Raw genomic sequence first — 72,089 nt, 5'->3', positions numbered from 1 at the left:
CTGGGAGTGTACTTGATGGGGGGGTGCGGTATTTGGACATGAGGGACGCCTCCACTACAATGTTAACATACTGTCTCTGTTCACTGCTGGGGGGTATGTCTGTCTTTTCTGCTGCACGGGGGTGGGATCCGTATGTTCAGTTCACGTTCTGTTGGTCGTTCACCCATGTTGTTACAATGGGCTTGGGGGGGGACTGGGGGGAGCACTCCTGCCTGGTTAGTCTCGCTCTCACCGGGATCCGTGCCCTCTGGGTACACGAGTAGTTTGGTCCCACTCTACCTTCCCCCTCTGTGGAGCCTACCCTTTTCTTTACTTGGGTTTTTCCACTTGTTCTCTTCTATCTCTTTCCCTCCTCTTTTGTCTACTTTTTCTACTCCCCATCCCCTCTCAGCCCCCTTTCCCTATCGTTTTATCCTTCCCAGTCTGTACTGTCCTCTTACCCTGACCAGGGATGTCGACCCTAAACATCTGTTCGCTGAATGTCCGTGGTTTTAATGTACCCCAGAAACGGTCGCAAATTCTGTATCACATGCACAAGAAGAAAATTCAGGTAGTGTTGTTACAGGAAACACACTTTAAGAGTCAACACGTCCCTAACATTAGAGATAAGTATTATACCCGGTGGTACCATAGTCCGAACCCAGATGCTAGGGCCAGGGGGGTCTCTGTTGCACTTCATAAGTCTCTACCGGGTACCGTCTTGGACTCCTGCATAGACGAGAAGGGTAGATTCCTGATCCTAAAATTGAAAATAGGCTCTATTACATACACCATTGCTAACTGGTACTCTCCTAATCAGAATCAGACTGTTGCATGTCGCTCTTTTTTGACTACTCTTTCTCAATTTACAGAGGGGATTCTGCTCATTGGAGGAGACTTCAACCTTCCCTTGGATCCGATTATGGACACATCGGCAGGTAGGAGCGCTGTCCCCCCACGACGGCTACGCGCGCTTAAGCGCGATCTGCATGGGCTCCAGCTGGTGGATGTCTGGCGCGCATTGCATCCTCAGGGTAGAGATTACACATACTATTCCCCCTCCCACACGTCCTATAGTCGCATTGATTATTTCCTGATCAGCCAATACGCCCTTACGTGGCAGCCGTCCGCCTCTGTGGGCGACATATTGTTCTCCGATCATGCCCCTATTTATCTCTCTATTTCTCTTCCCAACCACCTTAACCCCTCCTGGTCATGGAAGCTTAACGACCATCTTCTGAAGGATGTGGCGTGTGTGGCTGATATTGAGAAGACGATTACTTCTTTTATCCACACCCACGCCTCAGACCCCACCCCATTACCCACGCAGTGGGAGGCCATGAAATGCATCCTTCGGGGCACCTTTATAAAGCATGGCGTGCGCCTTAAGCGTGACAAGGCCTCTAAAATCACGTCCCTCCTGAACCACATCCACATACTAGAAACCGCGCATAAACGTACACTCGCTTCCGTTACTTATGCGGAATTGGTCAGATTGAAAGATGACTTGAGAACGCTGCTTGATCAGACCTATACCTCTCAACGCTTGCAATATCGTCGCTTCCTTTATGACCATTCTGATAAGTGCGGACGTCCTTTGGCCCGTCTCATCCACCCCCGGCAGGGGCGAGCATATATCCCGCGCATAACACAGCCCGATGGTACAGACTCACAAAACCCCGCTGATATCCTGAATGTTTTCCGTACCTATTACTCCCAGCTCTATAACATCCACCCCAATGACACATCTAACACCTCGGCCTCCTCTGACGTCCAGGAATACATTTCTGACACAGCCCTGCCTACGCTGAGCACGGAGGATGTTGAGATGTTGGAGGATGATATTTCTGAACAAGAAATTAGGTTCACCATTAAACACACCCCAGCCGGTAAATGCCCGGGTCCTGATGGGTTCACCCCTTCTTTCTACAAATCCTTTAGCGGCCTTCTCTCCCCCTTTATGGTGAAGGTGTTTAACTCTGTCTCGGATGGCTCTTGCTGGGTGCCCCAATCTTTGGAGGCACACATTAGTGTCTTGCCTAAACCGGGCAAAGACCATACTCAGGTTGCCAACTATAGGCCCATTTCCCTTATTAATGTGGATATTAAATTGTTCTCCAAAATACTTGCCACCCGTCTGACGCCGCTCCTTCCTGGGATCACGCACTTAGACCAGGTTGGGTTTGTACAGGGGCGGGAGGCGAGGGACAACACCAACAAAACTCTGGCTCTCATATCTGGGGCCAAGGCTCGCGCACTACCGTTTTGCCTTCTTTCGGTTGATGCGGAGAAGGCCTTTGATCGTGTCGACTGGGGTTTTCTCCAGGCTGCTCTGCGGCAGGTTGGTGTTGGTCCTCGCTTCCTCAGCAGAATATTGTCGTTATATACTGGTCCCACGGCGAGGGTGCGGGTCAACGGGGCGCTGTCAGACCCCATTCCCATTTCCAATGGCACGCGGCAGGGGTGCCCCCTTTCTCCCCTTCTGTATGTCCTGGTAATGGAGCATCTAGCGACAGCCATACGAGACAACCCTAATATTCATGGCCTGTCGTTGCAGGGGACGGAATATAAGGCCGCTCTGTACGCGGATGATCTTCTCCTGTACGTTACACAACCCCACATCTCTTTCCCATCTATTATATCTGAATTTCAGCGTTTTGGCCGGGTATCTAACTTTAAGGTGAATTACACGAAATCTGAAGTGCTTAACATCTCTCTTCCCACTGACGATGCCGCCTCCATTGCCCATAATTTCCCTTTTAGATGGCAACGAGATCACCTCACATATCTTGGGATAAATGTCTCTGCCGACCTCACCCGCCTATATTCCCTGAACTACCAACCCCTCTTGGATCGCACACTGAAAGACCTCCAGGCATATAATAAGAAACCTCTGTCCTGGTTCGGCCGCATTAATGTTATAAAAATGGACATCCTCCCCCGGTTCCTATATCTCTTTCAGACTACCCCTATCATGCCCCCCCCCATTTTTTTCCGCAGGCTGCGTACAGCATTTCTGAAATTCATTTGGAATAGTTCCCGCCCTAGGATTAAATACTCCACGCTTTCCCGACATAAGTTGGATGGGGGCACGGGCTTACCCGATCTGCGCCTGTACCATCGGGCATCCATTCTCATGCGCCTATTAGATTGGCGGTATGGCGCCAGCTTAAAACACTGGGTTAGGCTTGAACAAATGGAGACACAATACCCTATATCTAATGTTCCCTGGCTCCCCTTGACGGTCGCTCCTTCTTTCTCATTGGACTTCCCCTTACCCAGAGTTGCTTTGCAACTGTGGCGTCGCCTAGTGCGAGGTAACGTACTCTCCAGACCTTATAGCCCACTCACCCCAATCTTCCATAACCCTGACTTCCCTCCAGCGTGTGGGAAAGACACGCTTTTGCTTTGGCAGGCCCAGGATAATCCCTGCTTTCAGACTGTGTTGGGCGACAAACCCCTTCCCTCCCTTGAGGATCTGCAGATGCGCGCTGGCTCCACCATGCTCTCTTGGCTCGAATACTCACAGCTCAGCTCCTACCTTAGCCCTCGTGGGGGCCGCAGCTCTCTGATGTCTACCCCTACCTCCTTTGAATCCCTATTTCTTTTGGACTCTCCTCCTGAGCACTGTATCTCTGTGATATATCGCCTTCTTCAGCAAGATGGGGTGGAAGACCCCCCCGGGTTCTGGTCTGCTTGGGAGAGAGACCTAGCTGCTACGATCTCACCAGAGGATAGACAGAAAGCACACATTTTCACCCACAAATTGTCCACGGCCTGCTCTGCACAGGAACGAAACTATAAGGTACTGTCCCGATGGTATCGGGTCCCGACGAAGGTGCACTCTATGTTCCCGTCGGTATCTGATGTCTGCTGGCGGTGTAATAGTGAAAGGGGCACCATGCTCCACATGTGGTGGGGGTGCGACAAGCTGACTCCGTTCTGGTCGGGTGTTTTTGACACCTATCAGTTAATCTCAGGGCGGACGGCGCCCAAGACTCCCCAGGTAGCGCTTTTATCTATTCTCCCTGGCGCTATAGGCCGACAGAAGAAGAGTATTTTGCGTTTCTGTCTGTCTGCGGCTAGGACGGTTATTCCCCGTCACTGGCGCTCTACGCAGATCCCCACTATGGCGGAGTGGCAGGCCGAAATGTCGCACCTACACCGCATGGAGGAGCTCTCAGCTGAGGCTATGGGGTCTACTAAGAGATATAAGATGGTCTGGATGCCTTGGTTGCTCTTTAAAGGTACTCCTGCCTTCCAAACGTTGTTTGACGGGGGGGTGACTCGATGAGTTTCTTGGATCCACGATGTCCTTTCTTACCCCTATAGGGGGGTGGCCCCCATGGTCAGGGTAGTTTTTCCCCTCCTCTCCCCCTCCCCCTCCGTTTCCCTCTTGTTGTGCCCCATCCCCTGTCTGTCTGTTTTTCTGCCTTCCTTGCTTTTCTCTTTCTTTTCTTTTTTTACCCTCTACCTGAGGTTTTCCGTTTCTTGAATGTTAAGGTACTGATTGTTCCGCTGCATGTTTTCTTACATTGATAGTGGCTCTTTGGGCCCGGTGAGACTTTTGATTATCAAACCATTAATGGTCTTGGGGGGCGTTTTTTCCATGCCATTGTGCCAGTCGGTGGGAACACTTTGGGGTCCCAGACTCTTGGGCCCCCTGTTGACTCAGCAGGTTGCGCCCGCCTCCAGGCTTAATGACATGTCCTCTCACCAGGGGCTTCTAAAAGGGCCCTCTCCATTTCATTTGCAGTTCGCAGTGGATTTTTGATTATGCTGTGTTATGTGTTCTCCTTTGTGTTATGTTTCTGGTCCTACATGTGTATTATGGACCCCCTATATGTACTGTTTTGTGTTTTGTTTTTGGTCTTCCATTGAAAATAATAAACATTGATTACATAAAGAAAACCAATCACTTAAAAAACGCATGTAAAGCTATGGGAATGTGCTGTAGCAGCACCCAGCACACTTCCCAAACATGCTTTTATACCCCCCGTCCCTGCAATGTACAAGCCAAAAACGTACTTTATAAACTCGGCGCCCTGTATGTAAATTACTACAGCACATTCCCATAGCTTTACATGCGTTTTTTAAGTGATTGGTTCCCTTTAAGAGCGACTTGGGTACCGTCCCTTTAAGAGCGACTTGGGTACCGTCCCTTTAAGAGCAAATTGGGTACCGTCCCTTTTAGGGCGATTTCTGTACCGTCCCTTTAAGAGCGACTTATGTAATTCCTCTTACACAGCGGCTTGGGTACTGTCTCTTTAAGAGCGGATTGGGTACCGTCCCTTTAAGAGCGCCTTGGGTACCGTCCCTGTAAAAGCGGCTTGGGTACCGTCCCTTTAAGAGCGGCTTGGGTACCGTCCCTTTAAGAGCAACTTGGGTACGTCCCTTTAAGAGCTACTTGGTACCGTCCCTTTAAGAGTGGCTTGGGTACCGTCCCTTTAAGAGTTGCTTGGGTACCGTCCCTTTAACCCCTTAACGACATCGGGCGTAAACTTACGCCCTCGCGCCCTGGTACTTAGCGCATCAGGGCGTAAATTTACGCCCGATGTTTCCCCCGATCGCTGCGTGTTCACACACAGCGGTCGGGGAAGATGACCTGCTATAAATCGTAGCAGGCCATCATAGCTTCTCGGCACGGGGGGTGGTTAACACCCCCCGTGCTTACGATCGCCGCTATAGGCTGATCAATTCAGATCAGCCAATAGCGGCGATCGGAACCTTTCCGGGTCATCGGGTCACCGAGGACGGCACCGACCGCCATTACTGTAAAAAGTAATGGTGGTCACCGTGCCACCGGCCCGATCGCCGTGAACGGCCGGCCGGCCGTTCACGGCGATCGGGCCGGTGGCACGGCGATCAGAGTCCAGCAAAATAATAAATACCTGCCCTGGACCCCTCAGCTAGGTAGCGGAGGGGTCCAGAGCAGGTATTTGTACATTACTCACCTGTCCCGGGCTCCTGATCGGCGTCTTCCGGGTTCGCGGCGTCCTCCGTCATTCCGTTCGGTCTTCGGGTCTTTCCGCCGTTCCCCGTCGTCTTCTTTCGGCTATTTTCGGCTCCAGCCTTGTCATTTTCCGGATTTTGCGCTCTGCTGCCCCCTAGCGGCTGATATGTGTAATACACTTATCAGCAGCTACAGGGATATTCAGAATATAGAATGTTTTTTTTTCCCAATTTTTTTTTTTTCTATTTTCCGCACCCTATCGCCGCTGAGTGCTGATCAGCATCGCACGAAAGTGCGCTGCTAATCAGCAACTCCTCCTTTTTGGCGTAGGGTGTTTTTTTTCTATATTCTACTGCCACGGTCTGCTGATATGTGCCGCACATAAGTGCGGCATTTATCAGCAACTCCTTTGTTGGCGTAGGTTTTTTTTTTTATACTTACTGTAAAAAAAACACGTAAAAAACACTACATTACACCACACTACATTGAATAAAGTTTGACACTACACCACTACATACCCCATATACTAGTCCCCGTATAAAGATGGCCCCCAGGGTGTTTTCGGTGTCAGAGGGATACGTTATTATTGCCTCCGACACCGAAACAGCCAGTGAGGATGAATGGGGGGATCCTTCTTTCCTCCATTCATCCTCATCATCCTCATCATCTGGTGACGTATCTGGGGGTAGCGTAGCGTACGCTGCCCCCCAGACACGTCTTTTCCGCCAGTACCGTCCCAATAAGAGATGACGGTATGGTGTGAAATTCTACAAACTGTGTGAGCGTACCTCAGGGTACACTTACAGATTTAGGGTACGTGCACACTGCGGAATGGAGAAGGATAACCCTTTGTGCATTCCGCAGCTTGCACCCGCCGGCGGACTGAGGCGGAATCCGTCGTCCGTCCAAAGAATGAACACGTTGGACGGAGAGCGGAATCCGCCCGTGCATAGAATGGAGTCTATGAAACGGACGGAGACGTGCGCCTGCATCACTCCGCCAGCAGGTGCCAACTGTGGAATGCACGAAGGGTTATCTGTCGCGATTCCGCAGTGTGCACGTACCTTTAGAGTGTATGTAGGAAGGGACACCCGAATCCAGCCCCCAGATGCCCCCAGATGCCCCCTCCCCCCCCCATCCTCGGAACAAGTGGGAAGATCGTCCGAGAACTGATCTTCCCACTGCTGGATAAAGGTTACCACCTGTACGGGGATAACTTTTATACCAGCACCCCCTCTTCCGGTCCCTCGCTGCCTGAGCTACTGTAGCTTGCGGCACGATCCGAACATATCAGAAGTAGTAATAGAGCCCTAATATTTAGCAGCCATGGAGCGTACCCAGCGCTTCTAGATATGTGGGACCCCGTATCGCACCAGGACAACATTTTCCAGGTGACGTCCCCCACACTGGAGAAAGGGAGACCCCAGAAGAAGTGCAGACTGTGGCGTAACAGGGGGATCAGGAAGGACACCATTTTCCAGTGTGACGCCTGTCCTGATCACCCCGACCTCTGCATACTGGATCGCTCCAAGGCGCACCACACGTCATTGGGGTTCCACATTATCTAAATTCTGTCCCTTATTCCTATTTCAGGGGTCACGTTGATCCGGAGATTATTCTGATCGCCATTATGGAGTCAGGAAGGAATTTTTTCCCAGTGATGAGGCTACTGCCTTCCTCTGGATCAACACAGATTGAATTTGATGGACACCTGTCATTTTCAACCTTATAAACTAATAATTGGCCTAATACCCCCAAATAAATTAGAATTGTCCCTTTTCCCCAGCTAGTAGGTATGGCCGCCATTCCCATTAGAGGATGCCATGATGCAATTATAAACCCTCTGTGCTGCCAGGGCAGTAGAAACCCCCCACAAGTGACCCCATTCTGGAAATTACACCCCATAAGGAATCTAACAAGGGGGGCAGCGGGTATATGGCCCCCTGGTGACGGCCACATTTGGGACGTGAAAATGAAAAAAAATTGTATTTTTTATTTTCACGGCACATGTTCTACACATGTGCCCGTCACCAGTGGGGTCCATATGCTCACTGCACCCCTCGTTAGATTCCTTATGGGGTGTAATTTCCAGAATGGGGTCACTTGTCGGGGGTTTCTACTGTCCTGGCAGCACAGGAGCTTTGTAATTGCGACATGGCCTCCATCCTCCATTCCAGCCTCTAAATGGCGCTCTGTCCCTTTGGTGGCTTGCCCTGTGCCCATATGGCACATTATGTCCACATGTGGGGTATTTTCGTACTCACGGGAAATTACCCTACACGTTTTGTGTTCATTTCCACCCCTTGTGGAAATGGAAAAAATCAAGGCTAGACCAACATTTAGTGTAATTTTTTTAAAATTTTTACTTTAAATCATTAAACTTGTCATGATTTTTTCATTTTCACAAGGGGCTAAAAGGTAAAAAAAAACACTAAGGGGGACATGTATCAAGCAGTGTACCTTGTGCTCTTTAGTATTTTTTGGCGTAAGTGTGATGTGCACAGCCCTTCGTCAGATTTACTAAACAGTGTAGCTCGGTGTATGTGTGAATATGACAGCTTACTCCAGTTTTTTGCCTTCTTGACGTTTGTGGGCGTGGTTATCCGTAAGAATATTCTCAGCCGGGATTTATCATGTGAGAATTTTGAAATTTTCGCATTTTCGTTCGCATCTGTACTCCAGTCCCAGGGTAGCGGAACTTTTTTAACCAGGGTCAATTCATGAATACCTGCAGTAAAATGCACAGCGCCAGGGAAGCTATAGCAGGTGATTTATGAACCAACATGTGAATGTTCATAAATACCTTACTAGGCTGCAAACATATAAGCCAGTGCACAGTGCTAAAAATATTCGCAAAAAAAGGTGCAAATGATAAATGTCACCCTAAGTGTGTAGCGCAATTTCCCCTGAGTACGGAAATACCCCACATGTGGACATAAAGCGCCATGCGGGCGCAGGGTAAGCCTCCAAAGGGAAGGAGCGCCATTTGGTTTTTTGAGGCTGGATTTGGCTGGATTGGATTTCGAGGGGCCATGTTGCATTTTAAAGGCAATTGTGTTGCCAAGACAGTTGAAACCCCCCACAAGTGACCCCATTATGGAAACTACACCCCTCAAGGAATGTAACAAGGGGTGTAGTGAGCATATGGACCCCACTGGTGACGGGCACAAATGTGTAACAATGTGGCGTGAAAATGAAATATTACATTTTTTACACTATAATGTTGGTCTAGCCTTGAATTTATCATTTTCACAAGGGGTTAAAAGAGAAAAAAAAACACAATGTGTAGAGCAATTTCCCCCGAGTCCGTAAATACCCCACATGTGGACATAAAGCGCCATGTGGGCGCAGGGCAAGCCTCCGAAGGGAAGGAGCGCTATTTGGATTTTGGAGGTTGGATTTGGCTAGAATGGATTATGAACGCCATGTTGCATTTACAGAGCCCTTGTGCTGCCAAGACAGTGGAAACCCCCCACAAGTGACCCCATTATGGAAACTACACCCCTCAAGGAATCTAACAAGGGGTGCAATGAGGATATGGACCCCTTGATGACGGGCACATTTGTGCCGTGAAAGTGAAAAAATGAAATTTTTCACTTTCACGTCACATTGTTCCACATTTGTGCCCGTCACCAGTGGGGTCCATATGCTCACTGCACCCCGTGTTAGATTCCTTGAGGGGTGTAGTTTCCAGAATGGGGTCACTTGTGGGGGGTTTCCAGTGTTTTGGCAGCACGAGGGCTCTGTAAATGCGATGTGGCCCTTGAAATCCATTCCAGTGAAATCCAGCTTCCAAACGCTCCTTCCCTTTGGAGGCTCGTCCTGCGCCCGCTTGGCACTTTATGTCCACATGTGGGGTATTTCTGTACTCGGGAGAAACTGCGCTACACTTTTTGTGTCTTTTTTTTCCTTTTATCCCTTTGTGAAAATGAAAAATTGAAGGCTAGAACAACGTTTTAGTGTAAAAAATACTTTTGTCTTTTTTCACGCCACATTGTTCGGAAAATCTGTGAAGCACCTGTGGGGTCCAAATGCTCACCGCACCCCTTGTTACATTCCTTGAGGGGTTTAGTTTTCTAAATGGTGTCCCTTTAGGGGTGTTTCTTATGTTTTGGCACCCCAGAGCCTCTGCAAACCTGAAGTGGTACAGTCAGAAATGACCAAATATAATGGAGCAATTGAAATTCACTAGGCGCTCCTTTGTATCTGAGGCTTGTGGTTGCGTCAAATAGCGCAATAGGGCCACATATGGGGTATTTCTATAAACTGCAGAAACGGGGCAATAATTATTGGGGTGCATTTCTCTGGTAATAGGTTCATAATTATGAAAAATATTGGATTACAATAAAATCTCTGCACAGAAAATTAAAATTTTCAAATTTCTTACACACTTAGCTTTTATTTCTGTGACTCCCCTAAAGGATTAAAAAACTTTCTGGATTTGCTTTTGCAGAGTTTGGGGGGTGCAGTTTCTGAAATGGGGTGCTTCGTGGGGCTTTCTAACACAAAGTCCCCTCAAATACACTTGTACTACACCTGAACAGGTCCCTAAAAATATCTGATTTTGAAATTTTACCGAAAATTTGGAAATTTGCTGCTAATGTTTTACGCTTTCTATTGTTTAAAAAAAATGAAAGATAGTTTAATAAATGCCGCCAACATAAAATAGACATGTTGCTGATGCTATTTAATATATAATTTATGTGATATAACCATTTTCTGTATAAGCAGAAAAGTTTTAAAGTTGGAAAAATTCATTTTTTCACAATTTTTCACGCTATTTTGTTTTTTTTCATAAAGATTTGTTATAAGTATCGACTCCAATTTACTAGAAATGTGAAGTACAATATGTCACGAGAAAACAATCTCAGAATCAGCCGGATAGGTAAAAGCATCCCGAAGTTATTAATGAATAAAGTGACACTGGTCATATTCATAAAATTTACTCCGGTCCTTAAGGCCATTTCAGGCCCGGTCCTTAAGGGGTTAAAGGGACCGAGGACGCTCTTAAAGGGACCCAGGTCGCTCTTAAAGGGACCCAGTTCACTCTTAAAGGGACCCGGGTCGCTATTAAAAGGACCCAGGTCGCTCTACAGACCCATTTTGCTCTTAAAGGGACATATTTCGCTCTTAAAGGGACCCAGGTCGCTCTTAAAGGGACCTATTTCACGCTTAAAGGGACATATTTTGCTCTTAAAGGGACCAATTTCACTCATAAAGGGACTAATTTCACGCTTTAAGGGACATATTTTGCTCTTAAAGGGACCCAGGACGCTTTAAAGGGACCCAGGACGCTCTTAAAGGTACCCAGGTCGCTCTTAAAGGTACCCAGGTCGCTCTTAAAGGTACCCAGGTCGCTCTTAAAGGGACCCAGTTCACTCTTAATGGGACCCGGGTCGCTATTAATAGGACCCAGGTCGCTCTAGCGACCCATTTTGTTCTTAAAGGGACATATTTCGCTCTTAAAGGGACCAATTTCACGCTTAAAGGGACATATTTTGCTCCTAAAGGGACCCAGGACGCTTTAAAGGGACCCAGGATGCTCTTAAAGGGACCCAGGACGCTCTTAAAGGGACCCAGGTCGCTCTTAACCCTTTAAGGACAGAGCCCATTTTGATTTTTGCGTTTTAGTTTTTTCCTCCTTGTGCTTAAAAGGCCATAGCACTTGCATTTTTCCACCTAGAGACCCACATGAGCCCTTATTTTTTGCATCACTAATTGTACTTTGCAATGCCAGGCTGAATTTTTGCATAAAGTACACTGCAAAACCAGAAAAAAATTCAAAGTGTGGTGAAATTGAAAAAAAAAAAGCATTTTGTTTATTTGGGGGAAATGTGTTTTTACGCCATTCGCCCTGGGGTAAAACTGACTTGTTATATATGTTCCTCAAGTCGTTACGATTAAAACGATATGTAACATGTATAACCTATATTGTATCTGATGGCCTGTAAAAAGTTTAAACCATTGTCAACAAATATACGTCACTTAAAATCGCTCCATTCCCAGGGTTATCGCGCTTTTATCCTTTGGTCTATGGGGCTGTGTGAGGTGTCATTTTTTGCGCCATGATGTGATCTTTCTATCGGTACCTCGACTTTTTGATCGCTTTTTATTACAATTTTTCTGGATTTGATGCGAATTTTGCACTTTGGGATTTTTTTGCGCTGACGCCGTTTACCGTGCGAGATCAGGAATGTGATTAATTAATAGTTTGGGCGATTACGCACGCGGCGATAGCAAACATGTTTGTTTATTTATTTATTTATTTACTTTTATTTATAACCTGGGAAAAGGGGGGTGATTCAGACTTTTATTAGGGGAGGGGGCTTTTTACTATTAACAACACTTTTTTTTTTACTTTAACACTAATACTAGAAGCCCCCCTGGGGGACTTCTAGTATAAGTGCTTTGATCTCTCATAGAGGTCTCTGCAGCATAGATATGCTGCAGAGATCCATGAGATAGGCACTCGTTTACTTTCGGCTGCTGCAGCCAGAAGTAAACGAGTGCCGAGCCGGGGACGGCGCCATCTTGGAGCAGTCCCCGGCCGGCTTCAGAAACGGAGATCGCTCCTCCGGGATAACATCCCGGAGGAGCGATCTCCTCCACTAGACACCAGGGAACGGCTGAATCCGGTAATCGGATGCAGCTGTCATGTTTGACAGCTGCATCTGATTACTGTATTAGCGGGCACGGCGATCGGACCGTGCCCGCTAATACCTACGGTCCCGGGCTACACGCGGCACCCGGGACCGCCGCGGTTCAGAGCGGGGTCGCCGCGCGGCCCCGCTCTGAACTCCCTTACCGGCATCAGGGCGTAAATTTACGCCCGATGTCGTTAAGGGGTTAAAGGGACCCATTTCGCTCTTAAAGGGGCCCATTTTGCTCTTAAAGGGACATATTTCGCTCTTAAAAAGACCCAGGTCGCTCTTAAAAGGACCCATTTTCTCTTAAAGGGACATATTTTGCTCCTAAAGGGACCCAGGTAGCTCTTAAAGGGACCCAGGTCACTCTTAAGGGGACCCAGGTCGCTCTTAAAGGGACCCAGGTCACTCTTAAAGGGACCCAGGTCGCCCTTAAAGGGACCCAGGTCGCCCTTAAAGGGACCCAGGTCGCTCTTAAAGGGACCAATTTCACGCTTAAAGGGACCCATTTCGCTCTTAAAGGGACCCAGGTCGCTCTTAAAAGGACCCATTTTGCTCTTAAAGGGACATATTTCGCCCTTAAATGGACCCAGTTTGCTCTTAAAGGGACCCAGGTCGCTTTTAAAGGGACTCATTTTGCTTTTAAAGGGACATATTTCGCTCTTAAAAGGACCCAGGTGGCTCTTAAAGGGACCTAGGTCGCTCTTAAAGGGACCCATTTCGTTCTTAAAGGGACCCAGTTCGCACTTAAATGTACCCAGTTTGCTTATAAAGGGACCCAGATCGCTCTTATAGGGACCCATTTTGCTCTTAAAGTGACATATTTCGCTCTTAAAGGGACCCATTTCGCTCTTGAAGGTACCCAGATCACTCTTAAAGGGACCCAGGTCACTCTTAAAGGGACCCAGGTCGCTCTTAAAGGGACCAATTTCACTCTTAAAGGGACAAATTTCCTGCTTAAAGGGACCCAGGTTGCTCTTAAAGGGACCCATTTTGCTCTTAACGGGACATATTTCGCTCTTAAAGGGACATATTTTGTTCTTAAAGGGACCCAGGTCGCTCTTAAAGGGACCCAGGTCGCTCTTAAAGGGACATATTTTCTTCTTAAAGGGACATATTTTCTTCTTAAAGGGACCCATTTCGCTCTTAAAGGTACCCTATTCGCTCTTAAAGGGACCCAGGACGTTCTTTAAGGGACCCAGGACGCTCTTTACGGGACCCAGGTCGCTTTTAAAGGGACCCATTTTGCTCTTAAAGGGACCATGTTCACGGTTAAAGGGATATATTTTGTTCTTAAAGGGACCTAGGTCGCTCTTGAAGGGACCCATTTTGCTCTTAACCCATAGCTGCACCAGGACGTTATTGAACGTCCTCGTGCCGCTATGGGAGTTCAGAGGGGGGTCGCGCGGCGACCCCCCTCTGAACTGCCGCGATCCCGGGTGCCGCGTGTAGCCCGGGCTCGCGGCTATTAGCGGGCACGGTCCGATCGCCGTGCCCGCTAATTAAGTACTTAGAAGCAGCTGTCAAAGTTGACAGCTGCTTCTAAATACTTGCTTTTATTCATACCTGGTGGGCCAGTGGGGGGATCGCCCCCCTGCGGCGCGATTGCGGGGGGGCGATCCCTGCATCCATCCCGGGCCGGGGTCTGCTCCGTAATGGCGCTGATCCCGGCTCGGCATTCTATTGCTTTTGGCTGCAGCAGCCAAAAGTAATAGAACACCGATCTCATGGATTCATGCAGTATAACTATACTGCATGGATCTCTATGAGAGATCAGAGTACATATACTAGAAGTCCCCCAGGGGGGCTTCTAGTATATGTGTAAAGTAAAAGACAAATGTATTTTTAATAACACAAAACCCCCTCCCCTAATAAAAGTCTGAATCACCCCCCTTTCCCCATTTTATAAATAAAAATAAATTAATTAATTAATAAACAAACATGTTTGCTATCGCCGCGTACGTAATCGCCCAAACTATTAATTAATCACATTCCTGATCTCACACGGTAAACGGCGTCAGCGCAAAAAAATCCCAAAGTGCAAAATTGCGCAATTTCTGTCACATCAAATCCAGAATAATTGTAATAAAAAGCGATCAAAAAGTCATATATGCGCAATCAAGGTACCGATAGAAAGATCACATCATGGCGCAAAAAATGACACCTCACACAGACCCATAGACCAAAGGATAAAAGCGCTATAAGCCTGGGAATGGAGCCATTTTAAGTGACGTATATTTGTTAACAACGGTTTGAATTTTTTACAGGCCATCAGATACAATATAAGTTATACATGTTACATATCGTTTTAATCGTAACAACTTGAGGAACATGCATAACAAGTCAGTTTTACCCCAGGGTGAATGGCGTAAAAACACATTTCCCCCAAATAAAAGAAATGCGTTTTTTTTTTCAATTTCACCACACTTTGAATTTTTTTCTGGTTTCCCGGCACATTTTAGGCAAAAATTACATCTGCCATAGCAAAGTACAATTAGTTGCGCAAAAAATAAGAGCTCACTTGGGTCTCTAGGTGGAAAAATGCAGGCGCTATGGCCTTATATACACGAGGAGGGAAAAACGAAAACGCAAAAATGAAAACTGGCTGTGTCCCCTAAGGGTTAAAGGGACCCATTTTGCTCTTAAAGGGACATATTTTGCTTCTAAAGGGACCCAGGACGCTTTAAAGGGACCCAGGATGCTCTTAAAGGGACATATTTCGCTCTTAAAGGGACATATTTTGCTCTTAAAGGGACCCAGGACGGTCTTAAAGGGACCCATTTCGATCTTAAAGGGACCCAGGACGCTCTTTAAGGGACCCAGAACGCTCTTAAAGGGACATATTTCGCTCTTAAAGGGACATATTTTGCTCTTAAAGGGACCCAGGTCGCTCTTAATGGGACATATTTCGCTCTTAAAGGGACATATTTTGCTCTTAAAGGGACCCAGGTCGCTCTTAAAGGGACCCAGGTCGCTCTTAAAGGGACCAATTTCACTCTTAAAGTGAGCAATTTGACGCTTAAAGGGACATATTTTGCTCTTAAAGGGACCCAGGACGCTTTTAAGGGACCCAGGACGCTCTTAAAGGGACCCAGATCGCTCTTAAAGGGACCCAGGTCGCTATTAAAAGGACCCAGGTCGCTCTAGCGACATGGGTCTCTTTACGAGCGACATGGGTCCCATACCTTTTGGAGTGACTTGGGTCCCTTTAAGAGCAACATGCGTCCCGTCCGTTTAAGAGCAACTTGGGTCCCGTCACTTTTTACGAGCGACTTGGATCCCTTTAAGAGCTACATGGGACCCTTTAAGAGCGACTTGGGTCCCTTTAAGAGCGACATGGCTCCCATCCCTTTAAGAGCGACTTGGGTCCCTTTAAGAGCGACTTGCGTTCCTTTAAGGGCGACCTGGGTCCCTTTAAGAGTGATATGGGTACTTATAATGGTAAAGATCATTGCTCGGTTACCATGACAATCTTACTCATGTCAGTGAGACAAAATCATTAAGGACCTTCCATATATTACATCTTCTATTGGCCAATAGTGGACATGTGACTGTGGATGGTGTGATACATTGCCTGACAAAACCTTAGAGTTCCTATTGGCTGCTATTTTTCAGCTATTTGCATATGTGCTGTGATTGGCTGTTAGCAGTTAGAGTGTGGCCATTATTTGCAATGGGCCATTATTTTCTATGGGAAATTTTGGTCGTTTAACGTAAATTTCTTAAAAACGACAAATCCGATTGAAACGAAAAATAGATAGCACACCTCACACCGCCTAGGGCTTCAAAACGCAGTTTGAATGGAATGTGTGTGCAAAGCGGTTCAAGCTGTATTACGCACAGAAAAATGGCTGGAAGAAGAAGAAACGGAAGAAGAAGAATACGGATTACAATATAGTGCTTTTCAAGCACTATTATGAGCATATATTCCATAGAAACAGATGTGTAATCATTTTCCTGTACCACTATACACTATAGAAAGATCCTGTTTATTCCAGGTCTTTCTAGCACAGAAAAAGCATTACAAATCTGTTCCATGGACTATATGCTCATATACTACAGATATATCCTGTGCATTCCAGGTCTATGAAACTTATGGAATTAATTAAAACCTTATTTTACATCTTTCCCCATTCTAACAATTCACTGTGTGCTGGGTGTGCATTATACCAAGTCACTGGGTGCTGTGAAGACAGTTTCCATTCTACCAAGTCACTGGGTGTTGTGAAAACATTCCCTATTATCAACCAGTGTGTGCTGTGAAAACATTACATATTTTCGATCACTGGCAGCTGTAAAAAAAAAAATCCTATTAGGCTATGTTCACATATCGAAGTTAGATCGATTTCAGAAACAGACCACTCAGTTGTCATCAGGTTTTCTATAATTTTTTTCAATAACAACCATCAGTTGCCATCAGTTACAATAAGTTTATTCCTTCAATTGTCATCTGTTTTTTCCTCTAAAGCATTACAGGGGGCCATATTTTAAGGGGCAGCAGCACAGGAGACCATCAACTTTAGGGGTACACATCACAGGGGGCCATATACCGTAGGATCAGCTACTATAGAAGGCAGCACCAGAGCAGGCAAACTAATATAGGAGTAAGAAAGTGGAAGAGGAGGTGGTGGACAACAAAGTCAGTGACCTGACCTGGTCAGGTAACACAAAAAACAATGTTAGAGACGGCACCTTGAGTGAAAAAAATGTGATTGTTCACATCAGCCTTTCCAGCCGAAACGTCGCATCTGATGTGAATAAAGGAATCACATTTTTTTCACTCAATGTGCTCTCTCTAATATTGTTTTTTGGATTACATCCGGACAGACGGGTCCCGTACAATGAGCCGTGCACTTCAATCTATTTTTCCTTTATCTACTATTACCAGTGCTGTCCCATTGTAATATTGCTGACCTGGCCAGGTGTCATGTCTAGCAGGGCCAGCTCCTCCCCAAAGCAGCCCCTTGTGCAAAGCTCCCCCATTGAGGGGTCGTTCTTCCTTGGTAAGTAGATATTTTAATGTGTGCGTGAACGACAAATTGAGTGCAGTTATTGCACTGTGCCATTCAAAGTTGAGTAGGGGAAAAGAGAAAAGAGCAACCTGACCAACATCGGCATGTGGTGGCACTTGGAAGCCAAGCAGTGGATTGAGTGGGAGAGCTAACAGACAACAACCTGTGACCTACCCCTGTTTTGTGCACTGGCACTAAAGTGCAGTCCACCAGCCAGGACACCTGCACATCTGGCTTTGCATTGGCTCCTTTGCTTTTCTCTACTGCTTCACCTTTAGCTTCCACTTCACCAAAGTCAGCCCCTTTGCCTACAACATCATCTGCCTCGTCCCATCAGATGTCAAATATTTGGAGGGATCACCTCAAGGGCCTAAAAATTGTTGCAGGAAAGTTTATGGCGCTATGCACCAGGTTGTTAAAAGATTTCCCTCTCTTACATATTGCCCGATGCCATACGTCAAAGTTTTTAATTCTACTGTGTACACCAGGGCTGTCAAAATATCTTCTGTAATAAAAATTGTCAAAGGACAGTTTATGCTGCTGTATGGACTGCTGCTGTCAAAGTTTATGGGATGCTACATCTCCCAGACTACACACTGAATGACCTTTGTGGATACAGGGACTGAGTCGCACCCTGGGACAGCCTACCTGCTACCCCCCGCCCAAGATTGCGGGGCCCTGGGTCTGGTTCTGTCAGGGTTTCCCCAATCCCTCCTCATCTGACGTAATGTCGCCCTCTGATGCTAGCTTTTGATAATTTCCGTGCCTTCTGCTTTTAGGTGGAAGTAGTCACTGTTTCAAAGGCAGGATCAACCAGGTCTTTTTAATCAGCCAGGTTTTTTAATCTCGAATTTCAAATTCAATCCAATTAAATTTAAATTTTTTTTTAATTGAAAGCGCCTCAAAAATGGGTATATGGCTCTTCAAATCCCACAACATGGTGGAGAAATCTGAAAGGGAAAATCCAATGCTAGAGCTGAACTACAATATCTGTGTTGTTGAGAATGGTGCAGTGCTGGAACGGTTCACTGGGCAGACCCCTGTATTAACCCCTTCAGGACCAGGCTAATTGTTTTTTTCCTCGATGTGCTTAAAAGGCCATAGCAGTTGCATTTTTACACCTACAGACCCACATGAGCCCTTATTTTTTGTGCAACTAATTGTACTTTGCAATGACAGGCTGAAATTTTGCATAAAATATGCTGCGAAATCAGAAAAGAATTATATGCGCTGTGAAATTGAAAAAAAATTGTATCTGATGGCCTGTAAAAAATTCAAACCATTGTTAACAAATATATGTTCCTTAAAATCGCACCATTCCCAGGCTTATAGTGCTTTTATCCTTTGGTCTATGGGGCTGTGTGAGGTGTCATTTTTTGCGCCATGATGTGTTCTTTCTATTGGTAGCTTGATTGCACATTTGCAACTTTTTGATCGCTGTTTATTAAAATTTTTCTTGATTTGATGTGACCAAAAATGCAAAATTTTGCACTTTGGGATTTTTTTGCGCTTACGCCATTTACCGTACGAGATCAAGAATGTGATAAATTAATATTTTGGGCGATTACGCACACGGCGATACCAAACATGTTTATTTTAATTTTTATTTATAAAATGGGAAAAGGGGGGTGATTCTGACTTTTATTAGGGGAGGGGGCTTTTTTATTAATTATGACACTTTATTTTTAACTTTTACACTTATACTAGAAGCCCCCCTGGGGGACTTCTAGTATAAGTGCACTGATCTCTCATTCAGATCTATGCTGCATATTTATGCAGCATAGATCAATGAGATCGGCACTCGTTTGCTTCTGGCTGCTGCAGCCGGAAGCAACCGAATGCCAAGCTGGGATCAGCGCCATTACGGCGCAGACCCCGGCCGGCAACAGTCACGGAGATCGCTCCTCCGTGACAACGTCACGGGGGAACGATCTCCCCACTAGACACCAGGGATAAGCTGCTCTGAAGTCTTCAGGATGCAGCTGTCAACTTTGACAGCTGCATCTGAAGACTTAATTAGCGGGCACGGTGATCGGATCATGCCCGCTTATAGCCGTGGCCCCGGGCTACATGCTGCACCCGGGACCGCGGCGGTTCAGAGCGCTCAGGGCGCTCTGAATGCCCGCACCCGCGCAAGGACGTACAGTTACGTCCTTATGCGGGAAAGGGTTAAATGACTGGGCCCCTGAATTAAATGCCTGGGCCCTTTTCTTAACTTGGTAGTTTAGCGCTTTGTTGAACGAACCCTGGTTTGCCAGAGCTATCGCGCTTGCCCTCTCTTATATACTAAGGATTGAAAATGTGATTATTCTAATTCCAGGGCCTCTTAAGAAAACTGTATTGTTTTTACTTTGTTACTACCTCCAAGAATTTTTGTGAGGGTCACTACCAGGCTCTCATGCACAACTGTATCAGGGTGTGGGTGCAAAATGTTCCCATTTTACCTTTGGATCAGAATCTTGCTTTTTTTCGAGGATCACAGTATTGTCCATCTCGGACCATTTTAAAACTGGCTTCCAAAAATTAAAGATACCCCGGTTTGCCAACGCTGCCAGACTTATTATCTGCCAGACTTATTATTACTGCTCCTTAAGTCAGGAGTGATAATTTTCATGCCTTTAGGTGGCAGAAGTCACTGTTTAGCAGGCAGGATTAATATTTTTATTAAAAGAGCCTCAAAACAGGTATATGTTTGTGCTGTCTCTGTTCTGCAGCACTGACCCCCTTCTCCATTTCCAACTTTAACAAGTGTCATGCCTGGGCCCTTATTTTAACTTTGTGGTTCAGCACTTTCTTAAACATATTCTGGTTTGCCAGGGCTACCACACTTCCCCTCTACTAGATAGATACTCTTTAACCCTTTGAGGACGAAGCTCATAATGACCCAGTGGACTGCACCAATTTTCGTTTTTTCTTTTTTTGTTTTTTTCCTCCTCTCTTTCTAAGTGCTCTAGAAATTTCATTTTTCTATCTACATGGCCAGGTAAGGGCTTGTTTTTTTTAGGACTAGATGTACTTTGTAATGGCGCCTTTCATTCTACCATAACATGTATGATAGAACCCCAAAATTTTATTTATGAAAATATAAATTGGTGAAATTGTAAAAAAGAATGCAATATGGTAACAAATTATACAGTAAAAGTGACAAGATGCCATTATTCTATAGAACAGTCTGAGCACAACCATATGCAGGTTTACACAGATTCTCTAATGTTATATTTTTTTTTTAATGAATTTTTTTATATATATAATATAACCAAAAAATCAGCAATCCTGGTGCTTTTTTCCCTCTTTTCCCTCTTTTCACCGTACGCGATGGCGATTGTTATATTTTATTAGATCGGAAAATTACACGCGCAATGGTATATAATATGTTTATTTATTTATTTATTTTTATATGTTTTATTTATAAAATGGCATAGGGGGTGATTTTAACATTTTCACTTTTTTTTATTATTTTTTTACACATTTTAAGTCCCCCTGGGGGACTTTTACATGCAATAATCAGATTGCATAGACTGTACAATGCTATGCCATAGGCATAGGCATCATTAACGGTGAGGGCCCGGCTGCTGAATGCAGCTAGCTCCCACCTGCTATAAAGCTTCATAGCGGGATAAACACCCAGGATGTACAGTTACGTCCAGAGTCGTCTGGTGACAGGCGGCCAGGGCATAACTGTACGTCCAGGGTCGTCTAGGGCAGTGTTTCTCAACCTTTTCAGGCCAAGTACCCCCATGCCACAAGATGCTCCAGCCGAGTACCCCCAACGATGCCATCCATTAATAACATTGCCCAGGGTAGATTTACATGTATGTTTCACACCAAAATCCACTGCGATACTCTGTACTGTTATGGCCTATGGCTCTGCATTCTCACAGAGGATTTTCTATCTGCTGCGAGAATGTAGCCGCTGCCTATTTACCTAATTAGCTGCCGGCCCTTAACAGATCATACTTACCTCCCTGTACTCCCACCTGCTTCTCTGGCTCCCAGCTCACTGACAGCCCGCTCATCCAATCAGTGGCTACGGTGGGACTGTGCACTGATTGGCTGAGCAGGCTGTCAGTAAACCGGGTGCCAGAGAAGCAGGTGGGATATATCCTACAGGGATGGATATGTCCCCCTGGAGCCAGATACCTCCCCCCATGTAGTCAAGAGGCCTTCTTCTATGTAGCCAGATATCTCCCCCATGTAGTCGGATACCTCCGCCATGTGGTCAAGAGGCCTTCTTCTATGTAGCCAGATATCTCCCCTATGTAGCCAGATACCCCTTATATGTAGCAAGATATCTCCCCATGTAGCCGGATACCTCCTCATGTAGTCAGATACCTCCCCCCATGTAGCCAGATATCTCCCCTATGTAGCCAGATACCCCTTATATGTAGCCAGATACCCCTTATATGCAGCAAGATATCTCCCCATGTAGCCAGATACCTCCTCCCCATGTAGCCAGATATCTCCCCTATGTAGCCAGATACCCCTTATACGTAGACAGATACCTCCCACTATGTAGTCAGATACCTCCCCCATGTAGCCAAATACTTCCTCCCATGTAGTCAGATACCTCCCCATGTAGCCAGATACCTCCCCCATGTAGTCACATACCTCTCCCCATGTAGTCACATACCTCCCCCATGTAGTCACATACCTCCCCCATGTAGTCCGATACCTCTCTCCCATGTAGCCAGATACCTCTCCCCCATGTAGCCAGATACCTCTCCCCCATGTAGCCAGATATCTCCCCCATGTAGTCAGATATCTCCCCCATGTAGTCAGATATCTCCCCATGTAGCCAGATACCTCCCCCATGTAGTCAGATATCTCCCCATGTAGTCAGATACCTCCCCCTATGTAGTCAGATACCTCCCCCATCTAGCCAGATACCTACCCCCTTGCAGCCAGACATCTCCCCATGTAGTTAAGATACCTCCTTCTATAGCCAGATACCTCCCCATGTAGCCATATATCACTTTTCATTTTCCTCTCCATCTGGCCCAGACCACCATGATGATTTCTTGCAGCTACAATTTACCTCTTGCCAGAGAACCTGCCAAACATCTTAGGCGTCACAGTTTTCCTTTAACTTCCCTCCCTTTTTCCTACCTATAGGCTCCCATACAGTAATAATTTCGCTGTTTGGTGTAATGCGCTGTAAAGTGAGTAGGTGTGTGGGTTGTCCCCGTATTTAGGATCCCTCATTTAAAAATAATATTTCCTTCTATGACCCCCCCATATAGTAATAATGCCTCCTGCCCTGTCCCCATAGTAATGCCGACCATTCTACTCCCTCCCCCTCCTGCCCCAACAAACAAAAAAAAAAAAAATTCATACTCACGTTATCCGCCCATGGAGGGGATCTTCCTCTATTCTCCAGCCTCTGAGCCACAAGGAGATTAAGGGGAGAGTAAGGTCTGAGGGGGAAAAGAAGGATAGAGGAGGTGAAGAGGGAGAGGAAGAGAGAGAAGGTGAAGGGGGAGAGGAAGAGAGAGGAGGTGAAGAAGGGAGAGGAAGAGAGAGGAGGTGAACGGGGGAGAGGAAGACAGGGGAGAGAGGAGGTGATGGGGGAGAGGAAGACAGGGAAGAGAGTAGGTGAAGAAGGGAGAGGAAGAGAGAGGAGGTGAAGGGGGGAGAGGAAGACAGGGGAGAGAGGAGGAAAGGTGGAGAGTGGTGATGGGGGTGAGAGAAGGTGATGAGTGATGAGGGGTGAGAGGAGGTGGTGGGGGTAGGGAGGATGTGGAGGGGGTACAGAGGAGATTATGGGGGTAGGGAGGAGATGATGGTGGTAGAGAGGAGGAGTCAACTATTAGCACACACCTGTTAGCATCATGTGATGTTTTTCTCCTCCCTTTTGGGGAGCGTATCTCTTGTAACATACTGGTCACATCCTCTTATAAAAGCTTGTAATATTCAGTATAAATTTGCCATGATGAAGGGACCAGTGTCCTGAAACGCGTCGGAGTGTTTTCTATTGTTATGTTTGGATTTTAAGAGGATTTCTAATAAAGACTTTACATTTTACTTGGAGCTGTGGACTTCCACTTTTTACGTAGAGAGGTGATGATGGGGGTAGAGAGGTGATGATGGGGGTAGAGAGGAGGTGGAGGGGGGAGATAGGAGGTGGAGGGGGAGAGAGGAGGTGGAGGGGGGAGAGAGGTGATGATGGGCGTAGAGAGGTGATGATGGGGGTAGAGAGGAGGTGGAGGGGGGGGAGAGGTGATGATGGGGGTAGAGAGGTGATGATGGGGGTAGAGAGGAGGTGGAGGGGGTACAGAGGTGATGATCGGGTTAGAGAGGAGGTGGAGGGGGTACAGAGCTGATGATGGGGGAAGAGAGGTGATGATGGGGGTAGAGAGGAAGTGGAGGGGGGAGAGAGGTGATGATGGGGGTGGAAGGGTGATGATGGGGGTACAGAGGAGGTGGAGGGGGGAGAGAGGTGATGATGGGGGTACAGAGGTGATGATGGGGGTAGAGAGGAGGTGGAGGGGGAGAGAAAGGAGGTGGAGGGGGGAGAGAGGTGATGATGGGGGTACAGAGGAGGTGGAGGGGGGAGAGAGGTGATGATGGGGGTACAGAGGAGGTGGAGGGGGGAGAGAGGTGATGATGGGGGTACAGAGGTGATGATGGGGGTAGAGAGGAGGTGGAGGGGGAGAGAGAGGAGGTGGAGGGGGGAGGGAGGTGATGATGGGCGTAGAGAGGTGATGATGGGGGTAGAGAGGAGGTGGAGGGGGGAGAGAGCTGATGATGGGGGTACAGAGGTGATGATGGGCGTAGAGAGGTGATGATGGGGGTGGAGAGGAGGTGGAGGGGGGAGAGAGCTGATGATGGGGGTACAGAGGTGATGATGGGGGTAGAGAGGAGGTGGAGGGGGGAGAGAGCTGATGATGGGGGTACAGTGGTGATGATGGGCGTAGAGAGGTGATGATGGGGGAAGAGAGGAGGTGGAGGGGGGAGAGAGGTGATGATCGGGGTACAGAGGAGGTGGAGGGGGGAGAGAGGTGATGATGGGGGTACAGAGGAGGTGGAGGGGGGAGAGAGGTGATGATGGGGGTACAGAGGAGGTGGAGGGGGGAGAAAGGTGATGATGGTGGTACAGAGGAGGTGGAGGGGGGGAGGTGATGATGGGGGTAGAGAGGAGGTGGAGGGGGGAGAGAGGTGATGATGGGGGTAGAGAGGAGGTGGAGGGGGGAGAGAGGTGATGATGGGGGTAGAGAGGAGGTGGAGGGGGGAGAGAGGTGATGATGGGGGTAGAGAGGAGGTGGAGGGGGGAGAGAGGTGATGATGGGGTAGAGAGGAGGTGGAGGGGGGAGAGAGGTGATGATGGGGGTACAGAGGTGATGATGGGGGTAGAGAGGAGGTGGAGGGGGGAGAGGGCTGATGATGGGGGTACAGAGGTGATGATGGGCGTAGAGAGGTGATGATGGGGGTAGAGAGGAGGTGGAGGGGGAGAGAGCTGATGATGGGGGTACAGAGGTGATGATGGGCGTAGAGAGGAGGTGGAGGGGGAGAGAGGTGATGATGGGGGTACAGAGGTGATGATGGGCGTAGAGAGGAGGTGGAGGGGGGAGAGAGGTGATGATGGGGGTACAGAGGTGATGATGGGCGTAGAGAGGAGGTGGAGGGGGGAGAGAGGTGATGATGGGGGTAGAGAGGAGGTGGAGGGGGGAGAGAGGTGATAATGGGGGTAGAGAGGAGGTGGAGGGGGGAGAGAGGTGATGATGGGGGGATTCGTCCCCAGGCTGCCGCATATCCTCCTGGAGCCCCCGGCTGGACGCTGCAACCCGATCCGGGAGCCGCGGGGGAAGAGCGTGAGGCTGCCTGGGGACGAATCCCGAACAGGCTGCCTGAGTTGACCCGGCGGAGAGGAGATGCGGCGGCAGGCTGTTGTCCACGCAGGCGGCCGGACCAGCAGGGCCTCAGAGACAGTGAGTTGAGAGGCTGCTGGTTTGTGACCTCGGACTTCATCCTTCCCCCAGCAGCCTCACCATGTCCTGTACCCCACAGAAAGCTGGTAAGGTTGCTGCTGGGGGAAGGATGTGAGACAAGCGGCGGGGATAGGTGCCGGGACACTGCTGGGTGATAGCAGTGTCCCGGCACCCAAAATATTTTCTCCCCCCACCTCCCGGCGTACCCCCTCAGCCTGCGGCGCGTACCTCCTGGGGTACGCGTACCGCAGGTTGAGAAACACTGGTCTAGGGGTTAAAGGATTTAAAGTGTGCTCATTCAAATTTCAGGGACTCTCAGGAAGACTTTTTTCTTCAGTAACTCCAAGAATTTTTCAGAGGGTCACCTGCAGGCTCTCATGCACAATTAATAGTAGGTTATCCATCAGGGTGTGGGGCAAAATTTCCCATTTTAACTTTATATCAGGATCTTGCTGTTTTGCGAGTATTCTCATTCTCATAACATTTTATAACTGGATTACAAAATTTAAACCTCTCCTAGATACAAAGGGGGAGATTTATCAAAGGGTGTAAAATTAAGAATGGTGCAAACTGCCCACAGCAACCAATCACAGCTCCTCTTTTCTTTGACCAGAGCTGGTATCTGAGCTGTGATTGGTTGCTGTGGGCAGTTTGCACCAGTCTAAATTTTACACCCTTTGATAAATCTCCCACATAGTCTTTAAAAGATTAAGGCTGGGTTCACACACAGTATATTTCAGGCAGTATTTGGTCCTCATGTCAGGTCCTCAGAGCAACCAAAACCAGGAGTGGATTGAAAACACAGAAAGGATCTGTTCACACATTGGTGAAATTGAGTGGATGGCCGCCATATAACGGTAAATAACTTCCATTATTTCAATACAACAGTTGTTGTTCTACAAATAACAGCAAATATTTGCCATTAAATGGCGGCCATCCACTCAATTTTAACATTGTGTGAACAGAGCCTTTCTGTGTTTTCAATCCACTCCTGGTTTTGGTTGCTCTGAGGACCTGACATGAGGACCAAATACTGCCTGAAATATACTGTGTGTGAACCAAGCTTGTGGGTGTACACATTCAAAATCCAGGCCCTCTAAAAAAAGACTGTATTGTTATTAATTTGTCACTACCTCCAAGGACTCACCTCACTTAAGGGCCTCAAATTAAATTTTTACATGGTTTCCATGACACCCACACCCTTTTATGACCACATCACACAAACACACACACAATTACAGTTAGCAGTGGGTGCTGTTTGATTTCTCCCTTACCTATGCTATCTGTGTTGTCATAGGCAACATGATTTAAAGGGGTGCAGGAATTTTTTTCTTTGGCTTTCTGTTCATGCTAATGTAGAGGACTTTACATAGAGGTTATATTGTGTATTGGAATGTATTGTTGAGAGCCTGTGATAGTGGTGTAATACTGCGACTTGGGCGTGTTAGATGCACCTAGGCATGCTTCCTCTGCTGTCCTAGTTGCCAGAGGTGATTGCATCATTTTCTAAAGCAGGTGTCCTCAACTGGCGGACCATGAAGTTGGGCTATATACTACTGGTGGAGAGCACAGGGGGGCTATATACTACTGAGGGAGGGCACAGGGTTTCTATATACTACTGGGGGAGCTCACAGGGGGTATATACTACTGGAGAGTGCACAGGGGGGCTATATACTACTGGGGAGTGCACAGGGGGGCTATATACCAATGGGGGAGAGCCGCGATCACATAGGAGCGATCACTACATCTGAGCCGGCTGTGGATCTGCACCGTAATGGCGATGATCTCTGCTCGGCAATCTATTGTTCAAGGCTGCATGGATCTATGCAGTAGATCTAAACTGCAAAGGTCTCAATGAAGGATTAATGTGGTTATACTAGAAGTCCCCCAGGGGGACTTCTAGTAAGTGTGTAAAAGAAAAAAATGGGTTTTTTTATTAATATATATATATATGCAAACAAGGTACCGATAGAAAGACCATAGACCAGCGCTTCTCAAACTATGAGGCGTGCCTCACTGGTGAGGCGCAGCTCACAGTCTGGTGAGGCGCAGGGTCCAGGTCTGTGCCTGACATCGGCACACAGCAGGGACTCCAAGATTTATTACCTGCCAATTAAATCAGGGCTTTTCAACCTGCGGTTGAGGGGGTACGTGGGGAGGTGGGGGGGGGGGGGAAATTACTTTTGTTTTGCCGCTGTTTTGCCGCTATCACTGCCGCTGCCCTTACATCCTTCTCCCAGCAGCAGCTCAGCAGCATTCTGTGGGGTACGGGACTTGGTGAGGCTGCTAGGATGAAGTAGGAGGATCGGGGGCTCAAGGAGGATATGCGGCAGCCTGGGGAGTCCTGGGCAGGTAGAAGATGCGGCAGCGGCAGGCTGATGTCCCTGCAGGCGGCGGCCGCCGAAACAGCACGGCCACAAGGAAAGTCAGTGGCTAAGGGGTTTGTAGTGTGCGAGGCTACCCCGCCCGCAGCTCCTGCAGTGGATTGTGGACCGGGGGATGGGGCGCCCGCCATGCCCACCTGCTGCCGCCGCTTCTCCCCGTTCAGGCAGTGGCTTGTGGACCGGGAGATGGGGCCACCCACGTGCTACATCTGACACTGCTGCCTGTGGAAGTGTGGTGCCACATCTGCCGATCCACAATCCACTGCTGCAGGAGCCTCCGGCAGGGTAGCCGCGCGCACCACTGCCCCCTCGCTGACCTGGTTCCCTTACCTGAAGCTGGCCAGACCCCTCTCAGTAATAGCACATCCCCCTCCCCCCACTCCAAATCCACCCCTCCACCTCTTCTCTTCCCCCTCTTTACCCCCATCATCTCCTCTGTACTCCCATCATCTCCTCTCTCCCCCTCCTCTGTACCCCATCATCTCCTCTGTACCCCCATCATCATCATCATCTCTCTCCATCTCCTCTCTAGCCCCATCATATCCTCTCTCTCTGATCTCTACCCCATCATCTCCTCTGTACTTCCATCATCTCCTCTCTCCCCCATCATATTTTCTCTCTCTCTCTCTCTCTCTCTCTCTCTCTCTCTGATCTCTACCCCCATCATCTCCTCTGTAACCCCATCATCTCCTCTCTCTCCCTCATCTCCTCTGTACCCCCATCATCATCATCTCTCTCCATCTCCTCTCTCCCCCATCATCTCCTCTCTCCCCCCATCATCTCCTCTGTACCCCCATCATCTCCTTTCTACCCCATCATCTCATCTGTCCCTCTGATCTCTACCCCCATCTCCTTTGTACTCCCATCATCTCCTCTCTCCCCCTCATCTCCTTTGTACTCCCATCATCTCCTCTCTCCCTCCCTCTCTGATCTCTACCCCCATCATCTCCTCTCTCCCCCTCATCTCCTCTGTACCCCCATCATCTCCTCTCTCCCCCTCCTCTGTACCCATCATCTCCTCTCTACCCCCATCATCTCCTCTACCCCCATCATCTCCTCTCTACCCCCATCATATCCTCTCTCCCCCTCCTCTCTACCCCCATAATCTCCTCTCTACCCCTCCACCTCCTCTCTACCCCCTTTACTTCCTCTCTCCCCTCCACCTCCTCTCCCCATCATCTCCTCTTTCCCTCCTCGCTCCTCCTCACCCCCTTTACCTCCTCTCTCTTCATCTCCCCCTTTACCTCCTCTCTCCCCCTCACCTCCATTACCTTTCCCCCATCACCTCCTCTTTCCCTCCTCCTCTATCCCCCTCACCCCCTCTCTTGTTCTCTTCCCATCACCACCTCTTTCCCTTCTCTCTCCCCCTCACCCCCTTTACCTCCACTCTCTCTTCATTTCCCCCTTTACCTCCTCTCTCCCCACCACCTCCTCTTTCCATCCTTCTCTCTCCCCCTCACCCCTTTTACCTCCTCTCTCTTCCTCTCCCTTTCCCCCCTCTATCCTCCTCTCCACCATAACCTCCTCTTTCCTCCCCCCTTTACCCCCTTCACCTCATCTACCCCCTTTACCTCCTCTCTCTTCCTCTCTCCCCCTCTTTTCTTCTCTCCCCCCTCTGTCCCCTTCGGACCTCACTCTGCACACCAGGCCTGGACGTGATTTTTCCAGTGGCTCAGAAGCTGGAGAAGAGAGGAAGACCCGCTCCCTGCCCAGATTAGGCGAGTATGACTTTTTTGTGTTATGGTGGTGGTGGTGGGGGGGGGGGAGTGGAACGGTGGATATTGCTATGGGGGCACACTAGGGCAGGGGGCGTTTACTATGGGGACATAGCAGGAGACATTATTACTATATGGGGACACAGCAGGAGACATTATTACTATATGAGGACACAGCAGGAGACATTATTACTATATGGAGGACACAGCAGGGAAACATTATTACTATATGGAGGCACAGCAGGAGACATTATTACTATATGGAGGGCACAGCAGGAGACATTATTACTATATGGAGGGCACAGCAGGGAACATAATTACTATATGGAGGGCACAGCAGGGGACATTATTACTGTATAACGGTATAGCAGCGGGCATTATTATTGTACGAGTGTAACAGCTGTGGCATTATTAGTATATGGGGAAAAGCAGGGGGTCTTAGGCACAGGGGGCAACCCACATACGTAATCTGGAGGATTTAACTGTTTTCGGGGCACTACAGGGGAATTAACTATTTGTAGGTCACTAGTGGGGTTATTAACTGTTTGTGGGGCACTAGTGGGGGAATTTACTATTTGTAAGGCACTATTGAAGGTATTAACTACTATATGGGAGCTATTATGGGAATACCTACTACTTTGACAGTGCCAGGAAAACTGCACATCACTCTGACAGTGACAGGAATGGCAAATGTACAGAAATGGAGTACTGAGGGGAAAGGGAGCTACCACAAGAAGAGGAGGTTAAGAGTAGAATCATGCTAGCTTGTTTGTGTGTGTGTGTGTAAGCTGCCAGGTGGGTTATGGAGAATGAAATGCTGCACTGTGGGGCTGGTATACAGGTGGAGCAGTATGTGGTAATGGGTCACTGCAGGTGGAGCAGTATGTATTTTCTGCATTGTGCTGGTGGTTTACTAAAGGTGAAGCGACATTTATTTCTGCACAATGGGAATGTAGAAAGGCAAATCAGCTCACCATGTGTGCAATAGTCAGTGGTGCTGGTCCTCAATTACGTCTGGAGCAGGTGGAAGGAAACAGAGATCCGGGCCATTTTCCGGTGGCAATAGGTAAAAAGTGGAAGTCCACAGCTCCAAGTAAAATGTAAAGTCTTTATTTAGAAATCCTCTTAAAATCCAAACATAACAATAAAAAACACGCCGACGCGTTTCAGGACACTGGTCCCTTAATCATGGCAAATTTATACTGAATATTACAAGCTTTTATAAGAGGATATGACCAGTATGTTACAAGGGATACGCCCCCCAAAAGGGAGGAGAAAAACATCACATGATGCTAACAGGTGTGTGCTAATAGTTGAATTAAACATATTTATACAACTTATATACAATATAAATATATACAAGAGTAAATTACAAATGCCCAAAAAAAAAAAAAAAAAAATTTAAAAATGCAAAAAAAAAAAAAAAAAATTCAAAAAAAAAAAAAAAAGTGGTCTAATAAATGAAGGAGAGATCATTTCTGTAATTAAGACCCTGGGGAATGCGTGTACATAACCGCAAAATCCAAAACGCCTCTCGCTTTCTCAGTGTGTGAACAAGGTCACCACCTCTCAAGGGTGGACGGACTTGCTCGATAGCACACATGGACAGACTACTGCACACGCCCCCATGCACTTCAGCAAAATGCTTGGACAAACCAGACATAGACTTGCTGGATGTGCGAGTACGTACAGAAACCGCATCAGAAAGATGTTCAGCAAATCTGGTTTTTAGCTTACGTTTTGTGGAACCCACATATTGCAATCGACATTGTCTACATTCCGCCAGATAGATCACAAAGGTAGAATTGCAATTGAGAAAGGATTTAATAGGGTAAGAAATGCCGGTTGCAATAGAACAAAAAACAGACTGATTAGTAATAAAACGACATAAGGGACAACGAGATAAAGCACACTTATGGCAGCCTAGAATATGTAACCATGTTTGGCTGACTGGCTTGTTCTCTGGAAGTACACTCGGCGAAAGTACATTGCCCAAAGTAACCCCTCTACGAGCTACACATTTAATCCCTGTAGATAGAATGGTTTCGCATGTAGCATCCTGATATAACAAAGGTATATATTTACGAACAATGTTGCAAATAGTTTTATATTGTGGGCTAAATGGTGTAGAAAATACCAAGGAGGGCATGTTATGGGAAGGGCTAGAGAGGTGTTTACTGCGTGTAGCTCTATCCTGTAAGTGAAACGATCTGGTGTTTTTCTCAGCTATGGCTTTAGCTCTATTAATAGTAAACATGGTGTAACCCCTGGACTTGAGGCGATACGTAAGATCCCTACAGGCTGAATCATATAAGGAACGATCGGAGCAACTCCGAATGGTCCTTATAAATTCCCCAATGGGTAAATTTTCAACAACATGGGGTGGATGGTGGCTAGATGCATGCAGAAGGCCATTGCCCGCACTGGGTTTGCGATATAGGCTACTGTGTATCTTACCTCCCTGAAAAAACAACAGAACATCCAAAAAAGACATTTTTTCTGAATCAAACTGAAAAGTGAACTTTAAATTCAAACTGTTGGTATTGAGGAATGTAACAAAATCATGAGCATCACCAGCCGTACCTGTCCACACTAGGAGGAGGTCGTCTATATACCTCCCGTACCAGGAGATATACTGTAGAAAGGGATTGTTGGTATTGTATATGACGACCTCCTCCCAGTAGGACATGTACAGATTGGCTAAAGAAGGGGAGAATTTAGCTCCCATAGGGCAGCCAACAATCTGAACATAAAACTGATCACCAAAACGAAAAAAATTGTGAGAAAGCAAAAATTCCACCACATAAATAATATACTCTTGGAGGCCCTGACTGTAATTACTGTATTTTTGCATATGATAGCGTAAAGCTAGAAGGGCCTTATCGTGGGGAATACTTGGGTAAAGGGCAGCAACGTCACAGGAAAGAAAACTACATCCCTCAGGGCACGGAAGAGACTCCACTATCGCTAGTAAGCTTTTACTGTCTCTAATGTAACCATTTGTCCTTTTCACGAGGGGCTGGAGTAAGTCGTCAACCCAAGCACATAGATGTTCCAATACAGAGCCCACTCCTGAAACAATGGGTCGCAGGGGTGGTGGAAACGTCTGTTTGTGGGTCTTGGGTAGGGCATGGAAAATGGGGACCAAAGGATTTTTAACAAAAAGAAAATCTACCAGTTTTTGGTCCAAAAACCCAGCCTCCAAGCCCACATCCAAGACCCCAGTAAGTTTACGGGACACAACATCCGTAGGGTTAAATGGTAAGGTTTTATACGTAGTGTTATCACTAAGGATCTTGGTGACCTCCCTGGTGTACAAAGATTTATCCAACACAACTACAGACCCCCCTTTGTCCGACTGGCGGACAACAATATGGGGATTATTTTTTAGCTCCATAAGAGCTTTTCTATGTACACCAGAGAGATTGCCAGTAGATCTACACCCGGAAACACTGCGTTCCAAATCAACCAAGGCTTCTTCCACTTTATGTTGGAAGACATCCATTGCAGGTGTACGGGACAGAATAGGATAGAACGATGGATTAGGTATATATAGTCTGTTAGTAGTACTGTCAACCGTATCTGCAATGGATGCTGTATAAGCCTGAAGGTCTAAGAGAGATTGTACCCCCACTTGATCTCTAAATGGCATATCCAACGGGATATTACCCGAACCCACTTGATTAAGATCACAGGTGGGGTTCCTGTCAGTAGCTGCCTCTGTACTGTTATCATGGGAGAAAAAATGTTTTTTAACAGTAAGTGATCTCACAAATTTATTTACATCCTGTATTGTCTGATACACATTGAACTTATTTTCTGGAACAAAGGACAAACCCAACTTAAGCACATCTAGCTGAGCAGTAGTGAGAAAACAAGCAGACAAATTATAAACGTCCAAAGACGCAGGGGCAGTTAGCGTCTCCTCCACCTCTGGTTTTGTTTTCCCCGCCCGATGTTTCCTCCCGGCTCTCCTTGTCCGAACCCGTTTTTTGAAGATGATTGTCCACCTGAAACATTATCAGTGTTGTGGTGTGAACGGGTATTAGGACGCGGAAACTGACGCGGTTGTTTCTTTCTGGAGGATTTTTGGGGTAAAGCTTTAGATGAGTTACCCTGGTCATCCGATTCTGAGAGTTCCGTCTGGGTGTCGGTAGTCTCTCCCTCTGTAGCACTAAAAGTAACAGTTTTATACACAGTCTCAGAACTGCCACTTTTCATAATGGACGGAGATTTAGAACTTCTCTGAGTACGGCGAAAATCACGCCAGGTGTAGATGGTCTTGGACATATAGTCCCTTAAGTCTCTGTTAAACTTTGACTTCTTTAAATCCACAATATAAGCTTCAAGTTCTGAAATAGTGTCATTAGTGTTTTGCAAAAAAACATCATAATCTGGAACATGTTTATACTGCTCGGAGGTAATGGTTAATGTAGCAATGTTTTTTTCACATTCTGCAAGCTTTTTTTCCTCCTTAGCAATAATAATACGCATAAGTGTGAACGAGCATACATTTAAAGCCTCATTCCATTCAGTGACATAGTCCTCACCTTCAGCAGGATTGGGAGGTTTGCGAATCCTCAGACCTCTGGGAATCATTTTCTTATCCAGATATTGTTTCAGTGAGATAATATCCCACCAAAGTCTGAGTTGCTGGCTTTTGGATTTCTCCAGGTCCCATATTGTTTGTTTCATGGACAAACTGTCCTGATCATTATCATCCCCGGAGAAAACACTTGCCACTTTTAGCATACGGTCAGGATTATCCAACAACAAATCTTCTGACATTTTTATAGATAGAGGAATCCAGCAGACAAAATCTCTGTATATAGTGAAAAGCACACACAAATCCCAAAGGCAAGGGCAGAGCACGAAAGGTAATGGCTGAACAATGGGAATGTAGAAAGGCAAATCAGCTCACCATGTGTGCAATAGTCAGTGGTGCTGGTCCTCAATTACGTCTGGAGCAGGTGGAAGGAAACAGAGATCCGGGCCATTTTCCGGTGGCAATAGGTAAAAAGTGGAAGTCCACAGCTCCAAGTAAAATGTAAAGTCTTTATTTAGAAATCCTCTTAAAATCCAAACATAACAATAAAAAACACGCCGACGCGTTTCAGGACACTGGTCCCTTAATCATGGCAAATTTATACTGAATATTACAAGCTTTTATAAGAGGATATGACCAGTATGTTACAAGGGATACGCCCCCCAAAAGGGAGGAGAAAAACATCACATGATGCTAACAGGTGTGTGCTAATAGTTGAATTAAACATATTTATACAACTTATATACAATATAAATATATACAAGAGTAAATTACAAATGCCCAAAAAAAAAAAAAAAAAAAAAATTTACAAATGCAAAAAAAAAAAAAAAAAATTCAAAAAAAAAAAAAAAAGTGGTCTAATAAATGAAGGAGAGATCATTTCTGTAATTAAGACCCTGGGGAATGCGTGTACATAACCGCAAAATCCAAAACGCCTCTCGCTTTCTCAGTGTGTGAACAAGGTCACCACCTCTCAAGGGTGGACGGACTTGCTCGATAGCACACATGGACAGACTACTGCACACGCCCCCATGCACTTCAGCAAAATGCTTGGACAAACCAGACATAGACTTGCTGGATGTGCGAGTACGTACAGAAACCGCATCAGAAAGATGTTCAGCAAATCTGGTTTTTAGCTTACGTTTTGTGGAACCCACATATTGCAATCGACATTGTCTACATTCCGCCAGATAGATCACAAAGGTAGAATTGCAATTGAGAAAGGATTTAATAGGGTAAGAAATGCCGGTTGCAATAGAACAAAAAACAGACTGATTAGTAATAAAACGACATAAGGGACAACGAGATAAAGCACACTTATGGCAGCCTAGAATATGTAACCATGTTTGGCTGACTGGCTTGTTCTCTGGAAGTACACTCGGCGAAAGTACATTGCCCAAAGTAACCCCTCTACGAGCTACACATTTAATCCCTGTAGATAGAATGGTTTCGCATGTAGCATCCTGATATAACAAAGGTATATATTTACGAACAATGTTGCAAATAGTTTTATATTGTGGGCTAAATGGTGTAGAAAATACCAAGGAGGGCATGTTATGGGAAGGGCTAGAGAGCCCTTCCCATAACATGCCCTCCTTGGTATTTTCTACACCATTTAGCCCACAATATAAAACTATTTGCAACATTGTTCGTAAATATATACCTTTGTTATATCAGGATGCTACATGCGAAACCATTCTATCTACAGGGATTAAATGTGTAGCTCGTAGAGGGGTTACTTTGGGCAATGTACTTTCGCCGAGTGTACTTCCAGAGAACAAGCCAGTCAGCCAAACATGGTTACATATTCTAGGCTGCCATAAGTGTGCTTTATCTCGTTGTCCCTTATGTCGTTTTATTACTAATCAGTCTGTTTTTTGTTCTATTGCAACCGGCATTTCTTACCCTATTAAATCCTTTCTCAATTGCAATTCTACCTTTGTGATCTATCTGGCGGAATGTAGACAATGTCGATTGCAATATGTGGGTTCCACAAAACGTAAGCTAAAAACCAGATTTGCTGAACATCTTTCTGATGCGGTTTCTGTACGTACTCGCACATCCAGCAAGTCTATGTCTGGTTTGTCCAAGCATTTTGCTGAAGTGCATGGGGGCGTGTGCAGTAGTCTGTCCATGTGTGCTATCGAGCAAGTCCGTCCACCCTTGAGAGGTGGTGACCTTGTTCACACACTGAGAAAGCGAGAGGCGTTTTGGATTTTGCGGTTATGTACACGCATTCCCCAGGGTCTTAATTACAGAAATGATCTCTCCTTCATTTATTAGACCACTTTTTTTTTTTTTTAGAATTTTTTTTTTTTTTTTTTGCATTTGTAAATTTTTTTTTTTTTTTTTTTTTTTGGGCATTTGTAATTTACTCTTGTATATATTTATATTGTATATAAGTTGTATAAATATGTTTAATTCAACTATTAGCACACACCTGTTAGCATCATGTGATGTTTTTCTCCTCCCTTTTGGGGGGCGTATCCCTTGTAACATACTGGTCATATCCTCTTATAAAAGCTTGTAATATTCAGTATAAATTTGCCATGATTAAGGGACCAGTGTCCTGAAACGCGTCGGCGTGTTTTTTATTGTTATGTTTGGATTTTAAGAGGATTTCTAAATAAAGACTTTACATTTTACTTGGAGCTGTGGACTTCCACTTTTTACCTATTTATTTCTGCACTTTGGTGTTGTTTTGACGCTGCTCTGGGATATTATGTGCACTACGTGACGGTATCTGGCGCTTCATAGTTGTATATGTTTGGTGAGGCCTGAGCATCAACATGGATTGCCGGTGAGGCCTGAGAACAAAAAGTTTGAGAAGCACTGCCATAGACCAAAGAATAAGTGTTATAAGCAATTTTAAGGAACATTTATTTTCTTTAAAAGGTTTTATTTTTTTTAAAGCCATCAAATAAAATAAAAGTTACGCAAGTTACATATCGTTGTAATTATACTAACTTAAGGAACATATATAACAAGTCAGTTTCCCCCTAGGGCAGGGCCGTATTAACAGCTGCTGCTGCCCTAGGCACTAAACCTGAAGACGCCTCATCTTGGGGAGCGTGGGGGAGAGTGGTATTTCATGGTTATTAACTGCTTAAAACATAAGGCATCACATTTAACAACGCCATACCAGATCTTAACAATACCAACATACTGTGACTGGATAACACCACCATATCATACCAGAAAAAAAGTTGTTTCCTTCCCTTTTCTCCCTGGTGCTGCACCCTTGAAAGGTGCTGCCCTAGGCACCGGACTAGGGTGCCTAATGGTAAATGCGGCCCTGCTGTCTAATGCGTAAACTGAATGATTGACATTTTCCTATTTTTTACACAGTCACAACAACAGCTGTTAAACAAAACATTAGCCTGTAATAGCCCTACTATTGCAGCTACCATAGTTTGACTTTTTTAATTAAATTCATTTGCATGCGATTCACAAATATTTGTGAATCTGACACAATATTTGCGAAACCTCGCAAAACAAATTTTAGACTACTTCACTCCCAGTTGGCTATTACATTTCTAGGAAGAATTACAGCACAAGACAGAGCTATAAAACTGGTGATCCAGAATTGTTATTTCATGGACATTATGGGGGACATTTATCAAACATGGTGTAAAGTGAAACTGGCTCAGTTGCTCCTAGCAACCAATCAGATTCCACTTTTCATTCCTCACAGACTCTTTGGAAAATGAAAGTTGGAATCTGATGATTGGTTGCTAGGGGCAACTGAGCCAGTTTCCCTTTACACCATGTTTGATAAATCTCCCCCTGTTTGTATGTGGTAAAACAGACAGGTTGTGAATGGGTAACAGGTCCCCTTTATGTTAAAGTCAGAAAAGGATACAAAAAGTAAGTTGAACATAAAGAAAAGACTTGTAGATCTCCTCACTTTTCTACGCACTCCTGTGTTTGGCTCAAAACACTGTATTAAAAGCTGACACAAAGCCGCATGTGTAACTGCAGCCTAACAAGTGCAGTTAGGAAGGGTTAAATACCATCTGAGACTAATACTGGGCAGTAAAAACATGGAACTAGAGAACAATGCAGATTAAAGTGTCCAAATTCCAGAGGGAATTATAATAAATACAAAGTTGTGATGTTATGTGTTTAACCTTTTCTTTTTAAATAAAATATAGTGGCATGGAAAAGACCTAATTGTATTCTTATACACTGGAGTACAGCTAAAAAAAAACACTGTTATTGCAATTGCATGGCAGCAGAATAAGTTCAACATGTATACTAAAGACTTAACAACATATTTAATAATTTTGCGATTAAGTAAGGCAGAATAAAATTTTTAATTTTTAATTTCTAATATTGAATAGAAGGTCAGGAGTGGATTTCAAAAGAGAAGTTCTGCTGGTCTTTCTTTAGTGCGTGGCATAATTTGCACCAATTAAGGCAAGACATGTATTATTCATATTCATATTTTATAACGCTCCTAACATACGTGCTTCTTCTAGAAACAATTTTGAACTTTTAAAGATTAAATGTAAATTACTTAGTACACTTTTTTTGGTACAGGACTCTTATGCATTTTCTTTAACAAATATTTTCCCCAATATTTACTTAGCATGATAATCATAATAATAATAATAATAATAATAATAATAATAATAATCACTCCTTTTTTAAATGGCCAACATTGTTTTGTATAAAATTTTTGCCCCATTCAAAAGAAATAAAAGAAACTGGAGCCATTCAGTGATATGATGCACTAAGGAGATAACTTGTAAGGAGATACTGTATAGGCACTCTAGGAAGCTGGAAGAGGGTTGCACAATGCCGGTAGGTTTCTCTGTTGCTCTGGCAAGAGATCACAGCTCTTGGGCGGAGGGCTGTTTGATTTCTATGTTCCACAGATAACACGGTCAAGGAGCATTTTGTAAATCAATTGCTGTTGGTGAATATTTAACCCCCAGCTAACTCTGGCTTTCTCTCATCCTCCTCCCTTTATTCTGGTCTCACCTCCTCACTTTTAATCTCAATATAAACTGGACTCGACGTGACATCAAATCCACACAGCTGGAAGCGACTCATGGCATTGTAATTACACCGAGCATGAAAAGCAGAATTACTACCATAAGGATATAACAAGATACATGAAAACAGCTTGCACTGAATGGAATGTTCTTTCCGGGAAAAGACCAATCCAAAAAGACCCATTAACTTATAACAAGCTGAGAAAAGGATCTTGACAGCTGGTCATTGGCTATAAAGATAGAGCTCAAAGAAGAACATACAAGAACATGACTTCAGTTGGGGTGCAGATGATGGGCTACTTCATGGCAGTCCTGGGTCTTATTGGCACAGTCATTGCTACACTACTGCCTGACTGGAAGGTTAGTTCGTATGTTGGTGCCAGTATAGTGACCGCTGTTGGCTTTAGTAAAGGGCTGTGGATGGAATGTGCTATCTTTAGCACAGGTATCACCCAGTGTGATATCTATAATTCTATGCTAGGACTGCCACAAGAAACTCAGGCTGCTCAGGCCCTGATGATCACATCATGTGTACTATCTTCACTTGCTTGTCTGTTTACAGTTTTTGGCATGAAATGTACTATTTTTAACCAAGACAGCCCTGGTAAAGATAAACTGGCAGTGACCGGTGGAGTTGTCTTTATTCTGGGTGGCCTTTTGTGCCTGGTACCCATATGCTGGAACTTGCACTCTATCCTCCAAGACTTTTACAACCCATTGCTTCCTGATGCCCAGAGGTATGAGCTTGGATCTGCCCTCTATCTAGGCATTGCCTCTTCAATATTTTCTGTTCTGGGTGGTTCAATTCTCTGTGCCTCATGCCCACCCAAGGAGCCTGGCCAAAATTTTTACAGTAGATATCAGAGCAGAGCTCTGGTACGAGACAAAGGACAAAAAGCTGCCAGCATGGCACAGACTTCAAAGAAAGAGACAAGTGGGTATAGTCTCACAGGCTATGTATAAATGAGTAAAATATGATGAACATTAGCACTCTACATCACTACGTTCACTATGTTTAATGTATTCTGCTACAGGGACTAAGCATTAGGACTTGTGTATCATTAAAGCTACCTGTAACATACTGGTGAAATACAGACACAAGTTATTGTAATAGTATCGTCAGAGTCTTTAGAAAATTGACCTATGTGTTGTATTGGACATAAATTAACTGCTATATAGTAATATTTTTAATGTTTATCTATACAGTACTAGCTACTATTGAACAAATCATGATATTACATATCAGATTTTTTTTTTTTTTTATAATCAGAGCAAAAAATACCCTTAAAGGTCTTTCTAATTTTGTTTTTACCATCTTAAAGCAAAACTCAAAATTGTTTATTTGTATGTCTTTTTTTTTTTTTTTTTAAATATGTTTAAATAAATCAGAGGAAGTCGTTTTACACACAACTGATTAGAGCAAATAATTGCTTATCATGACATATAAAACAATACAACTAAAAAAAAGTGGTATAGCAGCAAATCATTGTATATCTGTAACCTATTTCTCGCTAAAATGTCAACCTAATTTTCCTTTTGCACACTTGTATGTTGCAATTCCATCAGATTATTTTAAGTGTATTTCATAGGACCCATTAAACTTCTTTTGATAGTATGTGTTCTCTATGATCTATTTTTTACCTGTAAAAGTTATGTGCATCGATGTTGAACCAATGAGTTTTGTTAAGCGTAACATCATATGAATGTTTTATATTTTATAGCCAATATGTGGCAGTATAATAATGGTTATCAAACAGATGTGAAAAATTATTCATTATTTAAGAATACACAAACCATGTGTTCTGTTTGCTTGTCATACAGATGAAATTATATCAGTAAATATAGCAAAAAATATTTTTCACCCATTAGCTGTGTCCCTTCACATAGTTTTTTTTTTTTTTTTTTTGGGGGGGGGGTGGGTGCATATTTTTAATTTTATTAGGGTTTTGTTTTTTTTGTTCTTTTCATTTAAAATGTGTATAATACAATATCATTTATAGATGTGTATCATAGTACGCCATGTTACTCTAACATTAAAACAAAGAGATAAACTAATTACAAAGGAGATGATTCTAAGAAGAAAAATTCTTACACATGTAGCAGTTTGTTTGTACACTGCCTTAACCCCTTTCTGACATGTATGCCAGATATGTGTTAGGAAAATATGGTGCAGGCTCAAGAACTGGGCCCGCTTCATAGTTATCAGCCTAGATTTGTTGGATTAGCCCTCTAGAGTGGCAACAAGGTAATTTTAGTGTTTTTACTGCTGATATTGAGCCCCAAGAGCCCCTTTCATGGTACCCAGCTATTTCTCTTTCTCTAATATTGGGGGGGGGGGGGGGCTGTGCTGTTTGTCAGTAATGCACACACATGAACATCTTCACTTAGGGTGCGTTCACACCTACAGGATCTGCAGCAGATCTGCAGCAGATTTGATGCTGTGTTCAGTTATTTAAATGAAATCTGCTGCAGAAAATCAGCTGCAGATCCTGTAGGTGTGAACGCACCATTAAAGTGAATCTGAACTCAATTTCAACCAATTCAAACCCCTTGTTCTATTCATAGGCTGTTAGGAAGTTCTTTCCTATTGTGGGGTTCTTAACGCTCCTGGTGCAATCCTTTGCATTTAAAAAGCAGTTTTATTTCAGAGGAGCAGTGTCAAAGAGGCGGGGCCTAGAGCATACGTGTCCTAGGCCTTTAACATCTCTGAGGTTCATTAGACATGTTCACACAGGCTGTCACAAATGAGATGAAATCCCTGATTTACCCTGAACCCATAGACAATTTAACCTAAAGAGAAAGACGTGCTATGCGAGGGTTGAATAACAGAAAGGACCTCATGGTAAGAGGGGCAGATAAGGGTGGTTATACTTTCTTAGGCTATGTTCACACTACGTATATTTGAGGCTGTATGTTTGAGGCTGTATAGCAACCAAAACAAGGAGTGGATTGAAAACACAGAAAGGCTATGTTCACATAATGTTGTAATTGAGTGGATGGCTGCCATTTAATGGCAAATATTTGCTGTTATTTTAAAACAATGGCTGTTATATTGAAATAATGGAAGTTATTTACCGTTATATGGCGGCCATCCACTCAATTTCAACATTGTGTGGACAGAGCCAATTCTGTGTTTTCAATCCACTCCTGGTTTTGGTTGCTATGAGGACCTGACATGAGGACCAAATACAGCCTCAAATATACATACTGTGAACCCAGCCTTATAAATGTGTAAGCAGTATTACATAGAAGAAGCTCACAGACAGCTTGATGATAGACACATAAAAAATCAACCACTGATCCCACCATAAAAATTCAAAAAAGCTCACATCTCTCCTCACAAAATATGAACATTGTAACATTCTCACAAAACATCTTACTAAGAAATTACAGTATGAATTTCCCATAAAACCAGTCTGGCATTTTTTACCAAAAGTGCATAAATGTTTAGATCGTCCGTCGGGCCGGTCCATTGTGGCCGGTATCGGCTCTGTCCTTGAGCCACTATCAAAGTATGTTGACTGGGCATTACGCCCCCCACTGAGAGAAATTCCCTCATATCTAAAATTTCAGGTGGCTTCCTGGAAGTTATCAGGAACTTACCTATACAAGATGGTGACATCCTTTGTTCGGTTGATGTTGAAAGTCTATTCACACGGATTCCTCACGACATTGGAGTGTAGGCAGTCAGGGAGGCCCTGAACGGTGCCGGTAGGTCTGAATTGTACCAGAATTTTATTTGTGAAGCCCGTTATTTAAGGCCCCGTTCACACAGAGCAAGAGCGGCGGAATTCTGCGGCGGAATTCCGCAGATAGCAAATAGCTGAAATTTAGCAGCCAATAGAAATTCTAAGGTTTTGTCAGCCAATGCCTCACAACATCCACACAGTCACATGTCCACTATTGGCCAATAGAAGATGTAGAAGAAGGAAGGTGCTTAACAATTTTGTCTCACTGACATGAGTAAGATTGTCATGATAATGATCTTTACCATTATAAGTAGCAGAGTTCAGTCAGTAAAGTAGCAGAGCTGAGTCAGCCATGTAGCAGAGCTGATACCGGTACTATGTAGCAGAGCTGAGCCAGCTGTGTAGCAGAGCTGACACCCGCACTACGTAGCAGAGCTGAGACAGCCGTGTAGCAGAGCTGACACCCGCACTACGAAGCAGAGCTGGGGCAGCCGTGTAGCAGAGCCGACACCCGCACTACGTAGAAGAGCTGAGGCAGCCATGTAGCAGAGCTGAGGCAGCCATGTAGCAGAGCCGACACCCGCACTACATAGCAGAGCTGAGGCAGCCATGTAGCAGAGCCGACACCCGCACTATGTAGCAAAGCTGAGGCAGCCGTGTAGCAGAGCCGACACCCGCACTACGTAGCAGAGCTGAGGCAGCTGTGTAGCAGAGCTGACACCCGCACTACGTAGCAGAGCTGAGACAGCCGTGTAGCAGAGCCGATACCCGCACTATGTAGCAGAGCTGAGCCAGCCGTGTAGCAGAGCCAACACCGGCACTACGTAGCAGTGCTGAGCCAGCTGTGTAGCAGACCTGACACCCGCACTACATAGCAGAGTTGAGCCAGCTGTGTACCAGAGTTGCAAACCGCACTACGTAGCAGTGCTGAGCTAGCCGTGTAGCAGAGCCGACACCTGCACTACGTAGCAGAGCTGAGGCAGCCATGTAGCAGAGCCGACACCCGCACTATGTAGCAGAGCTGAGGCAGTCATGTAGCAAGTCGCTCTTAAAGGGTTGGTTCCCAAGTCGCTCTTAAAGGGACGGTACCCAAGTCGCTCTTAAAGGGTTGGTACCCAAGTCGCTCTTAAAGAGACGGTACCCAAGTCTCTAAGAGATGGTACCCAAGTCTCTCTTAAAGGGACTGCACCAAAGTCGCTCTTAAAGTGAGGGTACCCAAGTCTCTCTTAACCCCATGCTTCATCAGCCTGTTTTGGCCTTAATGCCCAGGGCCTATTTTTCAAATCTGACCTGTCTCTCTTTATGTAGTTATAACTCTGCAATGCTTTAAAGTATCGTGGTTATTCTGAGATTGTTTTTTCGTGACATATTCCCCTTTGTGTTTGTGGTATACTTTGTATACATTAGTTGATACATTCAGTAGTTTTTTGTAAAAAAAAAAAAAAAACATTTGCGCAAAAACTTCTTTATATTCAAAATTCTCTTGTTCTAAGAAAAATGGTCATGCTACATGAACTAATTATTAATGCAACATCTACAACATATCTGCTTTACGGTGACGTCATTTGGTGAATGTCCTTTTACTTGTTAGGATGTTAGAGGGCTTCGATATTTTGCAGCGATTTTCAATTTTTTAAAAAAATTTTTAATTCTGATTTTATTAGGGACCAGTTCAGTTCTGATGTGGATTTGTGGGGCCTATATGTTAGTTATCCCCATAAAACCCTCCACTGTAAAACTGCAGCCCTTAAAGTATTCAAAGTAACATTTCATAAGTTTATTAACATTTTAGGTGTTTCATAGAAATTTAAGCAGGTTGGAAGAGAATTTGAAAATTTTAATTTTTTGGGGCAGATATTCCATTTTAATCCATTTTTTCCTCTAACACAGCAAATACTAAATACTAAGTACAACTCACAATTTATTCCCCTTATTCCAATGTTTCTAGAAATCCCTCATATGCGGTGACAGTGCATCACCTGACTCAACCACAGGCCGCAGACATGACAGAGACCTGGTGAATTTTGGAGCCTTTTATTATTTCAGGGTTTTTTTTTACAATTATACCATGTCACAGAGGCCTAGTGGTACCAAAATATTTGTGAAAGACAAGTTGACATTTCCATCTGTACCATTCGGGGGAACATGTGACACCCTGATAATTTTTTATTACATTTTTTATGAGGTGGTACAAATAAAAAAAATGACAATTTAGCAGCTGTTAATTGTCAGCTATAATTTTTTTTGTACGCCGCTTACTATACATCACATATGACATTCTTATTCGTCAAGTCGGTACAATTACAGTGATATCCGTTTTATATAGCTTTTGTTATAGTTTATGGCATTTATACTATGAAACTGTGTCTTGCATATTGTAAGAGCAGTAATATTTTTACTTTTTTGCCAATGGAGTTATGTAAGGGCTTTTTTTTTTTGCAGCATAAGCTGACGAACTTAGCGGTACACCTTTTGGGTACATGTGATGTTTTGATAGCTTTTATCTATATTTTTTAGGGGGCGGGTTTAACAAAAAAAAATGTAATTTTGGTTTGTTTTTAATTTATTTTTTTCTACGGCATAAACAGGGCGGGATTATTAATGTAACGGGTTAGTAGAAAGGGTCATTACGGACACACCGATACCAAATATGTGTATATTCATCATAGGGGATCATTTATAAAAAGGGAGTGGGGAATGTGTATATTTATAAAAAAAATAGTATTAGTCTTACCTATAAGACGTTTTCTCCGAAACCTTCACGACGGCACCACAGGAGTTAACTCATGCCCTTGGGACAGGAAAAGCACAAACACGAGAGGTTAAAAGTCCCTCCCCTTCCTGCTAGCACCAGTGCATTAGGACAATTTCTAAGCACCACGTGAGTATTATATTCAACAATACAATATAGGGAGGGATGTTGGTGCCGTCGTGAAGGTTTCGGAGAAAACGTCTTACTAATAAGACTAATACTATTTTCTCTCCTCACCTTCACGACGGCACCACAGGAGAAATACCAACAATTTCCCCTAGGGCGGGGCCACAGCCTGAAGATCTTTCTTACCAAACCAGGTCTTCACTGAGCTGAAACTGCGAACCACGATGCATGGCAATAGTAGTAGACCAGGTATTAGCTCTGCAATCTGATCTAAAGATGTGTAAACCTTCTCCGCCCAAGAAGTGAACGCAGCCCTGAATGAAAGGGCCTTGATCAATAAAGGTAAAGGTAAGTCCTATACCTATGCTTCCATACAGCATTCCGGATTCCACCAGCTAGAAACTGCTGGAAATCTCTTCAGTATATTCTTCCTCTGGAATTGAATGAAGATCAATCCAGGTGTTACAGAATTCCAGGAACTATATTACAGTTTCCCTACAGTCCAGGAATAAAACTTCCATTCTTAATCATCTTTGGAGTTGATACAGAATGATCATAAGACCAAGAAAGATGACACCACCACGGAAACAAATCGGGATCGGTGTGACACTATTTTGTCCGTCTGGAAAAGACAGTAAGAGTCACGGATAATCGGTGTGCGGGTCTCCGATTCGTCTTATCTAAGATTATGGTCACAGGATGACTGTCTTGTAGAACAGGAACTTGAGACTGTACTCCAAATTGGTTCTGAAGGAAGACTATTAAGGTCTTTAAGTACAATGTTAAAATCCCAAGGGAAATGTTGATTAAAGTTAGGATTCCTGTTTAAAAGCATTCCTCATAAGTTCTAAACACATCTATGATTCATGATAAATATAATGCTAAATAGCAGATATATGGATACAATGATTAATTGCAAATTATATATGATAAATGATAAATAGCAGATGATGTATCATATAATGATTAATAGCAGATATATGATATAATGATAAATAACAGATGATATAATGAGTAATAGCAGATGATATATGATAAATAGCAGATGATATATCATATAACTATAAATGGCGGATAAGGTTGCAACATGCACCTGAAAAGTGGCCGACTTGAGACCTTCTGATATATCCTAGAAGAGAACGGCCTCATTTTCCTAGACTGTAGGAATCACAGCCTCAGAGAGGTCTCTGCTCCTAAACATAGACTTAGGATTCAGGTCGACATCTTGAGTCTTGACAGATCCGGATGGAACTGGTCCCTGAAGAAGTAGAAGGTGAAGGCTCAAATCCAAAAGTTGAAGAGCCCAGAGGCTCCAGGACCCGTCTTCGTACAAGGCCTGACTACACCTTCTGGCCGAAATGGTACCGGATAATGACAGTCATTTCCACTGATAGGATTTCCTGTAGTGTCCCAGGAAAGAGACAAAAGATAAAGGAATGTATACAAGACTGAAAATCAAGGCTGTTCAAGTACATCCACCGCCACCGGAACATCGCTTGGAAAGAACTTCTATACCTCCTTGTTCTGATAAATCTGTGAACAAATCAGAGGCAGACCCAATTGAGGGATAAAATCTGGATCTTCCTCCTTAAGACACCCTTCATTGACTGCTAAGATAAACCATGTGAATCGTAAGATATGTGGCTGTTGGGGATAAATATGTCGCTCCCCTAGGTGAAGATCCAATCTGAATGGATTGAAGTGGATTCTGCTCTGCACTATCCTGGTGTCTCAGATGTGCCACAGCGGTACTGTTGTCCAATAAAATGTGACTTGTTAGATTCCAAATATTATTCACCTGCTGTAAGGCACCCCGACTGCCTGCAGCTCTTTAAGGCCTGAAGACCTTGCTGCTGTCCTTGGAGATAGCAGCAACTGGCCAACGTCTGTGACTGTATCCCTCTTCCTAAGATAAGATTAAAGATAACCCCATCTTCAAGTAAGCCATGTAGGCCAGCATATACAGACCACCAGACCTGTGGAGAAAAGGATACCTGTGCCTGATTCATAATGACAAGTCTATTGGTTTATTACAGTAAGAATCTAGAATGAGTCTGATTCTAAGGTGTCACTGGAGAATAAGTAGTCATGGATTCCAAATGGACATGGTCCTCAAGTGTAACCAGGCCTCCTACATTAGGAAGAGTCTGGTCTTCTACACCAGAGATCTGAGGGGAGAGAGGACATTATTACCTAGGAATCCCCAAATATATTTTGGGTGTCTGGGTTGAGATCCGATTACTGATTGTTTATCGGCCACCCACAGGAATAAAGATCATCACTGGCTGTCGTTATTTTCTGAACAGCTTCTATGTGGAATCTGTCAAAGAAAGAAAACTCAAACAGACAGGCGGAAATATTTATCCCAAACCGGTGAAGGTAGGGAATCAACTTCCCCATAAACTACAGAAGATGCAAAAGGGCTGATGAATCCCGAAGGAGAGAGCACTGCATTGATAATGCTGGACACAACTGCCCATGCAAACTACTACTAAAGACAAGAGTTGAAACATAGTAGAAGCATCTCTTAAGTGGATTAACGCCCTCATAGCATCCTATAGATTAAGTTGAGTAGTAGACTACATGGATTCCATCTTGAATCCTCTGTATCAGATAAATTTTGATGGGTTCCAGGTTTATACTAAGCCTGTATGTTCCGTTCAGTTACTAAATAAGGAATAACTGAAAAGTGCCCCTTCTCTAACCCTGGCACTGGGACAGAGTTCACAACTCAGGGCTTTATCAGCTTCTAGACACTGTAGAAGAGTCCTGATTAAAGGAGCTGAGAAGGTAGGTGAATTAGGAAACATTTGGGGGGAGAAGATGACTATATTGAAGTCCTGGACAATAACGTCCAGGATCCAGCTGACTTGGGTGACACAAATCCAAGCCTCCTGAACTCCAGAATCTCCCCCCACCTCCAGGATAGTGACCTGGTGTAGTTCTGGGAGGCCTTGGGAGAGGTCCATAGACATCCCTCCTATAATGTTCCTGAATTCTATGGTGCTACATTGAACCCATACTTCTTAACTACTGAACGTCTATTAGAACAGAAGAATTTCCCAGATACTATCAAGGGCAGACTGAAAACCTTGCATAGAATGGGATTTCAGATTTTTTTTATTTATTTTTTTTGTTGTGTGTGTGTGACTAATGGCAGAAAAGGTAGAACCCAATTCCTGGCAACCATATGGACCATCACTGCTGAGGAATCAGCCAAGGCGGCTAAGGAATCGCCACAAAAGAAAAGACGCATCAATAATGTGCTCCCGAGGGAACACATATATATATATATATATATATATATATATATATATATATATACACACACATATACATACATATATCCATCCATCTTGACGGTCGTCTCTGATTGATTCCCATATGTACTGCACAAGAACACATGTAGCAGCAACATCTCTCACAAGAGAAAAGTAACAGTCTATAAGACTTGTACAAATCCTCCTGGCCTCAGTTGAAGAGCCTACAAATGGCAAGGTGATTGCTAGTAACTCTAACCACCTGCGTGTCCAAATCCCATTCTTCCCAGGTTTTGTTAATCATCAGTGATGAGGCCTGAAAGGTCTGCTGAATAGGAACTAGCTTCCACATGCTAACCCCAGCAAACAACTCATCTCTAATAGATCACCCCTCTTGTGTATCCTCTATGCCCAGTGGAAGTCTGACAGAGAGAAGGTAAGATCAAATGGCAAAATATATTCCCTAGACTCTGTGTATCAATCTGATAGAGCAGAGAAGCCTAGAGATAAATTACTGGATTCAAATAATTGAATCAGATAAAGTACAAGACTCAAACCTAGAAGCAAAAGGCAGGCCCTGTGACTCCTAGATTTTAACAGGAACTTCTGGTACACTGAAAGCTGCTAAAGCCATAAGAAGGTATAGCAATAGGTGTAGCAGCTGCCATATCAACCTTCATTATCTGACCGAACAGATAGGAAGGAAGATGAGGAGAGAAAAACAGCGCAGAGGATGACAGTTACACTTAGTTATGCAAGTGTTTAACAGGTGAAATGCAACATCTGATTGGTCAGATCTTTCATCCATTTAAACATCCTCTATAATGATGACATTAAAAACAGGATGTTTTATGTTCCTGTTAATAAAGGAGAGAGGCCCGCATAGTAACAGGCAAATCTCCTAAGAGGAGAAGCTCCTTCTCGCAAAATAAAGCTAGGAGCAAAACCTTATCCATACATACATATATAAGTATATATATCATAGTCCTAAGCACCAAGGTGAATACAGCACGCTGGTGCCCACACAGAGTAATTATATATCAACCTGAAAGGTATAGGGAAGAAGAGAAGGAGATAAAAACTGGGACAGTCCGAACTATACAAGCTGACCCCTAGCACTCTCCCCCAAGTGTAGCAGACTTTAGTTGGCACACTTACCACCGGCAGAGGAGGCTAGTCTGCAGCAGGATTCCTCATAGGTGATGCAGTGGATCAGACCTCAGAAGACTGATGACACACAACTCTGCAGATTTTCCAAACTTGCCACCCGGCATCCTCGGAAGACCAGGAGTTCTGTCTCTTCCGGCACATGGCGTCAGCGTGCTCCCCCCACTGAAGGCACTGCTGAAAGACTAGGCCTTAGGCCTGACCTCCGCCGAACGCCCGTACATTGCGGCCGGAAGTAGGCCGCAAACGCCGACCACTAGGCCACAGCACCTGCCACAGCACGACCAGTCCCGGGACACGCGTATACAAAGGAGAGGTCCGGAGGTTGCAGCAACGGAAACTCTCTGCGCGCACCCGCCACGTCAGAGATGGAGAGGAGAACCAGCGGGCCATCCCTTACCCCAGATCCGAAGATCAGCCAGCTGCCTCCATGGGAAGGAAGGAGGTTAAACCCTGATCAATCCCTGCTGGTAAGGGGAAATAAATCTTCAAACAGGGGGATCTTCACCATGGATCCCCCACCTCTCGTGCCTGCCCTACAGGGACAGGAAAAGCACTGGTGCTAGCAGGAAGGGGAGGGGCTTTTACCCTCTAGTGTTTGTGCTTTTCCTGTCCCTAGGGCATGAGTTAACTCCTGTGGTGCCGTCGTGAAGGTGAGGAGAGAAAAATGAAGCATGAAGCAGCTTCTGGGTTGCTATGGTAACTCCCCCGGAGCCACGCAATAGCTCATTTGGCTCCTGGGTGGTGAAAGGGGGTCGGAGGGAGCAGATCTCCCTCTGGCTGCCCAATAGACACTGCGGTCCCATGGACCATGGTGACTATGGGGTTGACTGCCCGGGGGGAACGCGGCTCTCCTCCAGGCAGGGGAAGCAGGAGGAGGCTGTTTAACACAGCCTCCTCCTGCTGCCCGATCACTGCTAAGGACAGCGGGGGGAGGCAGGAAAGAATGACGTTCCTGGAACGTCACACTGCAGGAACCAGCTGCTTTACATAATCATATTGTGGCAAGGAGTTAAAGGGACGGTACCCCAGTCTTTCTTAAAGGGACTGTACCAAAGTCACTCTTAAGGCATAAACCCACACACCGTATACGCAGCAGATACGCAACAAATACGCAGCAGATTTGTTGCTACAGATTTGATGCTGTGTTCAGTTATTTAGATCTAATCTGCTATGAGTTTGCTGCGAGTTTGCTGCGTATCGCAGCAGTAAAAACGCTGCATATACGGTGTGTGGGTTTATACCCTTAAAGAGATGGTATCAAGGGTTAAAGTTTCTCTTAAAGGGAAGTCACTGTTTAAGGGGTGCTCTTTTCAAGCACTATGTATTTCCCTGGAAATGCAAATCTAGTTTTAACCAATAATGCCTTCATGTTTGATGGCACCTGGTACATTCAGAACACCGACACTGCGATGGGCACCCCTGCCTCTTGTGCTTATGCCAATTTATTTTTGGCCAATTTTGAGGAAAAAAAAATAATTTCTATGCAAAATCCACATATCAAAGAACTTACCACCGTTTCGTGGATGATGCCTTCTTACTGTGGTCAGGTTCAAAAGAGAATTTTCATGATTTTATGGAGTATTTAAATAACAACAATATGGGCATGTTCTTAACTTCTGTTATAGGTCGAGACCGCCTAAAATTTTTGGATGTTACAAGTCTATATGGAGTAAGGTATTCTCCATACCCAAGGCTTTAGGAAATCCACAGCCACAAATTCTTTTTTGCAGAGTTTTCATCCTGGCCGTGTGAAGACATCACTACCTTATAGCCAGCTAATGCACTTAAGAAGAATTCATTCCCATCACCAGACTTCAAGCTATGCAATTGGTTTCTAGATTTAGGCTATGTTCACACTGCGTATGAGTCCGGCCGCATTTCGTACGCCGCCGTACATGTGCGGCTGAAACTACGGGCGAGGGAAAAATAGACATACGGCCGGATGCGTACGAATCGCGAACATACGCCCGTAGTACAGTTATGCTTCCCTAGCTTGTTTCGAAGCGATCTGAGGCAGGTCATTTACTTGGAAATCTTCGCCCAGCCCCGTAAACCACACAGAACCTTTTGGATCGAAAAATCAAGTTCAATTTGGCTGAAATAAGTACTTTGTACGGGACTGCATGGAAATCCACGGCCGTGAGTTGGAACATTTCCGTCCTCAAACAATGGTTCATTTTTAACGGCGCCGTATACGATCCGGCCGTAAGCTCATACATAGTGTGCATTGTGCGGGCGTATATCATATACTTTCAAGCAAACGCATCAACCTCAAAACTACGTGCATATATTCGCGGTTCGCACTACGGCCGGAAACATACGCAGTCTGAACATAGCCTAAAAGAAAGAGGCTATCCATCACAGCTTATTTATGAAGCTAAGACAGACTAAAGCTGACAGTGTAGCCAAACAGGATAATAATACAAATAAAAATAATGCCAATAGGCTTGATTTTTTTTTTAAGCACACTGTAATGAATGACAAAATCAGATTAGCTATTATGAAATATTGGCACATTGTGCAAACTGATCCTGATTTGTCAGAATTTACAAAAGAGAAACCATTGCTATCATACTGTAAAATTAGAACTATTAGCGATGCATTATTCAATACCATGGCATCATCACAATCACCTTATTGGTTACAATTAGTGATGAGCGAACGTGCTCGTCCGAGCTTGGTACTTGATCGAGTATTAGGGTACTCGATGGTACTCGTTACTTGGACGTGCATCTCGCGATACTCGAGGAAATCTTATCATCCGTTTCCTGTAAGTTTGGGCGCTATTTCTCAGCCAATAAACATGCAGGAGACTCTTTGGTACATCCTGCAATAACGTGGGACCCATACATGTTGATAGCAGCGATTGGTTGGCCAGATCAGATGACCCTGCCATATAAAACTCGGCGCCGGCAGTGCTTGCTTCAGACGCATGCTGTGAGAGATCAGGGACAGAGCTGCTGCTGGTCAGGGAGAGTGTCAGTGTAGGATTTAGCGTTCCAGTAGGCAGCGTATATACTAGCAATATAAACAAAAAGCCCTTTTCAGGGCTTAAAAGCTTTTATTAATACTATTACTAGAGACTGCTGGCTGGGAGTTGCAGTGCTGCTACCGCGATTTAACCAGCACACTGTGATGACTGGCTGCTGGAAGAAAGAGGACATTAGGTGTTGCATACACACCCCTAAGAAGTGCTCAGTGTACTCCTTTTTGATTTTGGGGCTGGTGGTCCGGGTGTACTGCACTGTATAGCTGGGATTTGTAGTGCATCCTGCATAGAACTTCACTGCTCATTGTATTGTGGTGACAGAAAGTGTGTACAGTTGGTGCCCATACCAGATAGCACCCCCTAAACTAGTGTGTACTACACTGTATTGCTGGGATTTGTAGTGCATCCTTCATAGAACTTTACTGCTCATTGTATTGGGGTGACAGAAAGTGTGTACAGTTGGGGCCCATACCAGATAGCACCCCCTAAACTAGTGTGTACTACACTGTATTGCTGGGATTTGTAGTGCATCCTGCATAGAACTTCAAAGCTCATTGTATTGGGGTGACAGAAAGTGTGTACAGTTGGTGCCCATACCAGATAGCACCCCATTAAACTAGTGTGTACTCCACTGTATTGCTGGGATTTGTAGTGCATCCTGCATAGAACTTCACTGCTCATTGTATTGGGGGTGACAAAGTGTGTACAGTTGGTGCCCATACCAGATAGCACCCCCTAAACAAGTGTGTACTACATTGTATTGCTGGGATTTTTAGTGCATCCTGCATAGAACTTGCCTGCTCATTGTATTGGGGTGACAGAAAGTGTGTACAGTTGGTGCCCATACCAGATAGCACGGTCAAGCACCCCCTAAACTAGTGTGTACTACACTGTATTGCTGGGATTTGTAGTGCATCCTGCATAGAACTTCACTGCTCATTGTATAGGGGTGACAGAAAGTGTTACAGTTGGTGCCCATACCAGATTGCACAGTACAGACCCACCAAACCATTGGTTACAACAACTATTTTTCCAGATATCTGTATTTCATATGCAAGGCCTATCTCAGTTCCATACTGTGCAGTGTCCATAAAATGGTGAACCCCAGGGGTAAGGGTCGAGGGCGTGGGCGTGGGGTTCCAAGTGATGTGGTTGCTGGAGGCCGTGTTTCAGGGCAGGGTGACACAGCAGCACCTGTTGAGGAGGTAGCAGTGGCACACCACAGACATCCACTCCCTAGCTTCTTTGACCAACTTACGGGGCCTCAAGGTAGACCGTTATTGAAACCGCAGCAGTGTGAACAGGTGATCACGTGGATAGTGGATAATGTGTCCAGTAACTTATCCACCAGTCAGTCTTCAACGTAGTCCGCTCACGCTACCCAAAGGAAGTGGAACCCTTGCTCCATTAACTCAGCCTCCTTCCCCACAGCCTGGCCCCTCCAGGGAAAGAAGGGATTCAGATCCACCACCATGCTCCCAGGAACTATTTTCTGGACCCTTCCCTGAGTCAGAGCAACCGGAGCAGTCGATCTGTCCTGATGCCCAAACTATGCAGCTCACACAGTCAGTGGGTTATGAGAGTGGGGATTTGCAAGCGGGGTTGGAAGAGGTGTCTGATGATGAAGATGAGACCCGGTTGTCAGACAGTGAGGTTGTTGTCATGGATGTAACTCAAAGTGAGGAGGAGAGTGAGGAGCTGGTAGACGAGGACGAGGTGACTGACCCGAGCTGGGTAGATAAGCCTAGTAAAGACTGTGCTTCTGAGGGGGAGGCAAGTTCACCCGCAGGACCGGTTGGAAGAGGAAGAGGGGTAGGCAGAGGGAGATGCAGGGGCAAAGCAAGTAGATCAGAAACTGTTTCACGAAGTCAAACTCCCGTGGCCAGGGCTAGATGTTCCGAAGTCTGGAGGTTTTTTAAAGAAACTGCGGATGACCGATGGACTGTAGTGTGCAACATGTGCCACGCCAGGATCAGCACTACAAGCCTAACCACTACCAGCATGCGCAGGCATATGAGTGCTAAACACCCCACTCAGTGGAACCAAGGCCGTTCAGTGACTGCAAGTCGCACCCCTGCTCCTTCCCTTGTGTCACGTGCTGGCTCTGTCAGTCCCCCCGCCCAGGCCCCAGGCACGAGCGCCTCCCACCCTACACGCACCCCTTCACCTCCACTATGCTCCACACCGTCCATCAAGGTGTCCAAGCGCAGCGTTCAACTGTCTCTGCAGCAACTGTCCTTTGCCTCCATGTTGGCTACTGTTGGGCTTTTACTGGCATCCATGTTGACTACTGGTGTGCCTGCCCTTGCCTCATTGTTGCAGGGCCTTAACTGGAATCCATGTAGACTACTGGTGTGCCTGCCCTTGCCTCGTTGTTGCTGGGCCTTAACTGGCATCCATGTAGACTACTGGTGTGCTTTCCCTTGCCTCGTTGTTGCTGGGCCTTAACTGGCATCCATCCCGGGTTCGTGTGTAATTAGCAGTGAGCTTGGTTGTGTGTCACAAGGGGCGGAACCTGGTGGCGACTCTGTAACTCGGCAGCCTCACAACCTTCAACCTAGTGTTGCTGCGGTTCCTTAAAACTTACCCCAATGTGGCTGACTTGCTTGACAAGGTGCACAGCATCTGTGCGCATTTCCGCAAGTCAACTGGCATCCATGTTGACTACTGCTGACTACTGGTGTGCCTGCCCTTGCCTCCATGTTGGCCACTGCTTGGCCTTAACTGGAATCCATGTTGACTACTGGTGTGCCTGCCCTTGCCTCCATGTTGGCTACTGCTGGGCCTTAACTGGCATCCATGTTGACTACTGCTGGGCCTTAACTGACATCCATGTTGTCTACTGCTGGGCCTTAACTGGCATCCATGTTGACTACTGCTGGGAATTAACTGGCATCCATGTTGACTACCGGTGTGCCTGCCCTTGCATCCTTGTTGCTGGGCCTTAACTGGCATGCATGTTGACTACTGCTGGGCCTTAACTGGCATCCATGTTGACCACTGCTGGGCCTTAACTGGCATCCATGTTGACTACTGGTTTTGGACAACACAGATTACTGGGTGTTCACTCTCCTGGACCCTTGGTAGAAACCGAACTTTTCCACTGTCATTCCTGCCGAAGAACGCAGTATGAGAGTGAATGAATATCAACAGGCCCTGGTGCAGAAGCTGAAAATGTAGTTCCCATCTGACACCACTAGCGCCAGAGGACGTAGTTCTGTGGGCCAAAGAGCGGGGGAGAGGAGCGGTGGAGAAGGCAGCTTGTCAAGGGGCAGGGGAACACTCTCCAAGGCCTTTGACAGTTTCATGGCACCCCAGCAAGACTATGTCAACCGTCCCCAGTCTAGACAGAGTAGGGGGGAAGCCTTCAGGAAGATGGTGAGGGAGTACCTTGCTGACCATACCACCGTCCTTTCCGATCACTCTGCTACCTTCAACTACTGGGATTCAAAGCTGGATACGTGGCCCCAACTGGTGCTTTACACCTTGGAGGTGCTGGCCTGCCCTGCCACTAGCGTGTTGTCAGAGCGAGTCTTCAGTGCAGCTGGTGCCATCATCACTGATAAGCGCACCCGCCTGTCCACTGACAGCGCTGACAGGCTGACGTTTATAAAAATGAACAAAGCCTGGATTTCACCTGAATTCAACTGTCCACCCGGGGAAAGCTGCTGAACATGAAGATTCTTGGCATTTCCTCTCCTCCTCCTCCTCTTCCTCCTCCTGCAATTATCAGCCAACTGCCAAGTCTTCTTCCGCCATGCAGGGTCTGGCCTAATTATTGGTAGGCGCATTTGCTTCCTCACTCACTTCTAATGGTTCTCTGTGTCCACACTGCCGGGGGCCCGCCGATAGCGCCCCGCCAACCGGCCAGCTGTTTTATTTTTTATTTTTTTTGTCTAGCCGTGGTCGGGGCCTCACCACCCCTGGTCGAGAGACATCAAGTGTACTCTTGATGGTGAGTGGTGACTGACAGCAGGCCTAGCCAGTTAGCTGTCAGCACCCGGGTTCATGTCCAATACATTTCCCAGCCCCTGGACTCACTCCAATTTTTGGGTGGGCTCACTTGATTCCTCACTCATTGGTGATGGTTCTCATTGTCCTCACTGCCATGCTGTGTCTGGCCCAGTTTTGGGGAGCCTCACTAGCTTCCTTACTCACTTGTAATGGTTCTCTGTGTGTTCAAGGCCCTGCAGTGTCTGGCCTAGTTTTGGGGAGCCTCACTTGCTTCCTCACTCACTTCTAATGGTTCTCTGTGTGTTCAAGGCCCTGCACTGTCTGGCCTAATTTTTGGGAGGCTCACTTGCTTCCTCACTCACTTGTCATAGTTCTCTGGGTGCTCAATGCCAAGCTGCTTCTGGCCTAATTTTTGGGAGGCTCACTTGCTTCCTCACTGACTTGTAATGGTTATCTGTGTGTTCAAGGCCCTGCTGTGTCTGGCCTAATTTTTGGGAGGCTCACTTGCTTCCTCACTGACTTGTAATAGTTATCTGTGTGTTCAAGGCCCTGCTGTGTCTGGCCTAATTTTTGGGAGGCTCACTTGCTTCCTCACTCATTTGTAATGGTTTTCTGTGTGCTCAATGCCATGCTGCTTCTGCCCTAATTTTTGGGAGGCTCACGTGCTTCCTCACTCACTTTTAAGGATTCTCTGTGTGGTCAATGCCATGCTAGGTCTGGTATAATTTTTGGAAGGCTAACTGGCTACCGCTTCTACATTGTTCGCTCTGTTCTGACCGCCATGCTGTGTCAGGCTGAATTTTTGGGTGGTTCATGATATGCTACCTCTGTTTTAACCCTTTAAGGACATGGCCCATTTTCGTTTTTACGTTTTCGGTTTTTCCTCCTTGTGTTTAAAAGGTCATAGCACTTGCATTTTTCCACCTAGAAACCCACATGACCCCTTATTTTTTGCGTCACTAATTGTACTTTGCAATTACAGGCTGAATTTTTGCATAAAGTACACTGCGAAACCAGAAAAAAATTCGAAGTGTGGTGAAATTGAAAAAAAAAACGCATTTCTTTTATTTGGGGGAAATGTGTTTTTACGCCATTCACCCTGGGGTAAAACTGACTTGTTATGCATGTTCCTCAAGTCGTTACGATTAAAACGATATATAACATGTATAACTTATATTGTATCTGATGGCCTGTAAAAAATTCAAACCGTTGTTAACCAATATACGTTCCTTAAAATCGCTCCATTCCCAGGCTTATAGCGCTTTTATCCTTTGGTCTATGGGGCTGTGCGAGGTGTCATTTTTTGCGCCATGATTTGATCTTTCTATCGGTACCTTGATTGCCCATATACGTCTTTTTGATCGCTTTTTATTACATTTTTTCTGGATTTGATGCGACCAAAAATGCGCAATTTTGCACTTTGGGATTTTTTTGCGCTGACGCCGTTTACCGTACGAGATCAGGAATGTGATTAATTAATAGTTCGGGCGATTACGCACGCGGCGATAGCAAACATGTTTATTTATTTATTTGTTTACTTTTATTTAAAACCTGGGAAAAGGGGGGTGATTCAGACTTTTATTAGGGGAGGGGGATTTTTACTATTAACAACACTTTTTTTTTTTTTTTTTACACATATACTAGAAGCCCCCATGGCTGACTTCTAGTATATACACTTGGATCTCTCATTGAGATCTCTGCAGCATAGATATGCTGCAGAGATCCATGAGATCGGCACTCGTTTGCTTTCGGCTGCTGCAGCCGGAAGTAAACGAGTGCCGAGCCGGGGACGGCGCCATCTTGGACGCGTCCCCGGCCGGCATCAGTAACGGAGATCGCTCCTCCGGGACAAGGTCCCGGAGGAGCGATCTCCCCCACTAGACACCAGGGAAACGTTGCCTCCGGTAATCGGAGGCAGCTGTCAACTTTGACAGCTGCCTCCGATTAGCTAATTAGCGGGCACGGCGATCAGACCGTGCCCGCTAATAGCGGCGGTCCCGGGCTACACACGGCACCCGGGATCGCGGCACTTCAAAGCGGGGCCGCCGCGCGGCCCCGCTTTGAAGTGCAAGTGAGGACATAGGACGTACCGGTACGTCCTATGTCCTTAAGAGGTTAATGGTTCCCCGTGTTCTCTAATTCCAGGGCCTCTTAAGAAGACTGTATTGTTCTATGTGTCCTCACTGTCTGACGTCACACTACGTCTGCAGAGGGCCGGGACTGGTTGCCAGGGGCCCGCCGATCGCGCCCCTGCCAACCAGCCAGCTGTTTTATTTTTATTTTTTTTTGGCTAGCCGTGGCCGGGGCCTCACAGCCCCCGGTCGAGAGGCATCAAGTGTACTCTTGATGGTGAGTGGTGAGTGTGAGCAGGCCTAGCCAGTTAGCTGTCAGCACCCGGGTTCATGTCCACTACATATCCCAGCCCCTGGACTCACTCCAATTTTTGGGTGGGCTCACGTGATTCCTCACTCACTTTTAATGTGTGCTGAATGCCACGCAGTGTCTGGCCTAATTTTTGGGAGGCTCACTAGCTTCCTCACTCACTTGTAATGGTTCTCTGTGTGTTCAAGGCCCTGCACTGTCTGACCTAGTTTTGGGGAGCCTCACTAGCTTCCTCACTCACTTGTAATGGTTCTCTGTGTGCTGAATGCCATGCTGTGTCTGGCCTAGTTTTGGGGAGCCTCACTAGCTTCCTCACTCACTTGTAATGGCTTTCTGTGTGTTCAAGGCCCTGCAGTGTCTGGCCTAGTTTTGGGGAGCCTCACTAGGTGTGCCTGCCCTTGCCTCCTTTTTGCTGGGCCTTAACTGGCATCCATGTTGACTACTGCTGGGCCTTAACTGGCATCCATGTTTACTACTGCTGGGCCTGCCCTTGCCTCCTTTTTGCTGGGCCTTAACTGGCATCCATGTTTACTACTGCTGGGCCTTTACTGGCATCCATGTTGACTACTGCTGGGCCTTTACTAGCATCCATGTTGACTACTGCTGGGCCTGCCCTTGCCTCCTTTTTGCTGGGCCTTAACTGGCATCCATGTTGACTATTGCTGGGCCTTTACTGGCATCCATGTTGACTACTGCTGGGCCTTAACTGGCATCCCTACCTGATATGACAGAGCACCCCCCGGGGTCCAACGAAGTATTGTCCTACATGAATAGGGTAGTAGGGGTTTGCTGCACCTAACTAGAGATTCACCTACTTCGAGTGCACTACTGTCTCAGCGCTGGGAGAATAGAGGTAAATAGAAAGATATAGTAGGCTCTCTAGAAGAGGGTGATGTAATGTAGAAAAAATATATATATATGCTTGAGTGAATGGTATGAATTATTATTAAACATTTATTATAGCACTAAAAAATACGTAAAGTGGTTAGTCAGTATCTGAGTGACCAAACTAAGCAATTAAAATATACTAATGAATAAGACTTATGACAAATATTCATGACAAAGACTCATAGCAAATAAAATACCATAAAAATATATAATAAAAAATACAATAAAAATGTAAAGAGCCCAGTGGTGTTGGCTGCGCCGGGCCCAGCGCAGACAATCCACACAGTTGTGTTGTGCAATATTCCTGAATTCCTATACCGGATATTAGCTCGTATCAATAGTATATAGTTATCGTGATCATATTTGTGTCTCGACACAATAGCCTTTCTTTTGAGTCTTACATATTTTATAAGGCTTTGCAATAAATAAGTCTTATTGATCTCGTATCATTGAATAACTGTGATACGAGTAGCGAACCCCACAGTCAGGTAGTGCTTGTTAGATACAGGCAATAACTGTGTTTGTAAACAAATGTAATACAGTTAGATTAGTGGCGGTGGAACAATCCACCCCTCACCCTATTGATGACGGCTCTCACGGTCCGATGCGGTGATGTCGTGGTAGACAGTGCATAGATGTATTCGGCCTGCTTGAAATCTGTACAGACGTGGTCTGGGTTAGCACGATGTGCTGTCCTGTGTGGGGTAATCCTTGAGCCGTTACGGCGTCCGCATGTCAGTGAGCACGCGCTCTTTCCAACTGTTGTTTGAAATAAATGCCAGGGGGGATACGGCTCCGGTTCGGGATCTGTATACCAAAGTTAATTGTACTAAATGGCTCTGTTATCCTTCTATTCTTGAACGCGATCGTCTACTTGCTCCTTTCCTCAGCAAAGAACTTTGGATAACATTGTCCTAAATGAGGTGGCAGCTGTTCACACTTCATCTGTTTGTCACGCAGCGCATTGGATCACGAGTGTAAGAATAGTGCCGGGTTTTCTCTTTCTACTTGCATCGGATTATCTGAGTTACCATTGTGGACTTGGAAACCTAAATTCGACCACTTGGAGTTCACCAAGTCACAAGCATTTTTTCCCATAGACTTTAATGGGATTCGATATTCAATAAAATAGTCGAGCATCGCAGTCCACTCAAATCAAGTTTCAAACTTTCGAATATTTCACTTCTTGCTTATCTCTAGTTGTGGCGTGAGGGTCTCAGTACCAGGGGTGTTGCTAGGCATGAATATTCGGGCCCAAGCCCCAAATATATTCAGCCTAGCCCCGAAAGATTTTTTGCTCTTGCTCCTGCCACTCACAGCCCCCCCAGCACCGAGATGACAGCAGCCCTTCACCTCTACCCACTCTGAATTAATCGACGTACACAAATCCTATGTACGATTGATTACAGGGTATAACAGATGTGAACAATTTTTTTTTTTAAGATAACTCTGAACCTATGTAAGCTGACAAAAAAATAAAAAATGCACCTCTACCCAATCTTAACCCCTTCGTGCTGCAGCTAGTTTGGGCCTTAATGACCAGGCTCATTTTTCAAAATCTGACCTGTCTCACTTTATGCTCTTATAGCTCAGTGATGCTTTAACGTATGCTAGCGATTCTGAGATTGTTTTTTCGTGACATATGGCACTTTATGTTAGTGGCAAAATTTGGTCACTACTTTGTGTGTTTTTTGTGAAAAACATCAAAATATCATGAAAAATTTAAAAAATTAGCATTTTATGAACTTTGAAATTCTCTGCTTCTAAAAAAAGAAAGTCGTAGCACATAAATTAGTTACTAAGTCACATTACCAATATGTCTTCTTTATTCTGGCATAATTTGGTAAACATATTTTACTTTTTTAGGGTGTTATGGGGCTTAGAAATTTATCAGCAAATTATCACATTTTCGTGAAACTGATTTTTTTAGGGACCAGTTCTTTTTTTAAATGGATTTAGAAGTCTGGCATCCTGAAAACCCCCATAAGTGACCCCATTTTGGAAACTACACACCTTAAAGAATTAATCTAGGGGTATAATGAGCATTTTAACCCTACAGGGGCTGGAGGAAAGTATTCACAATTAGGCAGTAAAAAAAATGGAAAATTTTAATTTTCCAATAATATATACGTTTAGATTAAAGTCTCTCATTTTCAAAAGGAATATGAGACAAAAAGCACCCCAAAATTTGTAATGCAGGTTCTCTTGAGTACAACGGTACCCCATATGTGGGCGTAAACCACTGTATGGGCACCCAGCCGGGCTCAGAAGGAAGGGAGCGCCAATTAGCTTTTCCAATGCAAATTTTGCTGAAGTTTCTGAGCGCCAGGTGCGTTTGCAGTGCCCCTGTAGTGTCAGCAGAGAGAAAACCCCCCATAAGTCACCCCATTTTGGAAAGTACACCCCTCAAAGAATTCATCTTGGTGTGTGGTGACCATTTTGACCCCACAGGTAATTTCTCAATTTCACGAGGAACAAGAGGAAAAAAGTACCCCAAAATTTGTAACGCAGGTTCTCCTGAGTACAATGGTACCCCATATGTGGGCATAAAACACTGCATGGGCACACAGGAGGGCTCAGAAGGGAAGGAGCGCCAATTAGCTTTTTCAATGCAGATTTTGCTGCAGAAGTTTCCGAGCGCCAGGTGCGTTTGCAGTGCCCCTGTAGTGCCAGCGGAGTAAAATCTCGCCATAAGTGACTCCATTTTGGAAAGTGCACCCCTCAAAGTATTCATCTTGGTGTGTGGTGACCATTTTGACCCCACAGGTATTAGAGGAAAGTATTCAAAAGTAGACAGTAAAAATGAAAAACTCGATTTTTTCCAATAATATGTTCCTTTAGTTTGAAATTTCTCAATTTTATGAGGAACAAGAGGAAAAAAGTACCCCAAAATTTGTAACGCAGGTTCTCCTAAGTGAAAAGGTACCTCATATGTGGGCATAAACAACTGTATGGGCACACAGGAGGGCTCAGAAGGAAAGGAGCGCCAATTAGCTTTTTCAATGCAGATTTTGCTGAAGAAGTTTCCGAGCGCCAGGTGCGTTTGCAGAGCCCCTGTAGTGTCCGCAGAGTAAAATCTCCCAATAAGTCACCCCATTTTAGAAAGTGCACCCCTCAAAGAATTTATTTTGGGGTGTCGTGAGCATTTTGACCCCACAGGTATTTGAGGAAAGTATTCAAAAGTAGACAGTAAAAATGAAAAACTCGATTTTTTCCAATAATATGTTCCTTTAGTTTGAAATTTCTCAATTTCTCGAGGAACAGGAGAGAAATGTCACCCCAATATATGTAAAGCAGGTTCTCCTGAGTAGAACGGTACCCCATATGTGGGCATAAACCACTGCATGGGCACACAGCCGGGCTCAGAAGGGAAGGAGCGCCAATTAGCATTTTCAGTGCAGATTTTTCTGAAGAAGTTTCTGAGCGCCAGGTGCGTTTGCAGAGCCCCTGTAGTGTCAGCAGAATAGATTCCCCCCAAAAGTCACCCCATTTAGGAAAGTGCACCCCTCAAAGAATTCATGTTGGGGTGTGGTGACCATTTTTACCCCACAGGTATTAGAGGAAAGTATTCAAAATTGGCCAGTAAAAATGAAAAACTCGAATTTTTCCAATAATATGTTGGTTTAGTTTGAAATTTCTCAATTTTATGAGGAACAGGAGAGAAATCGTACCCCAAAATCTGTAACGCAGGTTCTCCTGAGTACAACGGTACCCCATATGTGGGCATAAACCACTGTATGGGCACACAGCAGGGCTCAGAAGGGAAGGAGTGCCAATTTACAGGAGCAAAACCGCAGCTAGTAATGGTTATTAGAATAGCGCAGTTACTAAAATAAAATTAAAAAAAATGAGATTACAGGTAATGTGGGGTGGTTACGGGCAACCAGGGGTGGTTATGGGCAACCTGAGGTGGTTACAGGTAATCTGGGGTGGTTACGGACAACATGGGGTGGTCACGGGCAACCTGCTGTGGTTACGGCAACCTGGGGTGGTTACAGGCAACGTGGGGTGGTTATGGGCAACGAGGGGTGGTTATGGGCAACGTGTGGTGGTCACGGGCAACCTGCTGTGGTTACGGCAACGTGGGGTGGTTACAGGCAACGTGGGCTGGTTACAGGCAACGTGGGCTGGTTACAGGCAACGTGGGCTGGTTACGGGCAATCTGCTGTGCTTACAGACAATCTGGGATGGTTACGGGAAATGTGGGGTGGTTACGGGCAACCTGCAGTGCTTACAGACAATCTGGGGTGGATACGGGCAACGTGGGGTGGTTACGGGCAACTTGCAGTGCTTACAGACAATCTGGGGTGGTTACGGGCAACATGGGGTGGTTACGGGCAACCTGCAGTGCTTACAGACAATCTGGGGTGGTTACGGGCAATGTGGGGTGGTTACGGGCAACCTGCAGTGCTTACTGACAATCTGGGGTGGTTACGGGCAACGTGGGGTGGTTACGGGCAATGTGGGGTGGTTACGGATAAACTGAAGTTCTTATAGGCAATCTGGGGTGGATACCTGTAATCTGGCATGGGCACCGCAATCTGGAGGGGGTCATTGGCAATTTGGGGTGGTCAGAGGCGCCGTGGCGTGGTCAGAGGCGACGTGCGGTGGTCAGAGGCGACGTGCGGTGGTCAGAGGCGACGTGCGGTGGTCAGAGGCGACGTGCGGTGGTCAGAGGCGACGTGCGGTGGTCAGAGGAATCGTGGCGTGGTCAGAGGCAACGCGCGGTGGTTACGTGCAATCTGGGGGGGGTTACATGTAATCTGGCATGATTACGGGGAACCTGGGGGGGGTTATGTGCAACCTGGAAGGGTTACAGACAATCTGGGATTGTTACTGATAAACTGAAGTGCTTATAGGTAATCTGGGGTGGGTACATGTAATTTGGGGTGGTTACGGGCAATCGGGAGGGGGTCACTGGCAATTTGTGGTGGTTACGGGCAACGTGCGGTGGTTACGGGCAACGTGCGGTGGTTACGGCCAACGTGCGGTGGTTACGGCCAACGTGCGGTGGTTACGGCCAACGTGTGGTGGTTACGGCCAACGTGCGGTGGTTACGGGTAATCTGGGGAGGGGTTAGGGGTAATTTGGGAGTAAACTGTAATTATTACTATAATAAAAAGTGTGTGTTTTATTTTTTTGTATGTTTGTCACTTTTTGTACTTTACATATTCATTTTCACTGTATTACTATGATTACTGTGATATTTTCTATCTCAGTAATCATACTTCAGTGACAGAAACCAAATTGGTCTCTGTCACTTTAAATTTTCAGAGTTGGCTGGTTGTGAAGCGCATGCGCACTTCATAACCAGCCAGGACGTCGAGGAGGACGGAGCTCCAGGAGCAGGTGAGTATATGGGGAAGGGGGGATGACTGGGGGAAGGGGGTGACAGGGGGGGTGGGGGGGCGACTTGGGGGGTGGGGGGACATCACTTTTTATCCCCTGTCACCAATCATTCATGGTGACAGGGGATAAAAAGTGCCTGGATGCACATGGTACAAGCGATCAGCGGTATATAGTATATACAGGGGGGTCCCCGATGACTGCCCCATGCTCTCCGCTACCTCCGGTGGCGGAGAGCATGGGGCTTTCATTCATTTTAACTTTTCCATCGCTGTGAACCGACATTAGTCGGTTCACAGCGATGGCGGCGGCCATCTTGGAAATTATGGCCGCCAGGGGAGGGGGGTTAGTGATCGCCCTACTAGGGGGGGCTGATCTGAGGTCTGGGGGACACTTATTTCATCTCCCCCCGCCGTAGATTCACGGCGGGGGGAGATGAAAGGCGGCGGCAGCACCGGTAATCTCCTTTACCGACGGCCGCCGCTATAACGTTAATAGCGGTGATCGTCGGTAAGGGGGGGTGCCGGGACGGACCCCACACACTGCCCCAACCCCTCAGCTACCTCCGGTAGCCGGGGGGATGGGGTGGGGGCCGTCCCGGCCCCGTAGCCTTATTCTCTGCCATCGCCGTAAAAAGCTGATGGCAGCAGAATAAGGACCCTTAGTGACCGCCGTAAAAAGCCGTATCGGCGGTCACTAAGGGGTTAATTTATCAAAGTACACAAATCCTATGTATGATTGATTACAGGGTATAACAGATGTGAACTATTTTTTTTTTTTAAAATGGCTGTGAACCTATGTGAACTTAACCAAATACATCTCTTACCACTCCAGATAAATCCAAGTACACAAATTCTATGTGCAGGGTCGGCGTTAGGGGGGGTCAAACAGGGCAATTGCCCAGGGGCCCCCTACCGCAGTTACAGTAAGGCAGAAGAGCACAGACAGTGGCGTGCAGCTTCTGGCAGCGATCCCTGGCTGCAGCTATCATGGCTGCTATCATGGGTCACACAGAGGCTGCAGGACGCTGGGCTCCTGGTGTGTGCTCCGTGTGTAGCTCCCCCTCCCTCCAGCTCCTCTTACTGCACATGACCCTCCTGGTGTACAGCTGTCGGGATGATGGAGGAGAGGGCTGCATGGTGAGGATGACAGCCTGCTGCTGCAAAGAACATGGGGGGGGGATGCACACCCAGCATGTAGAGGGAGTAAGTATACGGTATATGTAATGTGCAATGTGTGCGAATGTATGTGTATAATCCATGAATGTAGTGTGTGTCATGTGTGGACTGTATGGACTGTATGGTTTGGATCTGTATAATGTTTTCATGGATGTGTGTGTGTATCAGCACTGCTGACTCCACTGTCCAGCAGAAGTGTAGAGGTGAATAGACTGCAGTATCCGATAATAGGTCCTTTTCGGGTGGTAGCCCGGGGCGCTGAATTCCTGAGGGGCCCATGGCCACCCAAACAGACTTATACTTTCAGTGGTGTACTGTCTCCTAGCTACATTTCTGCCATGATTTGCAAAAAAATCACTGCTATTTTACAGCAATTGTAAAATGCAAATGTGAACTATTACTTTTTAAATAGCTGTGAACCTATGTCAGCTGACCAAAATACACTTTTGGGCACTATGTATGAATTGGTAAATCCAAGATGCAGCTTGCAATACCAAACCTATGTATTGCTGACTATGGACAGGAAAATGCTTGCTGCAAAAAAAAAAATGCTACTGTAAACTTGTCCCTAACCTTGCTAAACACCCCACTAACTACCTATTTCACTAAATCGCAGCATGCATGCAAGCAAGCAGAGAGTCAGAGAGCAGTCTATAGAGCACAGTGAGTGAGCTGAGAATGGCGTTCAACGCATCACACTGAGTTTTATATGAGATGGTCATGTGATTTTAGCAGCCAATAAAACCCCTACACCTCAGCAAGGATGTTTCTGACACTGTGCTCTGCACTCGAACGCTAACTCAAACAAACAGTAAAATGTTTGGTTCGAGAAAATCTAGATGTTCGTCTCAAACATTTCGATCAGCACTAGTGATAGTGGAGTAATACTGCGACTTGGGCTTGTTAGATGCACCCATGCATGCTTCCCCTGCTGTCCCAGTTGCATTCCAGATGTGTTTGCATCATTATCTGAGTTACCATTGTGGACCTGGAAACCTAAATTCAACCACTTGGAGTACAACAAGTCACAAGCATTTTTTCCCCATAGACTTTAATGGGATTCGATGTTCAATCAAATAGTCGAGCATCGCGGACTACTCAAATAGAGCTTCAAACTTTCGAATATTTTAATACTCGCTCAGCTCTAGTTGTGGCGTAAAGGTCTCAGTCCCAGGGGTGTTGCTAGACATGAATATTTAGGGCCCAGGCCCCAAATGTATTCAGCCTAGCCCCGAAAGTTTTTTTGCTCTTGCTCCTGCCACTCACAGCCCCCCAGCACCGAGATGACAGCAGCCACAGCCTCTAACAGTGATCCCTGGCCTGAACCCACCATGTATTACCTGCCCCATGTACCACCCAGACGTCACCTGGCACTTGTTCACCTCGCCCAGCTGCAGTAGCGTCACGCTCCCATTGTCATACTTCACCTCACAAATCATGTCATAATGATGACCTGGACAGCTGAATGTTGGTGAGTATTGCAGTGTGCGTACTGTATGTGTGTCTGTGTGTGTGGGGGTGTCAGGTGGGGTAGTGTGAGTGGGGATGGGTCAGGTGGGGTTGTGTGTGTGGGCATGGGATCAGGTGGGGTAGTGTGTGTTGGGATGGGGGTAAAGTGGGGTAGTGTGTCGGGATAGGGGTAAGGTGGGGCATTGTGTGCAGAGATTGGGGCAGGTAGAGTAGCGTGTGTGTGAATGGGTTGGTGGAGTAGTGTGTGTGGGGATGGGTCAGGTGAAGTAGTGTGTGTGGGGATGGGTTGGGGTAGTGTGTGGGGATAAGTCAGGTGGGTTAGTGTGTGTGGGGGAGGCTGGGGGGTAAGTGTGTGTGGGGATGGGTCAAGTGGAGTAGTGTGTATGGGGGATGGGTCAGGTGGAGTAGTGTATGAGGGAATGGGTGAGGTGGAGTAGTGTGTGTGTGCCCTAGGGGCCACTCCGCTGAGAGGTGTTGTTGCGGGCAGGAACCAGGGCAGCTGCTAGCTAGAGGGTTGTCACGGTTTAGGCACGAGGGGTCACAGATGGAAACCGGGCTCCTGACCGAGCGGAGACTAGGCATGCGATTCTTCGTTGTCCTTAGTCAGGGCACCAATAATTACTCCAATGCCAAGGTTCAGAAACAACGGTAGTTGTATATTTATTGTAACGGTGGTAACTAGTAGCAACAGTCTCTCCGGATGCAACTGGGTATAAGGCAGACTTGGATAAGGCAGAGTAATGGGTGATGCTGCAATAGGCTGTGATAATAGCGTACTGAATGATGGGAGTAGTAGTGAGACTGAAGTTGAGATGCTGGGCAGAATGAAACTGGGATGAATACTTGCTGTTGATGATTAGAGAAAATGATGAGAGGAATGACTGAAAAACGACACCCAGATCTTGAGAATAGATGAGAATCTTTAGGACTTGAGAATAGAAGACAGCCAGGAACACTTCTGGTGGAACTGGAGCAGCAGAGCACACGTATCTCTCTCCTGACAGGGGAGAGAGATCACACACACACAACCTGTCCCCCTGAAGGTGGAAGACAAGACTGAGGCAGACAGGAAGTCACATGGTATTCCCCAGCCAAAGCTCGATGGCCATTGGGGTTACCATGGAAGCAGAGGCAGTCATGTGACATCCAGCCATTGCATCATCACACCATTAGGCATATAGGACTAAATATACATGAGAAGTACCATACTTGAACACTGGGGGCGACATAATACCCTTAGGCACTGATAACTGAATATGCATACAAGAAATGACTGGAATAGCAGACCTAAACACAGAGGGGTGACACAATACACACAGTTTGCAGTGGACCATAGCTTTCCAGAACAGAACTGGCCATAATAAAGGTGCAGAGATAAAGTGACAAATAACTACTCTGTTCTGGGACACTGCATGTGTGGAGGGAAGGGTCAGGTGGGGTAGTGTGTGTTGGGGGGATCAGGTGGGGTAGTGTGTCGGGGATGGGCCCTGTGGGGTAGTGTGTCAAGGGATGGTGGTCAGGTGGGCTAGTGTGTGGGGGATAAGGTGGGGTAGTGTATATGGGGATAGGTCAGGTGAGGTAGTTTGTGGGGGGATGGGGGTCAGGTGGGCTAGTGTGTGTGGGTTGCTGTGTGTGAGTCTGTGCCATGTTGCCTGCTGCTAGGCCTTGCTACTTTGGTATAGTCAGCTGCAAATATCGGTCTATATTGGCGGATGCGCCCAAAGACCAGGTGGCTCAGAGTATCGGCACTTCTGTCCCATCTAGTAGCCATCAGACGGGGTGAAAAAAACTACCGAATTTGCACCATGCTGCCCAGAGCTCTAGCAGTCTGTGTCCTCACACCATAGCCAAGCCACGCCCCCACATTTTTTTTTTTATAATCTGTTTCCTTTTCCTTTTTTTTTTTTTTTTTAGCAAACTAAACTTGAACTGCTTTTATAACAACATTTCATGACATGCTTTATAGCAAACCTTAGACACAATGGAATATTTATTTTATTATTATTTATTAAGATTATTTTATAATATGGACAGTAAAATGACAAATTAGAAAGAACTGCAGAATCAGTTGGCGCTATATAAAAATAAAACATTTATAAAAGATCACCAAAATTTAAAATATATGTTTAAAGTGAATAAACTAAAGTGAATGTGCCACCCAGTTCCTGCGATCTGTGCTTTTGAGGTCAAATGAATATGCAAATGAGGTCACTGAGTACACTGAAAGGGCTCAGTGCCCCAGCGCATAAATATCCCCTCCCATTCTGAATCAAGTCCAAACCTCGGCCTGACTCTGGTATGTACCGTTATCTGGTATGTACCTCCGGCTGTCAATCATTCTGGTGGAAGCATTAAAGAACCCTGCGGGCATCACTAATTGAAGGGAAATTGAGTGCTAGCCCCTAAGCTCAAACAACATGGCACATTGTGTAGGCGACGATCTGAAGATACAGCGTCTGGACAAGAGAGGGGGAGAACAGGATGCTGGATCACAGAAGCAGCACACTGTGAAAGTATGTACTGCTTTGCAGTGGGGAACCAGTGGCGGACTGGGGTACTTGGGGCCTACCAGAGGAAATGATCCTTGGGGCCCACCAATGAACAACCAATAAGACACAACAGGCTGAACTCCGCTCGGAATCTCGCCAGCCTCACTGTCTCAGTGTGATGTCTTGCATGTCTCTGATCTCAGCTTAAAGATTTGACATGTCAATTCTTTAAGCGGAGGCACGTAAGACATCACATCGAGACAGTAAGGCTGGCGGGATTCCGAGCAGAGTCCGCTCAGTGCGAATGTCCCCCAACTCAGCTTTCTAAGGATTAGGAATAATCTCACATAATCTAACATTATTTTTTGCTTGAAGGTACTATGGGACACTAAAGAGTAGTACAAGTACCGTGACTAGAAAGATAGATAGATAGATAGATAGATAGATAGATAGATAGATAGATGGGGCTCTCTAGACAGCCCTCTGACAGATGATATCAGTGGAAATAGGGGGTTAGGCTTGATGGAAAATCAACGCCCAAACTCTTTGTTCTCAGAGAGATAAGCCGCCATCAGATCTCCCATAGAGAACACAGGAACACTCAGCTGTGCCAAACATTCCTGTGTATGGGGAGGATGCGGCTGGATGGGAGAGATAATTGTCAGCTGAAGGATTGTGGCCAGTTTAAGGGGCGTATTACACAGCCAGATATTCCGGAGAAGTGAGCGCCAATCTGGTAGAATGGAGCTCGCTTAGAGAGCCCACTACATGGCTCGATTATCGTGCAGCAAAGGCTGATATATATCATTAGTGATGTCTGTGCAATCCTTGCTGTATATAGTAAACAATAAAGATATATACTACCTGACCACATTCCCTGGTGTCCTCAGGCCTTGTCTGTGGGGTCCCCCAGTCACCTCAGCTGCAGCTCTCACTTCTGGTCCCCTCTCAGCCAATCACTGGCCGTAACAAACAGACAAGGCCTGAGGACACCAGGGAATGTGATCAGGTAAGTAACAGCTTTATTATGTTATACGCACAATAGTCAGCCAATGATTTTTACACTTGCCAAAAGACGATGACTGCTCTATTACACAGAGCGATATCGGCCTTACAATTATCGGTCTGTATATTAGGGCCCTTAGTCACATTGAGTCCGTTCTGGACTGCCGCTACTGTACATGCCAGGACTGCCGCGACTGTACATGCCAGGACTGCCGCGACTGTACATTACAGGA

The 72,089-nt window shown here is 45.7% G+C and overlaps 1 protein-coding gene across 1 annotated transcript; it reads left to right on the top strand.

Annotated features, from left to right (window-relative positions):
- The first annotated feature begins 39,154 nt into the window (after nt 1-39,154).
- CLDN2 (claudin 2) lies at nt 39,155-40,773 on the top strand. Its single transcript, XM_069986343.1, has one exon. The coding sequence runs from the start codon at nt 39,426-39,428 to the stop codon at nt 40,119-40,121; it is 696 nt and encodes a 231-aa protein (XP_069842444.1). The 5' UTR covers nt 39,155-39,425; the 3' UTR covers nt 40,122-40,773.
- Nucleotides 40,774-72,089: the final 31,316 nt, after the last annotated feature.

The sequence above is a fragment of the Dendropsophus ebraccatus genome, chromosome 10 (assembly GCF_027789765.1).
Source record: "Dendropsophus ebraccatus isolate aDenEbr1 chromosome 10, aDenEbr1.pat, whole genome shotgun sequence".
NCBI lineage: Eukaryota > Metazoa > Chordata > Amphibia > Anura > Hylidae > Dendropsophus > Dendropsophus ebraccatus.
This window is presented reverse-complemented; position numbering and strand designations above follow the sequence as displayed.

Excerpts from the sequence above, each read along its gene's own strand:
- CLDN2 (XM_069986343.1), top strand. The coding sequence starts at position 39,426 with ATGACTTCAGTTGGGGTGCAGATGATGGGCTACTTCATGGCAGTCCTG.